This window comes from Strix aluco, chromosome Z (assembly GCF_031877795.1).
Source record: "Strix aluco isolate bStrAlu1 chromosome Z, bStrAlu1.hap1, whole genome shotgun sequence".
Taxonomy (NCBI): domain Eukaryota; kingdom Metazoa; phylum Chordata; class Aves; order Strigiformes; family Strigidae; genus Strix; species Strix aluco.
In genome coordinates this window covers 82,341,291-82,413,379 of record NC_133971.1, presented here as the reverse complement: position 1 = coordinate 82,413,379, position 72,089 = coordinate 82,341,291, and the positions used below count along the sequence as shown (strand labels likewise).

The following is a 72,089-nucleotide window of genomic DNA, read 5'->3' as shown; positions in this document are numbered from 1 at the left end:
AAATAAATGATTCAGTCAAAAATCATATTTGAGAAATAGTCTAATAAAGTACATTTCAAAAAAACCCAGAAACCTTGTTTAAACTCAGACACTCACTACCAACTGAACAGCAAATCTCCTTGTGCCTGGGATTTTTGTTTACTACTTGGTTTGTTAAAATGAAGCATCATTTTGGGAAGAGAACTTTCTTTGTGTCTTGCAAGTTGGAAGTATAAATCCCAAAGCCTGTAGAGTATTTCTGAGTTTGGGAGAAGAAGCACTGAATTCACACACACACTTGAACTTCTGGGGAGAAATAAAACCAAGCAAACATATAAATCAAAAGGAAAGAGAAAACATAAAGCAACAACCAGCAACACTTACTGGGGAGAAATGCCGCATCTTTGCCTACCAGGTTGTGCCCTGGTCAGGTCCTGTCTGTCACATTGCTTCCCTCCACCTTGATTTCCTTTTTATCTTTCATGCCCCCAAGGCGTGCTTGCTCTGCTAGTGCTTTCATCCTCTCCCTGGCTGTCCCTCCCTCCTCCCAGGCACACTGCTTGCTGAGCACCATATGCTTCCCAAACTCTGTCCAGGCTTCTGTCTTGCAATTCATTCACAGACCTCCTGAAAATGCTTTGGGTAGAGCTAGGTGGGCTGTGTGGAGGTTACCCTCCAGACTCGGCAATGTGAACCTGCAATTGTGGCCCTTCCTGGGGTGGCCACCTCTGCAGGGTGACATGAACACAACCAGTAATGCGTGCGTGGGTTAAGGGATCAAGGACCTATGGAAGCAGCTTGGCAGGGAGCTGAAAAGTGGGTCCTTCTTGTTCCTCTTGCTGCCAATCTGAAACCATCTCTTTATACAAAACAGGCACCGGGGGACCAGCCAGGCCATGTGCATCCCCCAGGGCTCACCCATCGACTCTGTAGCAGTGCAGCACTGGCAGCGCATGCTGCACTCACACTGTTGAGCTGTCTGCATGTAAAAGGCTTTCTGTTTCAGCAATACTGGCAACATGTCTTCACCTGAGCAAGAGGTTACTTTTGTTGGTGTTGCTCAAACCAGTTCAGAGTGGAATAAGCTCCGCTGGCAGGTGACTCTTTTTCCAGGATAACTGCATACCCAGTAAGGCTTTTGTTAGCAATTCTCTTCAGGCTCACAGGCAATGTTAGCATAATGCACTAGCCCACTGTGGGGTGACAATTCATTCAAATCATAATGCCAAAGAACTCCATTTCCAAGGGAAAGGGTCAAGTGCTCCACTCCCTTCTTGTCATTAAGAATGAAATAATTTCTCTACTTGCGTAAACTTTCCTGGGATTGTACTTGTATTCCACCACCTTGACTAAAAAAATTTTGCTTAGCTCATGCTGATTTAAATCTCTTATATAAATAGGATTTTTACTGGATGGCATCTGGGGAGTTGAAAGTGCAATGGAAGAAACCAGGGGGGATCAAATAAGGAATTGACAAGCGATGCAACCTGGAAATTTTGAACAATTATTGCATTATCTTTTCCTAAAAGTGGCAGCAAAATGCTCTGAGAACACTGCACGTTTGGATTCTACCGAACTTTTATTTTCAGTTGTAGCTTGCTGAATTTTATATACAATCTGGAGAAAAAATAATGAAAAACATACATCTTTGTATTATGCCATAATTCATCACAAGTGCAAATAAGCGTTTTGTCCTTTAAAATTAAGTTCTATAAATAAAATCAGTGCCTATTGCTATGATATTCTTTTTTTTTTTTTTAAACTAAGAACTATTTAGTAGCATCTATATTGTTCTTCATTTTCCCCAGAATGTTGTTGGTAACATTAATGAGTGATTTGTGGTTATCATAACAATGGGTAATTATTTACTTCCAAGAAAAAAAAAGACAACAGATAAAGGATTTTCTGTTTCTCTTTTCATTTGTTTGTTTTGTGTGGAGAGGAAGAGTTTAATATATTGTACTCTGAGCCAAAATCATTGTAAAACGACATTGGCACCAATATCTGAAAAATGTCAGAGGAAAACAAAGCTTAGGAAAAGCAAGAATAAATATTTTGCAGGAGAAAAGATAGTGGGTTTTTATGTTTTAAAAATGTACTCTCTGTGGTAGACCTCAGTGGCTGGGAGCTCAGTTCTCCAGTGGGATCAGCTTTCTGACTGCTGTGTTTAAATTTAAGCTTATAAGTAATACTGTAAGCTCTACTCAACTGTGCATCTTTAAAAGTACTCGGAAATTTGTCTGCATGAGATAACAGTGCTCTGCATCTCACAGGTGTGGGACACCATAAACACCTCTGGAATAAATGGAGAGGGTGTCTGCACTCAAACACTCCCATTTCTGTCTCAGTTTCCTGATTGCTGTAACTCACCTCTCATTAACTAGTAAGTCAGCAGAGGACACCACCACAGCTGAAATGTCTTCAGGACCTGGACTCGAATATACCTGTGTTACCCTTTCTCAGCTAAAACTAAAGTCAGATTTGAACAGTCTGGATTTCATCGAGACTTTTTTTGGGGCCAGTGATCCTGCCACTGGAATTCTTGAACAGAGTGGAGTGATTTTATATTTGCTTTCCCTCTTTCTGGGTTGGGTTTGAGCAGTATATTGATCAGATCAGACTGTGTCCAGGGCAACATTAGCCAATCGCTTTGAGAGCCTTGCCCAGCAAGACAGTAACTCTGGGATCTACACTTGGCTTTCAGGCCCAACTTCAGCCTACATTTATTTACCTTCAGATCAGTCAGATTTACATACTAAGGGACACTGCTCTCTGCAAACAAAACAGCAGGTAAGAGGGCTGCACATTTAACCCATAGGCATTTGCACATGTGAAGTCCCACCTGTGTAACTGACCTCTCAGGTAGACAATATACTTTTAAATTGCAACACTGAGATCTTATTGAGGAATCTAAGACAGTGCACAGGTCCACGTAAGGCTGACCTGCTGATTGCACCCTGAATCTCAAAGGCAGAATATATCTGCTGTTCCTTGTTATTGTGGCTGAGCCCTCTGAGCATTCATTTCACAACCTGGTGACAATTTGCAGAGTGCTCCATTTGCACTGCCTACTGTGTGCTGGGTACCTCTGAGAGACTGAGTTCAAGGCTTAAATCACACTTAGATGGTGAACAGTGCCAAAACCCTCAGCAACAATGAAAGACTGCCAAAGCAAGAAGGGGATGCACACGCAGTGCTAGGGTTCTGAATGGGGTTTACCACACTAAATGGAGATATGCTGCAGAGCCCAAGAGACTAGTCTAAGAGAGCTTAATAGTGTGGCCAGTTAGTGTGTGTTAGTCCCAGGGCTACATGGGGCTACACAAAGCTATGGCTGACCTGATCCAGTGATGGTGACTCTTGCTTGGAGAGCCCTCCAGGTGTCCCCTCCAACCACCACTTCCACAATTCTGTGTTTAAAGTGTTTGTACAGCTGTAGCTGCAGTGTCATTTGTTTTCCTGATAAACCTCTATGCTCCTAAACCCACATCAGTTGCAACAACTGTACACACTCATCTGACCTACTCTTGGTGTCCTCTAGAGGGTGAGAGGAATTCACTCAGGTAACTTTTTTTTTTCTATAGATTCTATAGGGGAACTAGGGAGAATAGGTCAGCGGTACGTGTCCACATTGCAGTTGTCTGAGTTACCTCATGCTTTCAAGTGAGATAAAAACCACAGTATTCTTCTGGCCCCTGTGTCAAGATAACATCTATAGCTACCTAGAGATTGGAAATAGTGAACCAATATCATGAGGATAACACAGTGCCCGAGCTCATCAAGGGAGTACATTACTCTGCAGTTGGTGAATGGAAGTTAGAACAGCATAGCATAGCATAGCATAGCATAGCATAGCATAGCATAGCATAGCATAGCATAGAATAGAATAGAATAGAATAGAATAGAATAGAATAGAATAGAATAGAATAGAATAGAATAGAATATTTCCGTTGGAAGGGACCTACAATGATCATCTAGTCCAAATGCCTGACCAGTTAAACATCATGCAAAGCTAAAATGCAGTGGCAAGAAAATCAAGGCCTTTTTAATGTTATTTGACCAGCGGGAAGTAATAAGAACATTATAGAGTTGTCATTAGGGAATAAAGAGAAGAATATGCAAAATATCTGCTGATTTAACAGATAAGTGCATATCCTGGGTGAAATTAATCTTTTTCAACAAGACATTGAACAATGAAGACATTGACTTGTGAGCTTTTAAGAAAGTTTAGTTTTCCAGAACTTGGTATTTCTGAAAATGGGACAGTGTTTGTGAATAAGTGTTTTTTATCTGAACACCTAGCCTTCATCTGTTATCTTGAACATCTATCCTCCTAAGTGTGACAAATATGAAAGCAATCAGTTAGTGGAACATAAACCCAACCACAGTGGTCATGAGCATCCATGCAGAAGGAAAGGCATCTTGATCTGTTGCCATGATTCTGTAATGATCATGACTGACATCTCTGCTTTCCAAAGGCACTTAACAACAATAGAAATAACTTCTTACTGTGGCACAAAAGAATAATAATAAAAATTCTCCAGAGAGATAATAGAAGTATCAAAATCACTAACTAAGGTTTCAGAGGGATATAACAAAATACAAGCTGGTCTCATCATCTTAGTGGAAAGGGCTCTTGAGGTGGTTAGCAGAGAGTAAGAACTACACAGGAACAAAATGTCCAATGACTCAGAGAAATGATGGACCCTTTCTCTTCCTCTCTGATGAGGACTGATCTCAAACACCAACCAGGAGGAATGAAGAGCCTGAAATGTCTTGGATGAAATGTAATTTTGACTTCCTTCCGTCCTGTCTGGTACTTAAATAGAAGATCCAGATCCCTATCTTAAGCCCTTACCAAGGAAGGAAGAACTGTGTTAAAACTCTGAGTGTGAGAGGGTGAGTAACTGCGGATATGACAAGGGAGTTAGGCATTTCATTCATTTCTAAAACATTTAACTGAGTCCATCTTCACCAGGTCAATCAGTTCTGGTGGCAGGTGAAAGGATACATCAGCTGTATGAATGAAATACTAAGCCACAGTTTCGTTCAGACCACACAATTGCTCAGGCATAGCCAGGGCACAGTGCATGGGTACACAGCTCGAAGCTGACATCCCAACAGGTGCTGCTAAAAAGGCAGCATGTTGGAAGAAAAAGTAACAGGAGACCCTAACCTAGAGGTCTATGTGCTGCGAGAGAATCCAGCACCAAATGTCTTCAAGGGTGGTAACAGAGTGGGAGGTGAGCTTGCTGGTGTGCTGAGGACTTCATCTATTAGTCCTGAGCTTCACTTGAAATGGAAAGAACTTGACTGGGGGAAATGCACACTTTTATGTTTTGAGGGATGAATGTGCTTAGAGGATAAAATCGGATAGGAAGCTGTGTTATGGTTGCTTAATAAAACATCTGTGGTTTTTTCACTTCTTTTTTTTTTTTTTTTTTCTATTGGGATTTCCAGAAAGAAAAAGCTATTTTGTTCAGTTTGTGAAATCTTAAACTGATGCTGTTGGGAGGAAATATATCTGATTCAGTAATGGAACCACCAAATTGCTTTCAAGGCCTGGAAGTCCAGAGGATGAAATGTCACAGCTAGAACAACCTAATAACCTGAAATTTCTTAGAATTGCCTCATCTGAAAGTCAGTCAGATCTCAGCTGGCTGAGTTTACAGGTGAGGACAAATTCACAGAAATCCAGTGGGAGCAGGACTGTGCATGGCCATAGAGAAACTTTTACAGAGTCTTTTGGATTACATAGCCTGCTAGAAAGGGAACAATTGAGTTTTTTAAGAATTTAAATAAAATCTACATGTTATCCAGAAGTTAAATACTCCAAAGGAGAATAGAAGGTAATTAAAAAAACCTCTGTATGAAGTTATATAACATGGATTTTTATTCGTATGATATCACATACAATTTTTGTTGGTCTGTTCTTAGTAGTCCTTAATGCTAGCAGCAGTAATGAAGGAAAACAACTGTGTCACACACTCAAAGCCAAATGCTAAGTACCAAATACAATAAATCTGCAGTCACTAATAGGATGTAGACATGTAGGTTTGACTCTGAGATTTTGCTCTGAATCTTACAACACAGTTTCTAAGAAAGATGCTACTTAACAATATATGAAACAAAGATATTAAACCCTGAGAATTTGGTAATGAACAGCTACTACATAACTTGTGAGCTTACTTTAATGGTTTGGTGGTCTTCCTGGTGTGAGTTCTCTAAGACACACTGCCATTTTGCCTTTTACCACAATATTTCTACAATGCCTTGGAAGCAATAAATCTAAACCTCCCAGAAAATGGTTTGACATTAAATTTCTTGGTTGTTCTGCTGCAGCTCCTTATTGCAAAATCAAGATATTACGCAAAGGCTAGGAGTGTACCACATGTCCACAGAGACAGAAATAGAAGTAGGATAGCCAAAACCACTGAAAAAGATTTAAGATCTACGTGTTAGATGTGTTACATAACTACCCTGGTAGTTATGCTGGTGGGTCTTGACACACTAGTGAATGCAATTTATATGCTACTTTTTTTTTTGCGAAAAGAATATGGGCTTCATTTATTTATAAAGAAAGAAGTTGGCAAACCAACTTGAAGAAAACATTTTTGGCCATGTTTACTAGTATTTGCTGAAAGGACTCTGGATTTTTGAATTACCTCTACGTGATCTGTGTCTTCTCTCAAATAGAAACAGCCCAATTATGCAAATCTACACCCACAGACACAAACTGTTCAAGGTTGTCTTCATAAACTTTTGAACCCTTCTGACTTCTAAAAAGGAATACAATCACAAAAGAATTTTAAGAATTATTAGAATAATTTATCAGAATAGGAGAGTAAGTACTAATAAACAATAATCTGTCATTGGTGTTTTTGAAAGATCCAAATCCAGTTCACAATTCCACATCACAAGTATTTGTGAGGCCTCCAATACGATACGCGAGGACTGTGATTAATGTCATGTGCCTGTTTATTTTTCCCCTGAGAACCTGAAAGGGTAAAAAAAAGATCACAACTAAACAAAAGCATATCAATAACAGGAAACTGTTGGTGAGAAATACCCCGATCTTCCTGTAAATTCACGTCACCACATTCCCCAGGGACAAAGGTGCGTGAACAGCATGGTAAATAATTATGATTTAATATGAGGCCTTGCAATGCTGTTTACAGTTTAACAACAAAAAGGAATTGTTTCTCAAGGCGCAAAATAAGCAAATAATAGAAACACATATCAATATAATCAGGAAATGATGATGTTATGTCTGGGTCAGCTGCTGAAAACAGATTGCAATCTATCAAAGTATCAACCTGATATCTCTGTGCAGCCCACAGAGAAACATCAGTGATGGGAGAGAGTCCTTCCCTGGTTTGTATGCCAGTCATCTCACTTTGATGATTTTATGAAAGTGCTGGGGACTGGGGTCTTGCAGAAGACTCTCCACAGCTATTTTTGCTTGCTGATGTTTAGGGAATTTGACACTTGTATTTGCTGAAAGTATCTAGAATGATTTCTTGCATTTTGCATTACAAAACTGAAAATAAAACACTGGGGGAGGAGAGAATGAAACAGCTGGTCTCTTTCAGGAAAGTTATATTGTTGAATCTAGCCAGCAAATGAGGAATAATGATAAAAAACACCATTGCAGAAACACAGCAGTAAATTTCAACAGACATCAGTGAAGCTTTTTAGTTCCTTATTTAAAATGTATTTTAGTGAGAAATATAAAAAACACATAGGTTGTCAGTTTTCAGGAATTTTTCCCTACAGAACTATTCTTTAGGGATGCCAAGGCAAAATCAGCTCTGTAAAAGCCAAAAAGAACAATATATCTTTGAACAGAGGACTAACATTGATAGTAGAAGGTCTAAAGTATCTAAATATGCATTCAAACCTTAGCTACAGAAAAATAATTCCAGACCATGCCTGTCAGATTTTAAAGTTAAGCAGGGTCAGGTCAGGTCAAAGCTTGAATGAGAAAACATCAAGAAATTTCTTAGTGTTGCCTGAAATAGCACCGATGACTGGGGAGACTTTTCTCCATCACTCAGGACTGAAATAAAGCATCAACACTTGAAGTCTGTCAAGTACCAGCTTCTAGGATTACAAACATTCCCTAAAGCTCCCAAGAACAAACTAATATTTGAAGAACTCTATTTTTTTTGCCTTTAGCCATACTATTATCCTCAGAAGTATTTTGGAGCTTAGCCCCTATGTAAGTGTCAGCTCCTGCTGAATGAATCAGCATGTGCACGACTATCATGCATTGGAAGCATAGGAAATAAGTAGCAAGCTTTGTACAGTCTCCTTGAATTAAAGCATATGCTTTATCATAGTTACTGCAAATTTAAGCTACTGTTAATTTTGTTTGGCTGTGCCTGCCTGCCATCCCAAGCAGAGAATTTCTACACTGTTGTCAGGATAATGCCAATCATCTTAACAGATGCTCGCGCTTTTATCTGTGCTCTGCATCACATTCCTCAAAGAGAAGGCTGCCAGAAGCAAACAGGTTTTCTGAAAGTACATAAGGGAACAATGAACAATAGGAGCTGTTCTATACCACTGGGTATAAACAAGAACAAAAAACCCAGTTCACATGGAATGAAAAACACGGTTTATCAAGATCTAAGTCAGTGGCAGGCAGGTTGCAGATGACATTCAGGATCTGACAAAGCACTAGAGCAGGCTGTAGACATTCTGTTTGTTAAAAAAAGGCACTGCTGGGGCTGGATAGAGCTATCAGTATGGGCCAGGTAGATTCTGTAAACAGTTTCAGAGTGAAAAAAAGGAGACAATGTATTTATTTTTAGAAAATTCAAGATGAGTAATTATAAAAAGTTTCCAAATCAACCTTTTGAAATGACATTTCAGGACTGTCCATTTGCATACCAGTTTTCCAAGATTAGGAAAAGGATATCAGTTTAAAAGACATAAAAGCTGGTTGGCAGATAAGGTGTCTTTTCCCTCTAAGGCAGGCAGGATGCTTAGAAAGTATATAAGGAATAGGAGAAAACATTTCTGTCCTCTCCATACCTAAACTGCTTTTATCTCCTCTCTCCCCAGCTGCCTTCCTGTATACTTTCAGACCCCAACCTCTGGTTGTGTTGGAGGAGATGGCTGAATAAGAGGAGAAAGAGAGGAAGGGAAATACTTGCCAGAGCTGGAGGGAAAGGGGAGGTGCTGTCAGCAATAGAATTGTTATTTTTGGCTTATGAGTTCTTAAAAGTATTCTTTCAATTGATTATTTATTATGACTAAAGACCAAAGCTAAAAGACATGCTTAAAATTAAGCTCAGCTAAATGCAATTAGAAAAGTTTTAAAGAAGCCTCTTCTTCCTGCTGCCTCTGACAAAGAAGAAATCACTGCTGTTGTGATGAAGTGGGCAAACTCATCTGCTTGTTGTTTAGGAAAACTACTTCAACATCCACATGTCTATAAGCAAGCAAACTCTGTTTCACTCTGCTTGCTTCCCAGCACTGCTGAAAAATAAATAAATGTTTGGTTTATGGATCTAATAAAATATTTTATTTCACCACATTTTTTAACCACATTTTTTTCCAAAGTAGGCTCAAAATATTTCCCCATGTTTTCTTTTGGTTTAGCCCCCCCTAATTGAAAAATCAAATCATTCACACCATTCACAAGCATATGACCAAAACCCAAATACTTTAGAGTTAACTGATCCTCTGACTGTTCTCGGTGTTCTCAGAAAATTGTTAACCAAGAAAGATAGCAGATAATTTTAATCTAAGCATTATCAAAGGCTGCATATATTTTCCAGTTTACATCTGGAGAAGCCAAGATGAGAAGAGGGAATGAGTCATCAGAAAAATCAGGAGTGAATCACATTCACACTGGAAAACGAATGGTATATAATACTCTAAGATTTTGATCTTTTGACCAGACAATAGATAATATTTCCTGGAATTTACTGAAATATTTGCAGACAAATAAACATACCAACTTGCTGTGTCCCCATCTCAGCAAGTACAAGTCTGTAAAAGCTACTCATAAAAAATTGTATCTGTATTTGTCTTTCTCATATCACTTTTGCTGTTGCTTATAACATTAATCAGATGAAGAGAAAGTGAGGAGCTCTCTTTTTTCTATGGGAAGGCTCTATAATATGATTTAGTACTACTAGAAGAAAATAAGAGTTAAAGCCCAGCATGCTATGCTATTCACTCAGCTCATTGGAATATAACTTTCTCACCATGGTTACAAGCAGCAACACAAACCCAGATGCTCAGATGGTGTAAATCAGCACTGCTGCACTCACTGAAGCAGAGCTGAGGTGATTTCTGTCTCAGCTGGACTTGGGGTTCAGTTAGTCTGATAGAAGCTTTCACAAAGTCTTCATGGGAAAGCAAATCACTGTAGTGTTCATATTCTAGTGATTAATTAATGGACATTTCTCCCTAAGTCTCAGTGGTCTCCAAAGCATCTCCCTTCACAATTCAAAAGTTTTCTTTGCTTGATATTGCTGTGGTGTCTGTCACATTGGTGCTGGCATGTAACTATCCTCACTCCTGAGCCTATGCGAAATTCCACAGTTATTCTCTGATTTCACAAATAGAAATAACTGGTGACTTTGTGGTTTCTTTGGCAAATGTTGACCTTTTACTGCAAGTCTTTCCACTGAAAATTAACATAATGAGGGAAGTGTTAAACAGTCAAAACAACATAATTGCTTAAGTTGATTATCCAAAACAGCAGCAACTGGGGAGTATTAGGTTTCAAGACAAAGACAAGATGTTAAGCCCATTGGTTAAGATGCATACAACTCCTAACTCCATTTTCTAGGCAGGTGAATAGACTCCCTGGTTTTTGAAAAAAACTGGCCACAGAGCAGTTTGTCTTGGAATTGGAAGGAGGTGCTGGATGCTCAACACTTCCAGGGAAAAGGACTGGAAGCACAAAGGAAATCCTTCTTTCTGCTGGAGGATAGAGAGTTCATCCATGCACACCCTGCATGGCAATAGTGTCAAAGGAGGAGAATAACGGAACAAGTAAATTTCTCCCTTTGTTATTACTTCCCTCTTGAGGACTGCGACACAGATGGGGAAATAGCTTATAAAGATTATGTATCAAGGAAAGTAACGCTCTCAGTGGGTCTATTTCTGAAGTCATGCTGCATTCAGAGAATTCTGAGCAATTGCAAAATACAGCTCTAAGGTGGATGATAGTAGCAAAATCCCTTTTTGGCTGTGAAGTGGAGGATTAAAACTACCTCTGTGAGCAAACCCAAACGTTAAGGACATTTTTACAACAGATGGATTCTGATGGTCAAAGCACCAGGTACTTGTGTAGTCAAAGAGACTTGGATCACTGAGATCCATAGGGAGTCCCTTTCCTACTTCTAATTTTTTTCACTGGACCACATGGCTGAAAGGTGCGGCTTACTTGCTTAAAAAAAAAAAAGCCTCCACACCGTATTTAAGGGAAAAATAACTATCTGCAACATAACACTATTCAAATGTTAGCTATCAAATGACTAATTCTGTTTTTTCCATGTGAAAAACCACACTCGCACAGAGGAAGGCAACTGATTGCTTTCTTTCAAAACTCTACACTCTTTAAGAACTACAAAAAAATCTCACTTGACCTATCAAGCATTATATTTTATGAGCATCAATTTTACAGCCCTGACGCAGTCAGGAGTGGGTCAGAAAAAATTAGAGACCTATAAAACGCACACCATTGTGCGGATCTGATGCTGCTCTTATTGTCAGCAGTTTTCAAGCTGGAGTTCAACTGAATTCGATGGTGCCACATCAGTAGGAGTGAGGCAGGAGTTGGGCTCTCCGCAGGCCCGCTGTTCCTCAGGAAACACCCACACAAGTAGTTAGGCCTGAGATCTTGTCACGGGAATTGTATTAGATTTGGCTGACCTCTGCCACTGTTGACGAGAAAATTGGGACAATACTGGGAAAGCAAAGCTTTTTCTAGTTTTAGGGTGTTTTGATCAACGTCTACCTCAAAGGGGTCTTACTGGAAGCACAAGATCAACCCTGCCAGAAGATGCAAGAGTGTCTCCAGAAAATGGCACAGATCAGTGTGCTGTGAATACAGAGCTGAGCAGAGTGCAATGGAGATGCATGTCTATTTTCTTCACATGCTGGGTAAAGAGAGTAAGGAAGCCAAAATAAACCAGACATGCTGTGCTTAAAAGCTAAAGTGTTTGCAGAAGAAGTGTGGCCAGAGTATGTAACAATAAAAAGTATTGTTCTTCTGTGCAAAGAATACAGATCTAGAGCCTCAGGAAATCACACTTCATTGTAAGCATAAAAAAGCACGGAGAGAATCTCCCCTCTTTTGTAGGGGAACAGGACTGCAACTGGAAGCTTGGGGGTCTGCCTATGAAATAATCATCAACTCTCTGGATTACTCTGGCTTTAGGGAAAACGCTGACAGACTGTCAAAATAAATGATCAGTGGAACCTCCTCTCTAAATCATTAGGATACTTACTCTTCTTTCTGGTATCTATATTCCAGCCACACATTTACAGATAGCTACCTACTGTCTGCATGTCAGACAGCAAGGCAGGTACAAGCAAGGAAGAAACTCTTTTCCTTCTACTCTTTATTCCCTTAAACATTTTTTTTCTGCTTTTCCTTGTCTGTCAACATTTCTTTCTTACTATTCTTTATCCATCCCTCACAATCCTTTCTAGGTCTTCCTGGTTCCTGATGGAAGTCGGATCGACCATCAGCATCCAGGCTCCCTCTGTTTTGAAGCAACTCATTTCTACTTGCTTTTCACAGAATCACAGAATCATCTAGGTTGGAAAGGACCTTAAAGATCATCTAGTCCAACCATTAACCTAACACTGACAGATCCCAACTACACCAGATCCCCAAGCACTATGTCGACCCTACTCTTAAACACCTCCAGGGATGGGGACTCCACCACCTCCCTGGGCAGCCCATTCCAACGCCTAACAACCCATTCTGTAAAGAAATGCTTCCTAATATCCAGTCTAAACCTTCCCTGGAGCAACTTGAGGCCATTACCTCTTGTCCTTTCGCTTACTACTTGGTTAAAGAGACTCATCCCCAGCTCTCTGCAACCTCCTTTCAGGTAGTTGTAGAGGGCGATGAGGTCTCCCCTCAGCCTCCTCTTCTCCAGACTAAACAACCCCAGTTCCCTCAGCCGCTCCTCGTACGACCTGTGCTCCAGACCCTTCACCAGCTTCGTTGCCCTTCTCTGGACACGCTCGAGTAATTCAATGTCCTTTTTGCAGTGAGGGGCCCAAAACTGAACACAGGAATCGAGGTGCAGCCTCACCAGTGCTGAGTCCAGGGGTAAGATCACTTCCCTGTCCCTGCTGGCCACGCTATTTCTGATACAAGCCAGGATGCCATTGGCCTTCTTGGCCACCTGGGCACACTGCTGGCTCATGTTCAGCCGGCTGTCAATCAACACCCCCAGGTCCCTCTCTGACTGGCAGCTCTCCAGCCACTCCTCCCCAAGCCTGTAGCGCTGCTGGGGGTTGTTGTGGCCCAAGTGCAGCACCCGGCATTTGGCCTTATTGAAACTCCTACAGTTGGCCTTAGCCCATCGCTCCAGCCTGTCCAGATCTCTCTGTAGACCCTCCCTACCCTCGAGCAGATTTTGACTCCAGCGATGCTGCTGTGAAGAATTTCTACTTTGAAACTGCCCCAGGGAATGTACGTACCTTTAAAGCAGCCTGAGGTAGCCTGGATATAGTTTGGGACACCACATACCTGGCCTTATTTCTGTCCTCAGTGCTAACTCAAGTGCGCTTGTATGATGCCATGGTTCAGTGAAGGTGGTTCTCCGGGCCCAGCTGTGGTTTTCAACCACCATATCACTACACTGCCCTGGCTGGGAGGACCATACCTAGTGCTTAGAGTGTCATTACAAGTTTAGAGAGTCCAGTCTCAAACAAGAGCACAAGTTTTACTAGTGCTGATAGTGCTACTGCCCGGTTGGGGACAGTGGGAAAGCGTGGGGAAAGCCTGCTCAGACGAGAGCTGTTGTTCTTAAAGGGCTAAAGCGAAAAGTGATTCTGATCCCAACCCTGAACCCTGAAGCACCAGCTGAAGAACAGAACTATGTAGATCTGAGATGACCAGTAAAAGCTTGAAGGAGAAACTAGCTCTTACAACATGTGACAGAGATTTTGCACTGAAAGACATTGCAGATGAGCCCTGCCATCACCTGTGGTTGGTTGATCAGGGCCTGAACGCATATTTCTTGTCTTACAAGCAGTCCGTCATGAACAAGGGAGAAACTTTATGTCTCTCAGATTATCTTGTTGCCATCTGTGGCTTTTACACCAAGTTCTCCTAGCTAAATGACAGCAAGGTAACAAGCTTTCAGCAGTGATCAGTCTAAAAAAGATACAGGAATAGTACGTGATCAGACAGATGGAAAAAACAGGGAGCGACAACATTACTGATATTGTAGCCCCTATCTGAATGGGTGGCTGGGCAGATGTGCAGTCAAGTGAGGTACTATGTGTACTGCCAGTGGGTGAGAAATGGTTGGATTTATGGACTGCTTACACTCAGGGTAGGGAAGGGGTTAAGAGTCCAGTACCTCCCATATAGTAGTCTACAGGCAGACTACCTGGAGTAGTGAAGGCACTCTATAAAATGGAGTAGGTATCATAGACACCATTTACAGATGGGGAAGTCTGTAGCTTGTGTTGGTTTCAGAGCATGTCTTTCTCTCTCCCAGCTCCGACAGGGCTACTCAAACCACTGAAACATTCCTCAGTAGTAACAATGCAGAGTGAACTGGCTCCCGTTCAGCTGGTCTGGACAGTGGAGTGGGATACAATAACGAGGCTGCTTCCAAAATGTAATCTCGGGGTTGAAATACCACACACCAGAACAAAGTGTTCACACCAGGTTTATTAGGGCACTGAGGGATCGGCCAGACAGGATGAGTCAATCATGCCTGAAGTGTTGAGAGGTAGCTTTTCAAACTGACACCCTCTGTCTTAAAGGAAATGAATGCATTAAAAATTAAAACAATCTTGCTCTTCTTTGTATTAGGAATTGTCCTGGCTGGGAAATACTGGGAAACCTGGCCGGATGACAAGTTAGCCACAGAGTAACAAAAACTGAAACTATGTAAGGACTTGTGCCCCCGGCCTGCAAAAATTGTAGCCATTATGAATCAGCTTTTACCAGTGACCAAGTCACCTTCAGACCTGCCATGTCTCCATGTTTCTATGTATACTAGGTTAAAAATTTTTTGATCAAATCCTAGCCCTGTCAAGCTCAATGCAAATGATTTTGCTGGTGTTAGTAGGCCTTTAGGTTAGTACTTTCTTCAAGGCCATACATCACTGAGTTTGTGGCATCTGCTTCAAGGACAGCAGCTTTGACAGTCTTTTTTGATATTCTCTTCACTCGAAATCCCTCCTGTACTTTCCCAGGTCCTCTTATCTGATGCAATGTGCCCAAGTACCTGAGTGTCAAGCCAACACCCAAGCCTTCAAATCCCGTTCTTCCAAACTCTGTGGCAAAAACTACATAATATATGAAATATTAACGCTATTAACCATTACAGAAACATATCACCAAAGTATTCAAAACCTAGAGGCAGTTCTTCATGATGTCCCTTTTACAGCCCAGCTCATCACACCTCATCTCAGTCTACCATTTCACTGTTTTCCTCATTATTCGTCAGATCCATTTCCTATCCCACTGGGCTGTGCTTGTTTCTAGACTGCCTACACAGTGAGAAGTGCAGCACTTCTGTTACCCCAGGCAAATAAATGACAATGATGAAGTGACAGAGAACTGGCAGAGAGTCCTCAAGAAAACGCTTCAGTGAGGCAACTTGTTTAGATATGAGAAAAACAAAACACAGCTTCTAAAAGGTGCGTGAAATCAATAATGTCCAAATTCTAAGGAATAAAGAGCCACAACAATGAACATAACATACTGTGTACTACACAGGCTCCAGGTTGCCGTGAGAGGTGTGGCAAATTCTGCTGTGGCACAAGGCCCACACCCTTCCCCACTGTGCTCCACACTTCTGGCGTGGGGAAGCGTACGCTCTAGTCCAGCAGTTCTTATCGGTTTGAGCCATCGTTGAGAGGTCACTATCAGACAACACAGAGAGAGAAAGCTGGGGCCTCTGGAGAGCACCATGATGACTACCACCTCATGTCCCAGCTGTTATAGTTGTCCCCTCCTTTGCCAGGTTTGAGGTAAATGAGTGTCCTCTGATTTGACAGTCTGGTCCATGGACTAAGGCTGAGATAGACCTTCTGAAGGAAAAAGGGGAAGGTGTGAGACAAGGCCTTTCTGCAACCTGGATGGCTGCATATTATTCTGGTCACCTGTGTATCTGTGTTTCTGAAAGATGGTTTCAAACTACAAAGGGAGTAAGAGAAGGCTGAAAAGAACAGTGAGGGTATTGACAACCTAATTTGTGAGAGAAGGCTAGATAGACAAGCTAGGCTTGTTCAGCCAGGGCTGAGGGGAAAAAGAGTGCCATCTACAAATATGTTGAGGAAAAAGCTCAGCACCAAGGGTTTGGTAACTGTTTAGGTTAAAAAGCAAAGTTGGCACAATGACATATCAGTTGAAAACCAGAAGTTTCCAAACCATTAGAATAATCACATTCAGGGGCAGTTTTACAAAGGGATAATCAGGTAGGACAGGGATGAGACCAAGCCATCTGAGTATTTTTAAGAGTTCAATAAATGAATAACAGTGATTATTATATGAGCTAATGGCTGCAGTAGCTGGGAGGGGGAATTTAATGATTCATGTTGTCACTTCCATCCTACATTATTATGTACCTGCAGCCAACATTTTTCTGCACCTATGACCTACAGACAAAAAGAGAGGCTCCCATTACTTCTAATGCAAGTTCTTTAATAAGAGCAAAATGGTGAAAATCATGAAAGCTGTGGACATAGCTGCATAGCTAGATGCAAAACCATAGATGCAAAATCACAGATGCAAAAGCAACTATCAACAGAGGGTATTGATTTAGAGGAAGAGGCAGCTTTCTGCATGGTAATGGTGTGAACTTACCACAGCTGCAATTTGATAAGTAATCTCAAAAGCAAAGCTATACAAAGTGCATTTGCAAATGCACCTTTTAATATAGGCAGTAGGAATGAGGGCCACGTGAGTATCAGAGCAGGAGGGCTGTAAAGACATCACTCACTTCTAGTGATATTAAAGGCAGCACATGAGAAAGCACCAGATGCTCAGAGTAATAACAATGATGCTGAGGACAGTTCTCACTAATTCAGCATTCCCTTGGTGAAAGAAAGATGTGTTATGTTTTGGAAGAATCTGAACTGCTTGCACAGGCAAATGAGAAAACCAGATCACTGTGGATGAATATAAATGATTTTCCTAGACAACAAGGGTCTAATGAAAGGGGACTAAGTTACAAAAAACAATCATGAAGTTGCATAAAAATAATGAGTGGCATAAAAATCCTGCTGAAGCCAAAAAGGATTAGTAAAACTGCATAAATCAGTGAAGCAATGTACATAAAACCACCCCAAACTTACAACTGTATGAAAGTTTTTTTTCTATTTCACTACTTTTATTCAGCATTCTGACATACATTGCTTGTAAATGTGCTGTTGCAGTGTCTGATCCCTATACAGTCTCTAAATCAGCCATGTCATGGAATAAGATTATATTTTTCACTAAAACCTAAGAACTTAAATTCTGCAGATGTCTTGAGGGATACCACATACCACTGCCCTAGAAGTGGGGCCCTCTCTGGGGAGTTTCTTTTCCCTTTCAGCACACTGAAGCCAGGGACATGAAAGCATTTTCTTCAGCACCATCCCTTCAAGTTCCCCTCCCTCCTTTGACCTGTACAAAAGCCAGATTCTAGCCTCCTCTGTGTGCTAAGATAAATTGCATAGTTTTGCTGTAGTTGTGTTTCTGGTTTTTCTTTGATGGACTTTTGGCTGACTGACAGTTGTTTTGCTTTGGCAGATGGGGATGAAGATCTGGGTCACAATTCCCAGTTCTGGCAGATTATCTCTGAGGAAGCTTCTGGAGTTGAAAGTTTTAAATAGGTTCCCTTGAAAGAAATGACCTGAGACTTGCGTATGGATTTGCAGAAGAGAGAACGCTAAACTGCAACACTTAACACTGAACCTGGGGCAAATTAGTATTTCTTTTAAGGCCAGTGTGGCAGTTCAGACTCTTGCATGTATGTATATCAGTAAATACCCAAGATAAAGAAACACGTCTCCACATACTGAAACTGAACAAGCTAAAATAATACAAGCTAAGGCTACTGCATTGTTCGGTGCACTTGCCTCCTTTGTTTTAATAATCATAGTTTGCTAACATAGCAAGCTAACACACTCATTATTATATTCTGTAAATTAAGGAATTGTGTTGTTAAGAAATGATGAGAAGTTGATCTGTGACTAGGAGATACCACATGGAGAGCATCTTACGTTTGCTAGCACATATCCTGTAGGGAATAAGGCAGAGTTTACACCATGGCAGCATCGTAATATACACTCATGCTCCTTCACGGCATGTCTTTTCTAGAACTGTATTGCTTTAGCAGAAAGAGCAGCCTTTAGTAGTGTAATTGAGCAGCCATGCACAAACATGAGGACAGCAGGTGGGCCTTACCACCCACAGGCTAAGAAAGAGGAGGAGGAGCAGGCCTAAGCCTTCACCCCATGGATAGCTCCAGGGAGAAAATGCAGTATCTGGCCTGCCTACACGGCTGTGATTTTTCTCTTGCCCTCGTAACATTATACTGGGGATATCCATCTGGCTGGCCACGTGAGCAGCCCAGTAAGGACTGCCACTTAGCAGCTTCTTCTCAAAGGCATGCTATTGCTGTGCAGGTAAAGGTCACCACTATCCACCAGTGTCATCCCACCAGTGTCCCCTCTGGGTCCTCCAACAGTCAAACTTCTTCCTTCCAGTAGCAGCTGCAGTCCCTCAGGCTATGCCACTCCGGCTGAAAAAGAGGAGTATTTTATTTTCCTGGATGACCTGTTCCTGAATGCAATCTCAGAACTCTCTGATACAGCTCACCCAACATCAGGAGAGGAGCAAGAGCTGAGCACTCTTTCTGTGATATCTTGGAAGGGACAGGGTTTGTATGGTGAATACCTGAAGCAGACTAAGAGGTCTTGGTTTGAGATATAGGCCACCAATGGGAAGAAATTTGGATCCCTCGTGAATGCCAGTGCCATCTGCCTTCTCCATTCAGAGCATAAAGTCTTGCCTTGCTTTAGGCTTGCATGTTATGATCTCCCACACAGAGCACAGTATTCCCAATCCCAGTGGCACAGGATAAACTATCATTCTGAGCCACTGAGGACTGCAAGCCCTAGGTGCACGTGAATTTCTTTCAGATACCTACAAAATTCAGAATTGTTAAAGTGGTTTAGGAACATGCACGGACCAGCATCCCACACTAACTTATGTGATGCACCTATGCACTTTCGGGAAACCTTTTTTAATTGCAAATGTGTAGTAACTTCAAGGTGCTGAGCATTGACAGCTGTCATTGACTTCAATAAAAATTCAGTTGTCTAACTTGCAAATTCAGGACAACATGGTCTCACTTTTAAGTCTTTAATGAGGGAATCACAAAAAGAGCATAGATTTTGTAGAACAGGGCCCTTATAATTTAAATTACCAGAACAATAATGTGAGAGATTCTTTTACTCCATTTGGAATGCTGGCTTTAAATATTCTCTGTACTGAAAAAATAAAGTCCTTATTAACAATGTCCTTTTTTTCATTCACTCTTGGCTGGCTTAATGAATTGTTGGAAAACTTGGAATTTAGAACTTGAATACTGTTTGATCTCATCTGAATTGAATGGCTCCTTCATTTTCCCCAGAAGCTCTATTTCAACAACATTTTCATTTATAAGGCACTATTTATTTAAGAAATTGTTACGGGGGAAGATTTTCTTGCAGCGTCAGGACTCCCTCTAGTGTCATCACAGACAGGCTCTCTGGGGATCTGTATGGACCACTGCAGGTTTGTGTTTGCTTTCCATGAAGACTACAGAGCATACATCTGTAACTTCTTATTTGTATCTGAGATGTTAAGAAGCTTTGTTCCACTATGCTCCCCCTCAGCAGCATAGGAAATCCAAGTTGTATATTTGCCATCTGATACAGTGTTAAATTAAGATGTCAAATTGTCATTTAATGCAATAAATGTTGGGTTACTACTGCTTTATCTAAAGACTATTAATTTCTTCTATTTAGCTGGAGATCTTTACATTATTAGCACAGGACCTTACCTGACCACTTGCAGCCAGTATTCAGTCTTTCCCATCAGAATTATTCAGGCATGTCTTCTGAGCGTTTGTTACTTATCCACAACAGTAATTTCAGCATAACTTAACTCAAACCAAAGAAATATGACAGAAGTTGTTTCAAAACATGTGGAGAGGATTTTTTTGCTATTGTTGTTTTGTTTGTTTTGGGTTTTTTTTAATTGGTTGAAAGCCTAGGGGAACCCTAAGGAAGTCTTGGCTGCAGCAGCAATTTGCAAAGAGTATGGCTGGTTGAAAATGGAATAGAAACTAATCTCTAAAGTGGTTTGTAGTACCACATGAAACTCCTTTCTTCTCAGTGGAGCCTTTCTCCAATCAAATCAAATAAAAAGAAACTGATGTGTGGTTTATTATAATGGTCAGTAACACCATGCATTCTATTTTAACTATTAGACTGATAGGCTGTCAGATGTAAACAAACAGATCTCCATCATTAATAAGAAAGAATCTGTCAACTAGTTGAATGATTTTTCATATTTGCACAGAAGTACTCAGCACTGAGGTCAACTACTGGATATGCAGCTGGCATGCAGGAACCAGAGGAGGAAAAATGAACACAAACTAGAATGTTTTACATACTGGATTTCTGCCTGTCTGATCACATGACCAGGATTTTTTTGTTTAGGAAACAAGTCCTGTTATGGTTTCAAGACATAAGAAAACCTTGAGTAATAAAAGGCAAAGATGGTTAACCCCCCCCCCCCCCGGAAGTGCACAAACAAAAATTCAGATTTATATTTCTTAAGAAACTTAAGTCCTGCTGAAAGCAAGTAGGACTCATGGTGGGAAACTCCTCAGTGACTTAAGAAAATGTGGCTTTAAGTTATAAGCCATTTAGGCCTTTCTCAAGATGTAGCCGTTCTCTTCTCAGAAGTCTCTTAATGTTTGTTTTAAATGACCATGGACATTTCTGTCTGAGTCACAGCATCATAGAACTGTTGAGGTAGGAAGGCACCTCTGGAGATAGCCCAGTCCAACCCCTCTCCTCAAGGTAGGGTCACCTACAGCAGGTTGCTCAGGGCTGTGTCCTGTCAAGTTTTGAATATTAACAAGGATGGAGACCCAACAGCCTGTCTGGGCAACCTGTTCCAGTGCCTGACCACCCCAATGTGAGAAATATTTTTTGTGTTTAAATGAAAATTCCTGTATTTCATTTCGTGCCCATTACTTCTTGTCCTTTCACTGGATACCTCTAAGAAGTCCCTCTTCTTCACATGCACCCACCACCTGTTCATAGACACTGATGAGATCGCTCTAAGCCTTCTCTTCTCTGGTCTGAACATTCCCAGCTCTGTCAGTCCCTTCTCCTGTGTCAGGGTGGATAGCCTTTCTTTGGACGAGAGGTAATTTTGAAATGAGCATACTAAGAAAAAGATCACGTTGTTTAAGGAAAATATTGGTTCAGTAACTGCTGAGTTATTCACTAGAGTTACATATAACTTATTAATGGACTGATTACATTTTTGTGACTGTATTGGTGTAGACACAATGTGGAATAGATTTTAAGTTTCACATACCCTGAAATAAATGCATCATATTCCCAAATTTCATCCTATACCATGAATCACGAGGTACTTAAAAAAAAGTCTCATTCTTTTTCACAAAAGTTTGGTAGCTCAGTGTCCAGTGTGATATCTCTGACGACATTACTCATTTGTTTTCCCCTTCTCTGAACTCAGACCTCCAGCTGGTCACCCGGTGCAGTATGGAAGTGCCCTCGCTTGCATGGCATCCTGCATGTGGCCTCACCAAGCCTGTACGCAGTACTGGGGCTCTTGCCTCCCTGTCCCGCTATCTCTGTATTTAGGCCCAAAAACCCAGTAGGTATGGGATACTCCCATTTACCTACCGCCTGCCTCTCATCCAAGCATCTTGCTGCACTATTTTTTTCCTGATGTGAAGATTACTTCCCAAGGCCTACAGCGCAAGCGATGCTGTGTGTTTTGAGGTATAATCCACTCTCATGGCAAACTTCTCTGCACAGGGTTAGGGAAGCCAAATACTCCTAGATGGGGATATGTTAAGAAAGACCTGTGCAACACGTGAATGGTACAAAGGCAAGATTTTTTTCCCAGGCTTCCCTGTCACAGCACAGAGTTTCACTGCTGCACACCTGCAGGTCTGCTTTTCCAGCCTCAGTTGTATTATTGTTACTCCATGCTAAATCCTTTTTTTTGCCCTTCTTGTTCACATCTTAGATTGATGGTTTTTTTACAATTCCTTCTCCAGCTCTTCACAAATCTTCTTCGAATGCCAGTCTCAAGAGAACAAACTTTATTAGGCCTCTGCCTTTGAGAACTTTAATAAAGCTGTTAAGCGCTATCTGGATGAAGATCACTCCCTTTGATTCCTTTCCGGGCACAGATCCCCCCTCCCGCCATGTACATTGTTCTAAAAATGTAAAGACAGCAAAGCCTGCCAGAAATTGCTAATGAAAATCTAGACTAAATGATGTCTGCAAACCGCAAAGGAAGAGAAGAACCAGACGGCTGACCCAGCGAAGCGGTTCATGCCATCACCATTCTTCTTTCTGCAGCTTTGGAAAATTATCTCCGTTACTTATTCTGCTTGCTTAGTGTCAGATTTCAGGTCACAAACTCCAGCCCTGTGTGTAAAGAAGTAACAAGTTAAAGAAACAACTGACCTGTTGAGGCATATTGCAATGCTCCCTGCCAGCTGATAACATCAGAGAAAATTTTATGACTGCAAGGCTGTTCCTGGCACGGAAGATGTATGTAACTGAAGGCATGTCTGCATGTTTTAATTAAGTACGATAAGTGGCTTGCACATGAGTGGTTGAAGTGTGCTCTTTAGAACATTTTCTAACAGAAACCTTGTGCTTCCGAGCACTGGGCACCAAAGATGAGGTGCCAAATGCAGAAATTTGCCTCATTTACGTTCCGTAGTGGTTATAATCCTCTCACTTTACGCTCCAAACGCTTTGTCTCCCTGTGACGCGTTTGTTCCACGAAGAGGTACGGCTCATCTGTTCGTGCACAGTACGCGCAAATGCCGTGCGGGCCGGGCCTGCTCCAGGCCGGCAGGGGAAGGCAGGCGCTGGGGACCCCTCGGCGCTGCCTCCCCCCGCCGAGTGGCCGGGCCCGGGCGGCGGCGACACCGGCCCGGTTCCCGCCTGACGCAGGGTCGGAACGCCAGCCGTGCCCCCCCCCTCCCCGGGGGCGGGCGGCCCAGGGGCGCGCTGCAGCCCCCGTCCTCCGAGGTTGTTAAGACGCGGCTGACAAGACCCCGAGCGGCCTGGCCGGGCCGCACGAGCGAGCTGGCAGCCGACGTAACCGCCGTGTACGAGGCTGGCGCCCTGCGCCCCCCTGAGCGGCGCCGGGGGGACCCGCCACGGGCCGCGCAGCCGCCGGGGCTGGTCGGGCGGCTGCCGCTGCCCCAGCGGAGCGGCCCGGGGTGCGGGGAGGCGCGCTGCCCCCTCTCCCGTCGCAGGCCGCCGTTTCTGGAGCGGGGGGGGGCGGGACGCGGGAGTAGCTGCGCCGTGAGGAGGGAGGCAGGAGGCCGTCCCGGGGCAGCGGGCGGGGGGCGCCGGGCCCGGGCCGCCGCGGGAGCCGCCAGCGGGGCCGGGGCGGCGACATCGTCCCGCCGCTCCCCAGCCGCGCCCCGCCCCGGCCCCGCCGCCGCCGGCGGTGGTGGTGCTCGGTCGGGCCGCGGCTGCGGGCCCGCCGCGGCAGCGGCATGGCGGGCGAGCGGGGGGCCGGCGTGCCCGCCGCCCTGGTACTGCTGCCGGCGCTGCTGCTGGCCGCCGGCCGGCCGGCTGTCGCAGGTAGGGCTGCCCGCGGGCCGCCGCCATGGCGGGAGGCGGCGCTGGCCCCCGGGCCGGGCCGCCGGAAGGCACCTGCGACGGGCGGGGGAAGGGGCGGCCCGGCAGTGCCTGACCGGCACCCGCCGGCGGGGTGGGGAGGGGTGCCCCGGGCCGGGCCGGGCCTCCCGCTGCCGGGCTCCGGTGGGGATCGCCTGAGCGCTGGAGCGGGCGCCGGTGTCCCCGCGAAAGGGAGCGGCCCGCCAGAGGGTGCCCCGCAGTCCCGGCGTGGCGCGGAGCGCCGGGGGCGAAGTTCCCGGGCCGGCAGCAGCCGCAACCGTTCGGCGTGGGGCGGGAGGCTGCTGGGCTACTGGTGCTTTGCCGCTCGCGACTGGCTTTGCTGAAAGCGGCCTCCCCCGGTGGTTGGGACAGCGGACATTTTGGCGAAGGCGTAGGTGTCCCCTTCCTCCTTTAAAGTGAAGGCCGAGCCTGTCAGCTCGGGTTTGAGCCTGTATTGATGCCTGTTAGCTTTCTACTGCTGAGGTGCTGGCTCTTGACAGAGCTAGATTTTCTAATAAAACCAAACAAATCCCAAGCATAATGCATGAACTCCCCCTTTTTTTACAATTGTGACTGTAGTATATGATGAGGAAGGTGCTAAGGTACATGTGAGAATACTCCCCGTGATTCTTTCCCTGGCTTTGGCCTGCACGTGAACTAGCAGTCCTGACAGTAATTATCACCCAGCAGCTGTGGGTATCTATATTTTGGCATCCAAATTCAGCTGTTTTATGTCTGGCTTTTCAAACATGCCAAGGGCCTGCAGCTCTCACTGGTGGTGATGCACGTTAAGGTGCAGGTCTTGGGCAGTCACCAAAACCATTGGGATAGCCAAAAACTTCAACTGGAAATTTCTTCTTCATGTGGTCAGTCTTCAAGTTTATTATTTAAATACCTTTTTAAAATAATGGACCGGCAGGCAGTGGCAGAAATGTGCTTTTTCGTACTCTGCAATCCCGTGTGACACGAACCAGTTGCTGAAACTCCCTTTCTTTAGAAATGTCAAGCATCTTGTTGGTTTCTGTGATTGTAGAGTGGCTGTTTTTACTAGATCAGAAGACTAGAAACGAACTCCTAATATTTAATTGTAACTTTAAAAAATGGTTTTCAATTCTTCAGAGATTAATGAAGACTGAGTTGGTAGTTCTTCTTACGGGATTAGTTTCAGATGTTACAGATGAAATAAGCCTCTCTTGTCTTTCCACAAAAGAATTTCAGTATGTGGAACTCTAAATAATGTTCTCACTAGTTTTGAGAACAAAAAGCCTGCGTGCAGGGTAGAGGGGATTTTTTTAGTGCTCATAGAGATGTCTCAGTTACTAAAGATATCAGGGAGATCTGATTGCCACTGAAATTTCTCTAGTAATAGCAGTGTTATCTTAAATGTCATGAAGAAGGGTTTGTCATTGCTGGCAGTAATGTTAGGCCAACCAGTACTGCTTTGAAAACCTGAAGCTGACAAACCACTTCATGCCTCGCTGTTGCAGTAGCATCGTCCGTACCCAGTACTGTGGGCATTGCAAGGCAAAGCCAGAGCTAGAGGATACATTTCCAGACTGCGAGGTAGGAGCATCAGCAATGCAGCCTGCTGCTGCTTGTGCTAACCTAGGTACAGCACGTGCAGGATGCTCCGGCTGAGCTGCCTTTAAGCTGACCTCTGCCAGCCCATGTGGACTGGCATCACTACCAGGTGAGCTTTCTTTCCAGCTCTGCTTGCTTTCTCCAGCTGCTGCTATAGCTATAGCCATACCCAGAGATAGAGAGTTTGTGCTCCCAAAAATCTTAGAGTGAAATGGAAGACCAGTTGAAGGCTGGAAGGAAAAAAAAAAAACCACTAGCAGCTTCTTATAGGCAGTGAACTGAAATTAGGTGTTAAGTGGTTTTCCCAACTCTTCAGTGTGTTTTTATGATAGAACCAGAAATTAATGTCAGGTCTGTTCATTTGACATTCAGTGCCTTACAGGACTATCTTTTATCTGGAAATCATAGAATCATAGAATTTTGGGTTGGAAGTGACCTTTAGACATCATCTCTTCTGGTGTGTAAAGCCCTTGCAGATGCAACACAAGAGTATTCCTCACTGTGTACATTTTAGGTGAGTATAAGAGGCTTGCAGACTCGCATAGTGTTTGATTTACCCACAGAATCTCACTGTAAATCCTACACTGAAAACGTGTGAAAGGGCATTCCCAGTGAATCTGGTGGCTCCCTTTTCCACTTCCATTTTTCCTGTGCCCCTTATGTGCTGTGGTTGTCATCTGCTACCAGCTTAGATAAGACGACAAAGATGGAAGTAGTATTTTTAGATTATGAAGTGTCCTATTTTGGTTCTTTGTTTTCTTTCTGTTATTCTGCTGCATTATTCTGTTGCTCTTTGTCCTTGTAGCAAAGCTTCGTTAACCAAATTCCTGTTTTGTGAAGTATCAGCACTATGTTTTGGAGAGTGTAAGGTTTGTAAGCAAACCATGTTACCTAAGGTATTCTGTGGTACTGGTAGTGCTTTTCAGTCTCACCAGTTGAATTTGATCATATCTCTGACGCAGCAAGTACTGAATTAAAAAAGGAACATTGAAAATATCGTTCCATCTAGCTGTAAGAGAAAATAAAGAAGCCGTGAGTGCATTTTGATTTATGAGGATATATTTTTTGAAGGTTTTTTTCCCCAGGTGCTTATTAGTAATTGCTGCTGAATCAGACTGTCACTTTTTCCTCCCCCTGCAGAAGTGAGAGGCATTGAGATTCATTATAAAAGACAGGACTATCATCAGCATCAGATTACACCTGTGTAAAGGCAGTCTTCACTTCATCATGCTCATGAAGTTCTAGTTATTACTTTAAAGCCCATTCAATCTAGTTTTAATGGGCAGTCATGCAAACAAGATTTTCTAGCATAAGGTCAGGTTTTCAGCTACCAGCCTGATTCTATACTACTGTTCAGAAGCAAAAAGGCAAATATGAAATTAGTTTGAGAAAGTAATTGCTGTCAAATTTTATTTTTCTAACTGCTAGTTTACTTGAGCTTTGAATTACCAGAACTGATCATCTTTGTAGAATATGCAGCTCCTGACAACATGAAAAGTATGGCAATTTCTGTTACTACTGGTGTTATATGTTAAAAAACAGTGATTTTTATCACTGATGTGCTATAAAATATATACAGACCTTTCCAAAGTTCCAACAACATGTTAGTCATGTAAGATGCTTTGCCTGATATAATTGTTTTTCAGTTACAACAGCTTCATATAACGAATTCCTTTTATCCTATCTTCATAGCATCTTTTTCATACCACTTGAAGTTTTTATCAGAAGCTTTAGTATAAATCACTTTTAGAGTAAGAGTGAGAGCTAGAACCCGGTATCTATTGCTCCAAAATATTTTTATATACCCTGAAGTTAGGATTCTCATATAGTCACAGTGGTTTCAAACATATTACTGGCAGATTCCAGGTGAAAGAAGGAAATACAACTAGATAGGGAAATGAATGTACACATCACAAGATTTCAGAACAGATACTTGCAGCATGTGAAAAAATCACTTTGGCTTAGTTGTTCTGATAAATGGTTCCTCAGCACAAAACTGAAACATGCTAATGCTAAAAATCAGGAGTAGAGTCAGCATTTGTATGCTGGGGAATTCACTTTGGAGAGGACTGACAGCTCTTCTGGTGATGCAGTGATTGAAGTCTTGGACCTGGGTGCAAAGCTCTATTAGCTGGAAGGAGCTGGAGAAGTTGTTTGGTTCTGTGGGACAGCTCTAAGCATGTTTATAGTGCAGAATGTAAGCCCATGCAATAATTGCGAATTTATTCTTTAATCTCTCATTCTGCCTTTTTTTTCTGGCAGAGGGCTGTTAAAAGCTTATTACATTGGGTACCTGGAATTTGGTACTCTTTCACTAGTGTTCCCTCCCTTTGTCATCTGTCTCCACTTGTGCTCTACAATCAGAGTAAACAAGGCTTTTAAAAGTTATTAATATCACAACAGCTTATTTATATTTGGTATTAATAGGCTCTGAACACTTGCTTCCATCACTCAAGTCCCATCCAAAGGGAGAGTCTTCCTATTATATTTATGTTAGAGATTGCGTGCTCTTTTTCCTGTGGCTTAGAAGAACAAAGTCAGGACCTGCGTATTTTATCTTAGAGCAGAAGTTTTTTGGGACTCGAGGCGTCTCTCATTGTTTGCCTAGCATTTAATGCATGAGGACACTTAATGAGGCTTCAAGCTGTACTTTTACATAGCCTGAAAGTATTTTTACTATGGGGAAACCTGCCTTTGTCTCTAGATCACACAACCCCTCCACCTCTCACTGGAGCACCCTAAAAGACTTGGTAGTACAAAAGAAATGCATCGGTATGGAAAACAACTGCTCTGTTTTGAGAATGGAGGAACAAAGGTGGAGAGGGGGGCCAAAGTTATAGCACTTTGATTTCTCTACAGCCCTGTGATCTCTCACAGAATGTGCTTAGTAGTCTAACATTAGTGTGAAAAGGTCTGCTCTGCAAAAGGAAGGGTCACACCTTTTTTACCAACCACAGGGAAAAATGGGCTGCACTCTTAGCCAGAGCTTCTACTTGAACATCCAAAATAGTAGAGACTCAAAACCATCCAAATTTGTCAACAGACACAGAAAACCACTATTGTCTGGAAGATTAATCTTTATCTGAGCTTCCTGTGCCAGTTGATTTCTGTTTCTGTTATCCTTTTGTGGATGAGCTGCAGGGGACAGATCTTCAAGGTGCAAATCTCAGCTGGACAATGAGAAGCTTATTCATTCAAATAACTAAAACAGGTGTTGCCTCTAGGTATACTAGAGGTGATGAAGCCATTACCTCACCAGTCACAACTGATATTCTGTGCATTTGTTGCACTTTGTCTGAGTGTGCTGTTAGGAGGGATGAATTAACCTTTATTTTGACTTTGCATTTTCTTCACATATTTTCTTGAAGGAACATTGTACAGTTGGAGTATCTTAGGAGGGATGTGCATCAAACATCTAGCCCATAAGGACCTTCTCTGTGTTTGGAGCTCCTAGATACCAGTGCACCACAGGACAACAGTAGATGATAACAGGTCCAAAACCAGTAAATGTGATTTCCACCCCCACCCACCCACCCCCTTTGCTTTCTTTTTAATTCCTTTTCATACAGCCAGCCTGTAGAGCTCACTGCACAGATTATTAGTGAGGCCACTGCAAGAACAGTGGTCTCAGCTGAGAAGTTACTGTGGCACAGAAGTGACTCTTGTCTTTGAAGTGGACAGTAAAAAAGCCAACAAAACTTCTGGATTTTGTAGAGGATCCTGACTGAAAATACATGGGCTGTGTTAGACTTAATCCTTTACTTTTATGATTTTATCTTTAACGACTAGTGTAATAGATTGCATGACTTTCCCTCTGCCTGGTAAAACGAGTTATGTATAGTTGTTTTCACAGCAGATTAGCAGGCTCCATGGGAACAGTTTGTCTGAGCAACAGTAATTCTGTGGCCTAATTATGACATTTATTGTAATGTTGAAAACAGAAGATCGATATATTGAGTATTAAAAGTCAACAAATGTTTTTGTCTACAACAGAAGGATTCAGGACATCTGAATATACTTTTTGGTGTTTTTCCTTACACTGTAAGGGCCCTGGCACTAATACCTCCTGAACATTTTGAAGACAAAAACATTGTCCAAATATTCGCTTACATGGCAATTACATAATTTTTCTTTTCTGCTTAAAGGTCAAATTATTTATTTCATTTTTTGCATATAAAAGGGTGGATATTAAGGGCAGGAAAAGGATCTGGTAAAATGTGCCTCTTTTTCATCCGGCATGAATATAGAAAGCTTGATGGCTTACATGAGTATAAAAGTCTTTCTGGGTCACTGGTTCAGGCACAGTAGAGAAAGCCTTTCCATATGACTTTCTTTGGGAAGAAGATGTAAAAGGGATCCAAAGAAGGAGAATGTTGAGGTATGTGGAGCTTTGCTGTTTCCTGTCCACAGTGGAGACCAAAAGGAGTTGAGCAGACATGAAGTCTGCATTAAATTACTTTCAATTAAGAAGTGAGTGTGGAATTGTGATTCCAAGATCATTGTTCTTCCTTATGATCCCTGTGCGTTGCTGAGAAGATATGTAATCTAGTCTGAAATGAGAAATATTGACAGAAGAAATGGTAAAAAAGAAAAAAAATCCACTCAGCTGTTTAGTCTTGTTGTTGGGTGGATGTGCATAGCTCATGATAACTGTGTAGTGAGTAGTGAGTCCGAATTTGGTTTCTTGTAGATATATTTCTGGGGTTGTTAGTTTTGGCAATGGAGAAGAGACAAAGCCTTTATTGCTTTGTGCCTTGAGTATAGAAACCAAGAGAAAAATAATTCAAGGTGTAGCTGTTGTATTTGATGGTGTTTTTAACACTAAAGAATGAAAGCTGAACAAAAGGATAAAATGCCAGCCTAATGCCATCATGAGATGACAAGTGAAGAACCTTTTGTTCTGTGATTATGAAGGCTTTTGCTGTGCCTGTTCTGGATTGTTGTGGTTACTTCTGACAAAGATGTTGTGGACAGAGCTGGTCAGGAATCTTCAGTAAAATTACTTGAAACAAAATTCTCAAAACTTAAACTTCCCATATAAATCTTATCTGTTAGAGGGAAATATTAGGAAGGTTTTATAGCCCCAATGTATTTCTAGTCAGTTGAGGGTTGGCTCTAAGGGCAGAGAGATTGGGATCACAAATTACCTAGTAATTTAGGTTGAACAAATCTTTAAATTGGCATCCCAGTGATCATGCCTTTATTTTTTTGAGCCTTTGTGTATCAGTGTCCGTATTCATGAAGGGATGTTACAGCTGATGTAAATTTGACTCTTACTCTCATCTGCTTCCACCTGTCTTTTCCCTTTGAGGCACAGGGCTGTTATAGAATAGGTTGTCTGCCCAGGCACTCCAAAGGAATTCGTTCCCCATATGATATGCTGAATTCACCTGTTCCAGTAGCAAGGGAGCTTCAAGGCTGGTATTGTTGGTTGAACTCCACTTACTTTTCATAATGGTATGATTAACATCAGATGGTCCATGACAAAATGTCCCCTTTTCAAAAGCTGTGGCATCAGATTCATTTTGAGGTCACTCATAACACGTTTTCAGCCAGAAATCATTCTAAAAGTGTCCGCTCTAGGGCAACTTAATTCCTATACTATAATAACATGCTTCTTAGTTTGGTGGGTACTGAAGCAGAAATCATGCCAAGGTGCTGTAGGTGGTCTTGGCCCAAGATCTCATTTAGGGCTGGATCAGTGCCTAGGATGATGTTGAGTTTCCTGCCCCACCTTCAGTGATGGATTCTGACTCCGAAGTGTTTTATGGAAGGCAAAAGCTTAAACTTATATTTCTTTTTTCTTTTCCAGGAAATTAATATATAGTATAAACACCAAACTGTTTCCCAGTGGCACACTGCAAAATACTGACTCTGCAACTTCATTTCTAGTTATTCTAAATTGCACTTAATAATCCATGGATCAGTTTATCTTTCTGCTCAATTGCTTCCCCAAAAATCTAATGTGTTTTCCCTACATACTTGAGTCTAATGAAAATACAATGTCTTTAAAACTTATTTTCAAGTTCCATCAGCAGTCATTAGTTTTGATTCAGAAATTCACTAGTGAAATTTGGGGGCTCTGTTAACAGTGGTCATAATGAAACTTTCAGGACATTAACATCTGTGAAAGCTTTGGATTTCATGTGTTAATTTCTGAGGAACTTCACTGATAAAATTATAATGAAATCTCTCACTTGCCAGTTTTGTAGGGGTACTAGGTCGCAAAACAAACACAAGGTCGCAAAACAAATGTAACTGCTTCTTGGAGTCTCAGTAAGGTGAGAAGGGTCTGTCTTCTCGAGGCGAAACCTTCTTGTACCATAACATTATATTGATGTTCTGATGTTACTACAATGACTGAAGGAAACAGAGTAATCTTTTGATTAAGAGAGGTTATTTCAGACAGCTAGGTTATGCTTCCTGTGATCTTCAGGAAGACAGTATCTCTGTGCCTCATTTGCTGAGATGGAGGTCAGGGTAAGGACAATGTGCTGTAGTCCATCTGTGTGGTAGAACAGTGACAGTCCTGGCCACTGCCATAATATAAAAATTATAAACATTTACTCTGTTTCCTGGCTTATTAGTAAAATTTAGTCCTCACTTGTATTGGGGGTTTGTCTCTAGTTCTATTATTTCAATACTTGCTTTAAAAGGGAGGTCACAGAATCACAGAATCATTCAGGTTGGAAAAGACCCTTGGGATCATTGAGTCCAACCATCAGCCCTACTCTACAAAGTTCTCCCCTACACCATATCCCCCAACAGCTCATCTAAACACCCCTTAAACACATCCAGGGATGGTGACTCCACCACCCCCCTGGGCAGCCTATTCCACTGTCTGACCACTCTTTCTGTGAAAAATTTTTTCCTAATGTCCAGTCTAAACCTCCCCTGTTGCAGTTTAAAGCCGTTCCCCCTTGTTCTGTCACTTGGGCCACAACAACCCCCAGCAGCGCTACAGGCTTGGGGAGGAGTGGCTGGAGAGCTGCCAGTCAGAGAGGGACCTGGGGGTGTTGATTGACAGCTGGCTGAACAGGAGCCAGCAGTGTGCCCAGGTGGCCAAGAAGGCCAATGGCATCCTGGCTTGTGTCAGAACTAGCATGGCCAGCAGGGACAGGGAAGGGATCTTACCCCTGTACTCAGCACTGGTGAGGCCGCACCTCGATTCCTGTGTTCAGTTTTGGGCCCCTCACTACAAAAAGGACATTGAATCACTTGTGCGTGTCCAGAGAAGGGCAACGAAGCTGGTGAAGGGTCTGGAGCACAGGTCGTACGAGGAGCGGCTGAGGGAACTGGGGTTGTTTAGTCTGGAGAAGAGGAGGCTGAGGGGAGACCTCATCACCCTCTACAACTACCTGAAAGGAGGTTGCAGAGAGCTGGGGATGAGTCTCTTTAACGATGTAACAAACGATAGGGCAAGAGGTAATGGCCTCAAATTGTGCCAGGGAAGGTTTAGACTGGATATTAGGAAGCATTTCTTTACAGAATGGGTTGTTAAGCATTGGAATGGGCTGTCCATGGAGGTGGTGGAGTCCCCATCCCTGGAGGTGTTTAAGAGTAAGGCTGACTTAGCGCTTAGGGATATGGTGTAGTTGAGAACTGTCAGTGTTAGGTCAGTGATTGGACTGGATGATCTTCAAGGTCTTTTCCAACCTAGACGATTCTGTAATCACCTGTGAGAAGAGACCAGCACCAACCTCTCTACAATGTCCTTTCACGTAGTTTTAGAGAGTGATGAGGTCTCCCCTCAGCCTTCTCTTCTTCAAACTAAATGGTCCCAGCTCCTTCAATCGCTGCTCACAGGATCTGTTCTCCAGGCCCTTCACCAGCTTCGTTGTCCTCCTCTGCACTCGCTCCAGCACCTCGATACCTCTCTCGTATTAAGGTGCCTAAAACTGGACACAATACTCAAGGTGTGGCCTCACCAGTGCAGAGTACAGGGGGACGATCACCTCCCTACTTCTGCTGGTCACACTATTTCTAATACAAGCCAGGATGCTGTTGGCTTTCTTGGCCACCTGGGCACACTGCTGGCTCATGTTCAGCTGCTTGTCAATTAGAACCCCCAGATCCTTCTCTTCCACACAGCTCTCCAGCCACACCTCCCCAAGCCTGTAGCGATGCATGGGGTTGTTGTAGCCCAAGGGCAAGACCTGACACTTGGCTTTGTTGAAGCTCATCCCGTTGACGTTGGCCCACCGATCCAATCTATCCAAGTGTCTCTGTAGTGCCCCCCTATCTTCATGCAGATCAACACTCCCACTTAACTTGGTGTCATCTGCGAACTTACTGATGATACACTCTATGTCCTTATCAAGATCATCAATGAAGATGTTGAACAGAAATGGTCCCAACACCAAGCCCTGAGGAACACCACTTGTGACCGGCCACCAGCTGGATTTAGCTCCATTGACCACCACTCTCTGGGACCATCCAGCCAGCCAGTGCTTGACCCAGCAGACCGTTCGCTCATCCAGGCCATGAGCAGCCAGTTTTTCTATAAGAATTCTATGGGGAACTGTGTCGAATGCTTTTCGAAAATCCAGGTAGATAATATCGACAGCTTTTCCCTTGTCCAATAGTCGGGTCATCTTGTCATAGAAGGAGATCAGGTTTGTCAGGCAGGACCTGCCTTTCATAAACCCATGCTGACTAGGCCTGATCCCATGGTTGTCCATTATATGACTTTTAATGGCACTCAAGATGGTCTGCTCCATGACCTTCCCTGGCACTGAGGTCAGAGTGACAGGTCTGTAGTTTCCTGGATCCTCCTTTCTGCCTCTCCTGTAGATGGGTGTTACATTTGCCACCCTCCAGTCCAATGGGACCTCCCCAGTTAGCCATGACTTCAGGTAAATCATGGAAAGCGGCTTGGCGAGCACATCTGCCAACTCCTTCAGCACCCTTGAGTGTAACCCATCAGGTCCCACAGATTTGTGTGCATCCAAGTGCTGTAGCAGGTCTCTGATCCCTTCCTCTTCAACTGTGCTGACCTCATTCTGCTTCCCCTCCCCATCTCCCAGCTCATGAGGCTGGGTGTCCAGGGAACAGCCAGTTCCACTGCTAAAGACTGAGGCAGAGTAGGCATTGAGCACCTCAGCCTTTTCCTCATCTTTAGTTACCATGTTTCCGTCTGCATCCAATAAAGGGGGGAGATTTTCCCTAATCTTCCTTTTGCCATTAATGAATTTATAGAAACATTTTTTATTATCCTTAACAGCTGTAGCCAGGTTGAGCTCTAGCTGCGCTTTGGCTCTCCTAATGCTCTGCCTGCATAGCTTCACTACATCTTTATAGTCTTCATGAGACACCTGGCTCCTCTTTCAAAGGTCGTAGATTCTCCTTTTGTTCTTGAGATCCAGCCAAAGGTCCCTGTTTACCCAGGCCAGTCTCCTTCCCCGCCTGCTTGTTTTTCAGCACATGGGAACAGCCTGCTCCTCTGCCTTCAAGACTTCGCTCTTGAAGTATGTCCAGCCTTCCTGGACTCCCATATCCTTCAAGGCAGTCTCCTAAGGGATTTTGTTAATCAGTCTTTTGAACAGGTCAAAGTTTGCCTTCTGGAAGTCTGAGGTGACAGTTTTACTAACCCCTCTCTTTGTTTCTCCGAGGATTGAAAACTCAATCATCTCATGATCACTGCACCCCAGATGCCCTCCAACCTTTACTTCCCCCACAAGTTCTTCCCTGTTCACAAGAAGTAGGTCCAGGAGGGCGCCTTCCCTTGTTGGCTCACTCACCAGCTGCGTGAAGAAGTTATCCTCCACACATTCCAGGAACCTCCTGGATTGTTCCCCCTCTGCTGTATTGTGACCCCAGCAGATACCCGGGAGGTTAAAGTCCCCCACAAGAACAACAGCAAGTGACTGCGAGATTTCTCCCAACTGTTTATAGAAAGCTTCATCCATCTCACTGCTTTGGTTGGGAGGTCTACAGCAGACTCCCACAGCAAGGTCTGATTTACTGGCCCTTAACCTAATCCAAACACTCTCAACCCCGTCATCACTACACTTGATTTCTGAGCTCTCATAGCATTCTCTAACATACAGGGCCACGCACCACCTCTCCTTCCCTGTCTATCCCTCCTGAAGAGCTTGTAGCCATTGATAGTGGCACTCCAGTCGTGTGAGGCATCCCACCACGTTTCTGTGATAGCTACTATGTCATAGTTCTTGTGCTGCATCATGGCTTCAAGCTCCCCCTGTTTGTTGCTCATACTGCATGCATTGGTATAGATGCACTTGAGATGAGCTAATGAATCCAACACCTTTTTGTGTGTGTGGGCCCCATTTCCTACCAGACCCTTCTCAGGTGCTTCCATGATTTCTAAACTTCTATCCCTTCTCTCAAATGAAATGACAGAGGGAGAGCCCTCACTAGTCTACCATCCTTCAAGCCTTGAAGTGCTTCCCTTGAGCTTATTCCTAACAGGCCCAGTTATCTCCCCCTCCCCCCTCATATCTAGTTTAAAGTCTAGTTTAGGTCTTTCTTTATTAACACCACAGTAGTAACATTTCTAAGTACGACAAATGGCATTGGTTCCCTTACTGCATAGCTTTTATGGAAGACCCGTAAGATCTATTAGAGCTATTTGATGAAAGCTTCTTTTATGCTAGAAGTAAACTGGTGGGGAAGACTTCTTTATTGTCCAACTTGGAACCAATTTTTCTATACACAGTGGTGACTCTTCCTTTGCAACAAATATGTGTGCTTCAATAATCTAAAAATCTTTCCTGTGTTTCTCTGTGTACCTAATACAACACACTATTACATAGGTTTTGGCTGTGGGGTTTGCTGAAATCTTATTCTTGGGAAAGCCACCTAGAATTTTTATGTATACTACAGCAAATTTTTAGATAATGATTGTTTCATGAAACAGCTGGTTCACAAGATCTTTGATTTGGTAGTCTGTAATGTGTAGAATCCAGTTCAGAGTCTGAGTTAAAGCCACACTTCATAAGCATCATCAGAGTGTATTAGATTCAGCAGAGGGACAGCTAATGTAGAGACAGGAAGAATTAACCTCAAAAGTCCTCTGCAGTTAAACTTAATTTTAAAAAGAACTGTGTTAAAATGAGAAAATTGTCTCAGAATGAAGCTAAAAGCTGCAAAATAAATATTTAACTGGTAATGTTCTTAAAGAGTTGTGTCCAAACACAGCTGAAAGCATCATAAATCTTGGCATATGTAATGTGAAAATAGACAGGCTTGAAAAAAAAGAAAGGTCAGGTATCAGCTAGCTGAAGGAATCGAAGCTTTTGTGGAATCCTTTTTAAATACATAAAGAACCAAAACCCTGCAGAGGGTCTGTGCAGCCAGTTGATTAAGTTATTAGTATAAAAGAAGCACTCAGAAAGGGCATGGCTACTGTAGAGAAGCTGAACAAAATTGTGTTTACTGCTAATTGGGAAGATTACCAAACTGAAATTCCTTTTTTTGAGGGGGCATGAGAGGGCTTGACCTAAAAACATTCAGGGATGAAGTTGCTTACTTGCTAAGTGTAGCATCTGATCTCATGCTTTAAACTCCCTGGCTACCTGAAGCTTGGAGGGTGCCAAATTTTATGTCAGTATTTAAAACAAGAATGACCAGCCTGACATCCATACCATTCAAATTTATAGATACTGTAACAAAGGATAAAAGATGCATAAGTAAGTAGGATCAACTTGAGAAGAGTCAGTAAGACTTCTTTAAAGATAAGTTCTGCGTTATAAACCTCTTGGAGTTTACTTGATGGGGGCGGGAAAGGTGGCTAAGATTTAGATTCCCAAAAGGCTTTTGGTAAAGTTTGTCATCAAAGGCTTTTGACCAGCCATTGGATGGGAATGCAGTAATGGATTAAATGGTAGGAGGAAGGGTAAAAATTTGATTTTTTTGCATAGGAGGGAATTTACTGGCAGAGTTTTTGAGGGTTTGGTCTTGGGATCTGGGCTGTTCAGTATAGTTATAATGGGTATGGTAAAGGGACTGAGTAGTCAAATGAGAAAGTTTGTTGGTGTTACTGTTCTTAAAGGCAGAAAAGAGGAGAATAGAGTGAAGGAGGCCTGTACAGAACTGAGTGACTGGCCACAGGGCAGCAGGGATGGCTGGAGGCTGCATACAGGAAACAAGAGGGCACTTCAGCCTGGAAGAGAGATGGATAAGAACATACAAAAGAATCATGGAGATGGCAGGAGACCTGTGGGTCTTCCCATCAGAGATGACAGAGGATGTCTCTAATGGAGATGTAAGAACATGTTGTAGATGAAGTTGTTTCTAAAGAGAAACTAGAGAAGTACTTCAGAGAGAAATCCTTTGACAGTTACAAAATAGACTGTGACAAGCTCAGGAAAACACCTGAAAAAAAAAATAATTGGAAGAGTATTCGAAGGAAAGTATTAAGTATGATTGCACTATTCTTACGATTCTCTGTCATCACTGTTGGAGGTAGAGTACTGGGCTGTATTCACTGGTGTCTATAAGGCCATTGGGCTCTTATCCAGGTACCTGGACTGGTGAATTTGATATATGAGATTCATTTTCATTCATACATAAATAAGTATATAGAGAGTTAATGTAAGGGTTTTTTTTATATATTTAGCTGTACATAAGACAGATTTTTTTTGTTTGTGACTACATCTCCTGTTTGTTTTCCTTTCTTTCAGTATCGTTTTATGGTAATAGCTTTGTGGAGTTGAATGTGACAGAAGCATCCTCTCAGACATCCTTACAGTTGCGGTTTCGAACAAGCAAGCCGCATGGGCTGCTTTTTCTTGCAGCTGGGAAGAAGGATTATTGTTTAATGGAGCTATGCTCAGGAAATTTACAGGTATGATTTATAATTGTAGCTGAAAAGATATGTGTAGCCTGTATTGTTCAGTGCTTCTCTTTAAGCTGTTATCTATAACAATTCCAAAAGTTTATGCTTAAAAAAATGGAAAAATCACATAATATAATTGACAATTTCAAAATATGCTATTTATTTCTTACAATGGCAGTTATTAAAATTGACCTCTCAAAGCCTTTGAGATCTCTAGATCTTAAGATCATTGTGTTCAAAGCATGAAGTTCAGTAAAGACAGAATTTCAGATCTGAGGATGTTAGTGTCATAGAAAATGTTTAGATCCAAATAGTAGTTTTTCTGCAAGGTAAGTTCTTGAAAGATCGTTGTCACTTGGGTTCTCAGGACTTGTTGGTCCTACCAGAACTGCAGAGGAGTCCATTCCCTGTTCTGCAGTTATTCAAGTCATATTTGTAATGTCAAGTAAACCTACACAAAATTTTAATGGGATTTTATTTTTTCCATTATATTTTATAAATGAAGTGTTTAATATGAAAATTTATTAAAATTAATGCATTAACTATATATTAATACATGATTGTGAAAAATACCACTTTGGATTGTGATAGTTAAAATTCTCTCTCTTGCAGTTGAGAATTAACTTTGGCGTGGGGGAGCAAGTACTGCGTTCTCAGCAAAGATCTCAGCTGAATGATTTAGCTTGGCACCTCGTTGAACTACATCATAAACACGATAATGTCACATTGGTAATTGATAACCATGATAGAACTAGTGCAAAAATGCCTGGAATTCTTTATGAATTAAATATTGATTATGGATTCTACTTAGGTGGTACTAATAAACTTGATGTTCCCTACCTTGTTGAAGCAGTACCCGGTTTTCGAGGATGTATCGATGATGTGTTGTTCAATCAGCTAGACATTCTGATGCCTTTGAGACCTTCTCCTGGTTTTAAAAATGTCCATGAAGTTTTGGTGGGATGCAGTGATGAATTCTTTGCAGGTGAAGATGAACCCATTAGTTTCTTCAGTTCCAGATCCTATGTTTCTTTCCCATCATGGAATGTTGATGATGAGGGAATCTTGGAGTATACATTGCAAACCTCAGCTGCACGTGGCTTGCTGCTTTACCATCCTGGGCAAGCAGGAGATTTCATTGCAATGGAAATAGAAGATGGATTAATTAAAGCCTATGTTGGAAAACATAAAAGTAGAACCCAGCTTTCCTCTCGTAGGTCAGTCAATGATAGTCATTGGCACTATGTTGAACTGAAATTTACTGCAGGATATTTGCAGCTGACTTTGGATGAAGACATTGTGAAAAAATCATTGCCTCCCCACAGTAAGCTGCCGCTTCTGAAGGGGTCTCTCTTTGTAGGTGGTGTAGATGACACCACACGATCAGAAGTGATTAAGTTAGAGCTTATCTCAGTGTCTGGGAAGTATGCCAGAGGAGGATCCTTTAAAGGTTGCTTAAGAGACCTGAAAGCCAATTCAGAAAAGAAATCGCTGAAGAATGTTCTTGTAACAAAGGACATTTCAGCTGGATGTGAAACGGAAAGTGCTTTTAATACAAATCTTTCTTTAGAGATGGCTGTAAAGAACCCTACTGTGAAAGCAGCCCCAACATTTGCCATTTCCCCTGAAAGCCCTGTCTCTCTGGGCAAGGAAGACAAACGCCACCTTTTAGTTCTAAGTAATTTGGTTGTACTCGAGGGCGGACAAGCTTCACTTGAATCTAAACATATTAAAGTCAACTTAGACTTTCAGAAATTAGGAATTCATCAATCACAAATTCTTTTTGAAATAAAGGAACCACCCTCTCATGGAGACCTGAAACTAGATGTTGAACCAGCGCAGGAAGTAAATACATTTACTATGCAGGATGTGTGGCAAGGGAAGATTCTTTATGTCCATGATGGCTCTGAGGGCACTTATGATTATTTTAATTTCTCCATTTCTGCCAGCAGTGAGAATATTGTTGCTCCATATTTGCAAGGAAATGAGCAGCATGTATTTAGCATTACAATCACCCCAGTAAATGATGCGCCTGAGATCACACTTCCCAAGGGAAACTTGCTTCTTCTCTTAGAGAGCTCAAAGAAACGTTTGACTAGTGATCTGATAAGAGTTCTAGACAGGGATACGGATCCTGTGGATCTCTGTCTTTCAGTGCTTGGAAATCTGAATGCAGATGCAGGATTTTTAGAAGATTCAAAGCATCCTGGAAAAGCTATTACTACCTTTTCTAATGAAGACTTAAGAGAAGGCACTGTTTTCTTTGTCCACACAGGCGTCAAGAACTCAAGGATTGTTCTGAGGGCAAGTGATGGTGAGAAGGTGAGCAACACTGTTGTGTTACGTGTCATGGCAGTTCCTTTGAATTACAGAGTTGTCAACAACTCAGGAATAAAACTACTCCAAGGTGTTACAGCTCTGATCACACCTAGGCATCTGGCAGTTGAAACAGATGCCAGCCTTCAGGACCTGGAGATACGCTACGAGATCACAGAGCCACCCCAGTTTGGGGAGGTCCAAAGGCAGCATTCAAGGGGGGAATGGAAGCGAGTCAGCTCTTTTTCTCAACGCTCTGTTCAGCGCAGTCGTGTGAGATACTGTAGCACTTATAAAGAAATTCAGCTGGAAAACGTTACTGACCAATTTAAATTCAAAGTTAGCATAGGAAACAGAATGAGTGAAGAGCACGTGTTTCCAGTCAAAGTGAAATGGTTAAGGTACAGTTTATTGAAACATACTCCTCTAGAAATTGAAAAATCAAAAAAGAATTACTTGAATTCAGATAATCTCTTTGCTGTGATTGTGGATCTAGAAATACCTGAAGATGAACTTCATTTTAAATTGCTCTCCCTGCCAAAGAATGGACAGATACTGCTTAATGACCAGCCTTTGAAAAAAGACTCAGTCTTTAGCCAGAAAGATATTACTGATCAAAAAGTGGCATATGAATTAATCAGCAGATACCATGAAGACAACCGTGATTCATTTAGATTCCTCATTTCTACAAAGTATCTGGAATCAAATTTGTACAACTTTGAAGTCTACATCAAATCAGATTTCAGAAACATTATTTTGACTAACAATGGCCTGACTGTTACTGAAGGTGAAGGAGAGTTAATAACAAGCACGAAATTGTTTGTACGAACACTGGATAAGAAAACTTTCCAATATAAAGTTACACAGTTTCCGAAGCATGGGAAATTAAAACTCATTAATTTTTCAGGCTCATTCGAGAGTAATGATAATCTCACCACTTTCACTAACACAGATATAACTGATAAACGCCTTATGTATGTGCATGATGATTCTGAGACAGTGTTTGATGAATTTCTTGTCAGAGCTTCCAGTGAAGATCCAGAAGTAGAACCTTTGTCAGTAGAAATTAAATTCAACATTTCTGTCCAGCTGAAGAATGATGAAAAACCAGTACGTGTAATTGATAAGATATTTAACATAGTGAGAAATGGGCAGCGATTATTAACATTGGCAGATCTTTGCTATCACGATCCTGATTCTGATTTTGATGATGGGCAATTGCTATATACTAGACGTGGCATTTCCAATGGGGACTTGGTGCTAACAAATGATACTTCACACAGACTCTACCAGTTCAAACAAGTGGATCTGGAGCAAAAGCAAGTACTGTTTATACACCGTGGTGCAGATTTTGGGCGTTTCGTGCTCTTTGTGACAGATGGCAAGCACTATACCTCTTCACTTCTAGAAGTTAGTGCCACTGATCCGTATGTTAGGTTGGCAAATAATACAGGCTTGTTGGTTCAAAAGGGAAAAGAGGAAACTGTTACAACAGCTAACCTAAGTGCTATTACAAACCAAGACATAAGAAATGATCATGAGCTTACATATGAGATATTCTCCTTCCCAAAATATGGAAGAATATATGTAAATAATCTATTGATGGATTCCTTTACTCAACTTGATCTGATAAAGGGGTATGTGACCTACAGGCATGATGACAGCAACAACCTTACTGACACATTTAACTTTACAGTCCATGCTAGAGATGCCCATCTGGATGCTGGAGTGCATGTTCGCATATATTTGGAAAGTCATCAGTGGCCACCAAGAATTGTGAACAAAAACAATCTCTTGGTTGAAGAAGGAAAACCAGTTAAAATCAGTAAAGGAAAACTGCAAGTAAGTTAACCGTGTTGTCTGTTTCTCCAGCCTTGCAGCAAGTTTTCTTCACTGCTTTCTCAGCCATTGCAGTGTCTTTAGTCTGTCTTCTCTTTAACTCCTTCTAGTTTGCACTAATATGACTGCATTCTGGACGCTTAATTTTGGAGAGACCGACACTAGCAAGCTTCCATTTCTAGAAGGGAAAACTGGTTATGTTCAAGAAAAAGGCTGCCCATAGTCTTTGACTCCTTTACATATTGGTGCTTCAGAAAGTTAAGATTTGGAAATGCTACACCTGTATATTTGTTTGAGTTGTGACAATTATTGGTGCTTCATGTATCATTCTTCACAGAATCACAGAATCACAGAATCACCTAGGTTGGAAAGGACCTTAAAGATCATCTAGTCCAACCGTTAACCTGACAGATCCCAACTACACCAGATCCCCAAGCACTATGTCGACCCTACCCTTAAACACCTCCAGGGATGGGGACTCCACCACCTCCCTGGACAGCCCATTCCAACACCTAACAACCCGTTCTGTAAATAAATGCTTCCTAATATCCAGTCTAAACCTTCCCTGGAGCAACTTGAGGCCATTCCCTCTTGTCCTATCACTTGTTACTTGGTTCAAGAGACTCATTGCCAGCTCTCTGCAACTTCCCTTCAGGTAGTTGTAGAGGGCGATGAGGTCTCCCCTCAGCCTCCTCTTCTCCAGACTAAACAACCCAGTTCCCTCAGCCGCTCCTCTTACAACATGTGCTCCAGACCCTTCACCAGCTTCGTTGGCCTTCTCTGGACACGCTCGAGTAATTCAATGTCCTTTTTGTAGTGAGGGGCCCAAAACTGAACACAGGAATCGAGGTGCGGCCTCACCAGTGCCTAGTCCAGGGGTAAGATCACTTCCCTGTCCCTGCTGGCCACGCTATTTCTGACACAACCCAGGATACCATTGGCCTTCTTGGCCACCTGAGCACACTGCTGGCTCATGTTCAGCTGGCTGTCAATCAATACCCCCAGGTCCCTCTCTGACTGGCAGCTCTCCAGCCACTCCTCCCCAAGCCTGTAGCGCTGCTGGGGGTTGTTGTGGCCCAAGTGCAGCACCCGGCATTTGGCCTTATTGAAACTCCTACAGTTGGCCTTAGCCCATCGCTCCAGCCTGTCCAGATCTCTCTGTAGAGCCTCCCTACCCTCGAGCAGATCCACACTCCCACCCAACTTGGTGTCATCTGCAAACTTACTGAGGGTGCACTCGATCCCCTCGTCTAGATCATCAATAAAGATGTTAAACAGGAGTGGCCCCAAAACCGAGCCCTGGGGGACACCACTCGTGACCAGCCGCCAACTGGATTTAACTCCGTTCACCACAACTCTTTGGGCCCGGCCATCCAGCCAATTTTTTACCCAGCAAAGCGTGTGCCCATCCAAGCCACGAGCAGCCAGTTTTGCCAGGAGAATGCTGTGGGAAACGGTGTCAAAGGCCTTACTGAAGTCAAGGTAGACAACATCCACAGCCTTTCCCTCATCCAATAAGCAGGTCGCCCTGTTGTAGAAGGAGATCAAGTTTGTCAAGCAGGACCTGCCTTTCATAAACCCATGCTGACTGGGCCTGATGATCTGGTTGTCCCACATGTGTTGTATGATGGTACTCAGGATGAGCTGCTCCAGCAGCTTCCCAGGCACTGAAGTCAAGCTGACAGGCCTGTAATTTCCTGGATCATCCTTCTGACCCTTCTTATAGATGGGCGTCACAGTGGCCAATTTCCAATCTGTTGGGACCTCCCCAGTCAGCCAGGACTGCTGGTAAATGATGGAAAGTGGCTTGGCGAGCACCCCAGCCAGCTCCTTCAGCACCCTCGGGTGTATCCCGTCTGGTCCCATAGACTTGTGTGTGTCTATTCTTAGTTGAGTTGGTGAGAAATGCCAAGGAGGACAGGGTTTTGTTTCATTCAGTTTGGAGCTAGCCCAATTAACACTGTCTGAGGGTTGCATCCAGAATTTTCAAAACATTTACTCACAAACCTGAAGTTGCTTTCCTTTGGTTAATATTTTCCTTCTCATCGTTTGTGTGTAGCCTTTCAGTAACTACTGAGACTGTAACTACATTGTTATGCTGCTGAAATCCTTGTTCAGGCAGGGGTCTGCAGTTCTTATTAGTTAATTGCAGGGTGTGTTCCTTTTCAAATTTACAAAACTTTTTTGGGGTTACAAAACACTCCCATGCCATGTTTATTTAACATGTCTACTTGAAGTCTTGTATTGTATTGTATTGTATTGTATTGTATTGTATTGTATTGTATTGTATTGTATTGTATTGTATTAGGAACCGTGTAACCCAACTAAGGAATGCCAAGTAATTAGGTAGACAATCCCAGGGTTAAAAGTGAAAAATTCAAAAGAAAATTACAGAATTTCTCCTGTTTCTGTTCAAATAATTTTGGGGTATGTTTTTAAATTTAAGGTTGTTCATGAAAACAGTTCTCCATCTGAGATTGTGTTCACAGTAAGACAGCTTCCAGTACAAGGATACATTCGAAAGTTTTCCTCAGAAGAGAGTTATCTCGGTGCTGACCAAAGGCCAGTTTTGAGCTTCACACAGCAAGATGTTGACGAGGGCAAAGTTCAGTATGTGCAGACAGTTTCCGACCAACTAGATGACCGTTTTTCTCTGGATGTGACCAATGGTGTCCAAACAGTGAGTGGAATAGAGATCTCTGTAGACATCATCCCCAGAATGATTCCACTGGAAGTACAGAACTTCACAGTAATTGAAGGGGGCTCCAAAGCACTGGTGGAAGACTATCTAAAAATTTCTAGTAGACACTTTGCAGGACTCAGCTGTGAATTTATTTTAATTGAGCAGCCAAAACATGGGTATGTTGAAAACTCTCATGTTCCTGGAATAAAGTTAACCACATTTACCAGAAAACAGGTAATGCATTTAGATTTGCTTTGCTGTAGTGATGATTAATTCTTTGTATTGCTAAAAGCTATGGGACAATTTGGTGGGAGGTGGTGACATGCATGAATTTGAGCTTTATTCTGGCCTCATAACAAAGATCTTTCTGCACTTGCCAGCTGGTTATTTGGGGTGGGGAGGGAGGGTCCCTTGTAGTGAACCACATCACTTCCTTATGTGCTACTGGTCACACAGACTAGTGTGCTATAATCACAGTAGACTGATGGCTGCTCGCACTCATGCAGAGTTGATACTCTGGAAACCTGAGCCAGACAGACTGTGGGTACATTTTGAAAAGACCAGGGGAAATGGTGCGTAGATTGAACAAGGAAGAAAGTGGAAAAAAATTATTTTTTTAGATCTTGTCTTTGCTCACAGAGAGCCAGTATATGCAAGATAAGCTAATTTTCAGTCTTGTAGCTCTTAAGAAGCGAAACTGTATCCTAAGTCACCAGCTACTAATTCTATGTTCAGTTTATAGATTCCAGGAAACATTGTGGTAAGTACAGCAGGATTGGATTTTCCATTTTCCCTTCAGAAGGAAGGGGGAGTGCCAAGACTGGCAAGTTAAGATATTTTGGCTAGAGGAATGGACAGATGAGGTGTAAAATTTGCTGCTGTGGACAGAACAAAGATAGAGGTACAGATCAGATATGAGCATAAAGTCAGTCTTAGAAGTCATAAAAAGTTGAGGCAATCAATACAGAGGGGCATGACTAGACTTGAATTTTTTTTTTTTTTTTAATGTGGCATTCATTTTCTTTTAGCCTCTTTAATGTTTCAGGTTGTTATATTTTTCAGGTGGAGCAAGAATTAATCTACTATGTTCACGATGACAGCGAGGAACTGATGGACAATTTTACTGTGATAGTAAATAACACGGAACTGTGGAAACAAAGCTTGCCACAAACTGTTTTTGTAACAGTTACTGCAGTAAATGATGAATTTCCTGTTATAAAAGTTAACAGAATTCTTCAGGTATGTTTGTCAACATTTTGAAATGTTAAAGTTACTTCTAACCTCATACTGTTTAATGCACCTTCATTAACAGAGTGTCAGGTTTGTATCTGGTGGGATAGTCAATATAATAAACGGTGGTCCTGGGATTTAAATCAATTAGTGTTAATGAAAGGAGGCAGTACACGGGTAATGTGGATTTAGGGAGATTCTAGTCATCATGAAGAACATTTTCTGCTGTTGTTTATCTAGAAGGCTGACTGAGCTTTCTTTTAATCTTAAAGATACATGAAATCTCTTGGAGTGACATAGAGCTTGAGGGGTGTGATGGCTTGGACCTGGATCATTGTTGTGTTTTAGTGTTGTTTGCTAGGGCATCTTCAGGGCTGTTTATGTAGCTCAGAAGAGTACCAAGGGTAGTCATGATGAAGGTGCAAACATCTCACAGTTACCTTTGCACAGCCTTCAGACCCTATGCCTCCTGCCATTAAGTATTCTGCTGCCTGCTCCTCTCTGGATCCCCAGTGGGACGGGATGAGAGAAGAGAGCAGCATTCTCACTGACACTTCATTAGAGAATTACTACATGTTGGGTATTTCTGATACAAAGCAGGAGTGTTCCCTTCTTTAAAAGTTCCTGTTAAGAATAATACAATACAATCCTTGAAAATCTAGGGTGTTAGAAGTCATCAAAATATTAGGACAGACTGAAGCTATTACTGTGTGATACCGTGAGCTAAAAAAAGGACATGCTAACTTGCTTCTAACTCTGCCCCGCCCAAATTCCTGAAGAAAATTTTAAATTGTTGACTGATGCTACCATTTGCTCTTAATAATCATAGCTGGCTTTTTAATCTTTTGATCTTTGAAAAAAGTCATTACTGTCACTTCAGTTTCTGTGTTTTTTCAGATTAATTAATTATTTATAGGATTGTTATTTGTGTTATAATAGCACTCAGTTACCAGAACCAATTTATTATGGACACTGTGCCCATGTAAACCAAAAAGCCTCTGTGTGTAAGGCTTCCAGTCTGAGATCTGATTGGTAAAAACAAATTAGGTGCCTGAAAAGGAGAATGGAGTGGGTACAGGTCACCTGATGAACCTGTGGTCACAGTAAACCAGCTAAGAGGCATAAAGACAGAGAAGATATTTAGGAATAGGTTTGAAAGAAGCTAAGCAGGGTATTTTGAGGCTACATCATCCCCAGTGCTTTATGGTGCTGTTTACACATTGATGGCACCTAAAACATGCATTTAATTTCGCATAGTTAGTTGTGTGTTCCAGAGGGAGAATGGATTACTATAAAGATGATCAACCTTGTGTTGGGTATTTAGCCTTTTCACATGAGAAAAGACATAATTTTTAAACAGCGGTAGTGGTAGTATTGTGCAGCTTTGCAGTGACAGCAGGTAATCCGTGCTAATTTGCAGATGCCCACAACACAAGACACCCTGCCCTGTGCAGAGGCTGCTGTCAGAAGGGCTGGCTCACTTCATAAGCATTTGGATGGTACAGAGTAAAACTTTCCTGGTTAAAGTAATTACAGTGGTACTCTACAGACATGAGCAGAGCACACAGTAATGTTTGTGTAGTCACAGACAAGAGGGATATATGTCCAGTCAGAAATTTTTCTGTGTCTCCCTTTTGGTGCATTGCTGGCATTGAACTGCAGTCTGTTAACAGAACTGACTGAGGCTGTGCAGTGCACTGCAGTGCAGCATATGGATTTTTTCTAAAAATATCTGTAAGTTTCGGCTTCCCAAGAGCAATGATAACAGCTTAACCTAGCCAAAGTTGGTCCTCTCTGCTGGGGAGGCAGTTTGTATACCCAGAACCAGGGTGCTGCCTTTGTGCCTGTGGTTTTGTTGGTCATGCATAAGCTATCGCTGAGAAATAACCTTTATTATATTGTCATGAGTGGGTACTAATACGCATACATATGTTGGATTCATGTGCAGACTGAAACAAAGCTGGCAGTAAAGTTATATACTGGGAGGAATACACAGAGATGATCCTTCTTCAAAGCAAATGTGCACAACCCAAGTAGGTGGGAGGAAATGGATTTTTCTTAGCCCTGCTAAATATTGAGATGAGCCAGGCATTCCTGTGTAGGGTGATACTTGCTGGCTCCATGTTCTAGCCAAGCAGTCTGGGCTCCTCAAGGGAATTGCTGGTGGTGAATGTTGAGTAATAAACTGTGTGTTGCTTTTAAAAAGACAGTAGCTCTTTTCTATCTTTTGAAAGGTTGGAAATGTACAAATCACTATCCTGGCATTATTTGCTGCATTTAGGTATGTGTTTAAATGTATTTATTGGTAGTGATGGTCTGAAATGACTGTATCCTCCTGTTGCCACAAGAGGGCTGTATTTTCCTAGAATTAGATTTTTTTTAAAAAAAGTCAAACACTTTTTTTTTGTTGTTGTTGTTTTCTTTAAATGGCTCACTTACCAAGAGTATTAAAATGGCCATGACTACAGAGTGTCTTGTGGGATATGTAACATGCAAGGAGACACTGATAAGCACTGTAAGTAGAGCAGAAGGAATTCTTTCCTGTTGGGCAGGGTCATGAACCTCTTTTTGGACCATGCCTGTGAAATGTGTTAGACACAGGCAAAATTAGTGTCATGCTACATCCTGGAAGTTCAGATACAGTTTTCATGGTGGTCTTCAAGGAGGACTTGGTCCCAGATGTGGAAAATAAGACAATTGTACAGTATTTTCAGTATTCTGAGTGTCCACGTCTCTGCAGCCATTTTCAGCTGTTGGATCTCCTTTCATTCCTCAAGGATCATGTTGCAGGTCATGTACAGTACTTCAAAAGCATTGTGTGTAGTGTGCTGGAACAATAGAAATAAACACTGGCTTTGTAGAAAAAAAGCTTGTTTTTTCCTTTAGTAAGAGAAATTTCAAAACTCTAGGACATTTAATGAATCATTGGTAATAACATGTTTGTGTAGTCCCTTCTTATGTTGTTGCATATTCTGGATGTGACCTTTTATTTTCTGTGTAGAGTAATCTGAATCAAGTGCTACTCAGTTGAATTGAAGGGTCTCAGTACAGAACTGGTGACACTGATGTGGTTATTTGGTGCCACTCAGCAAGTCAATGTTTGCTATTAGTTATCATCCTGTGTGTTCACAGGTGGTTTCTTTTATCAGACTTTGATAATAGTAATTACATTAGAGAGAAATGCATATTTCAAGGGAGAAAATAACTATTTCCTGGTTGCAAGATATTTGCTATTATAAAATGTAACACAGCTTCTTTTTCAAACTTTTTTTTCTAATTTTATTTTAGTATCTGTTTTTCCATGGCACATATTTTGTGAGTAGTCTGAAATCTTTCCCCTATTGAAGTGTCATGGCAAAAGTCCCAGTGGTTTTAAAAGGTTTTCTTCTGTGGTTTTTATTAAAAAGTAGAATTAATACTTAGGGAAAAATCTGTGATTGCCGATTTTTGGGTTTGGCGGAGGTAAAATAATGCCCTTTGTCAAGGATCATGTTTCCTCTTCAACCATTTGGTGTGATGTTACTACCAGATATTTCTTAAGTGTACTGAGACCCTAGGAAGACAGGAAGGGATGATGCAGTCCTTTCTGCTTGAAAGAAGGATCTTGCAGTTTGTGCACATCTTAAGCTAAAAAAAAAAGCATTCAGATTTACTAGAATTAAGTAATGGGTTTTATACCATCTTTCTAAAAGCTAGTTAGCTATTTTGTCTGGAAGCATGACCTTGTATTGCAAAGTGCCAGGCAGCTGTTGGAAGTGGTGATTCCTTCATCTCCCACTGGACTGAGCACCTCTGTGGGTTGTTTGGTGCACTAAAGGGCCTTTAGTGTGTGTTGCTAGAAAGAAATAATGCAGCTACAAGAAGTGTTCCATTTGTATTAGAGATTGTGCTGTCCCCGGGCTGTTTTTCTTTTTTTCTTTTCTGCTGGTGAAAGTAGAGCCTATTGAGTTCCTTGCCTGCTGTTAAGTACATGACACTGATATTCATGTGTATGTCTTGGAAAGGAGCTCCTTGACTCAGTTATCATAATACAATTTTGTTATGTTTGTAAGAGTTTGGATAGTGCCTGACAAATAGAGCACTCGTGCTGCAGCTGTCTAAAACTCAAACTGGTATAGGGTACTTTTGTTTGTATTATTTTGTGGTCTTGTTTTTTGAAAGCCATTTGCCAACATTAGCTATTCCAGTCCATGATCAGAGATTTGGGTGGATAGTAAGGAAACCTGTCATAACTGCTAGTGTTGCATAGCACAAATCTTTACTTTTTCTTTTGAGTGTTTTTTCCTGCTGATTTTCTTTTGTATGCATTTTATTTATTACTATTATTTTTTATTTTTGCTTTTCTAGATCTGGGTGGGTTCAGTCACAGAAATAACTATTGATGACCTCTGTGCAGAAGACAAGGACTCCTCACCATCAGAACTGATATATGCCATTACTCCACCGAGCAATGGGCACTTGGCTCTGAAGTCTTCTCCAAACAAGAGCATCCTTAGTTTCACCCAATCTCATATAATTGAAGGGCAGCTGGTGTTTGTACACAATGGTATGTGGTTTCAGAAATACCACCTCTGTTACCAAAATGCTGCTCCTATTCAGTATATTTGTGTTTGTAATCCTTTGAAGATCTCCTTGTAATGTCACAAAAATCTCAGAGCACCGGTTATGTGATACATGATCTCACAAACTAAACAGGAAGGTGTCTGATGGCTACTTAAATGTGTGCTCACCAAGAAACCATGGTGTATTAGTGGTTCAGTTGGTAGCAGCTGTCTTTTGGAATGCAGGTTTTTGCAGTAGGGGAATGTTGCCATGAAGCTTTTGGAGATATGAAATCCATTTTTTTGGCCATTGTCATTGAGAATCTCCTGAAGTCTTTCTGTCTTGCTACAGTGCAGAGCTATTCATGGACCAGCAGTCTCCCAGATATCTGCCACAGTGTAGTTGTGTTGCTGAGCAGCTCTGGAAAATGAAGCTTCATCTGGGTGATGTCAACCTCCCTTTCAGGCTGTGAAGGAATTCAGCTTTAACCATTGACTTTTCTGCTGGTGGCCAGAGCTAGAGATCAGATTGTTTGTGCTGCTGCTACAGAGAGAGTGCATGGGCAGTATAAAAAGAAGTCAGGGCAGCTTCATGCATCCTTGAGTGGTAGTGCTTGGAAGCCACAGGAATGAACATCCCAACGGGCTTCCAGCCAGACGAAAAGGTGGGGCTTTTACAGGGCAATAGCTGCTTTTCTCCTGCTCCAGCTCTATTATCATGTTACTTGAGCTGAAGGAAGAGGTACGAAAGAAGGAATGAACCAGTTTTGGGGAAGGAGATAGAAGAGGTACAGCACTCTCTTGCCAGCCTCAAGGCAGGCTGGAATTATTTCCAGTGCTTCCTTGGGTGCAGTGGTCATTCGAGATCTGTGCTCTGTCTTCATGTGGCTTGGTGCAGGTTACAGTGCTCTGACTTCCGATGCGCTGTCTTGCAGGGTGCATGTGCATTGCTGAAGTTGCTTTACAGGCAGCTGGTGGTGAGCTGTAAGTATCCCGCTCAAATAATTTGGTCAGGAAATGAAAGGTCAACAGCATGGTAAAAGTGAGGCAAGCTGTTTTAAGTTGTTCCGAGGGAGACTTTGACTTTTAAAAACCCCTGTGGTGGTACGATTGTGGTAGTCTCAGTGTGAGGAAATGAACCCACTCTGTGTTCCAGAAAGGGCAAATGCACATCTGTAGTCTTAGGAAGAGAATCTTGATTAATGAAAGGAAAAAGAACTGCAAATTTTATTTTCCAGTGAGTGGGAGTGTGGGTTGTACAGTAAATCTGAAATGTAAAATTGCCCAGGTCGTATGTCAGTTCTTGCAGCTGCTCTGGCTCTGCCATCTGCTTAGCCTCATGGCCTCCAGTGTTTCAGAAAGCACTTCGGAATTTTGCTTCTTTTCCTTTCTCAGTCTGTGATTTTCTTTCCTCCTTCATCTTGGACTGTTGCTAGAAATTTACTTGTTACTCTCATCTTCTTGCTCACAGCCTTGTCCTGAGCCTTCCCTTATCTGGTTGCTGCCATTCAGCTTTTTACCCCTTTTCTCTTCAGCAGCTCCGTCCCTTGTCTTCGTTCTTCTAGTGTGTGCTAGCTTCTTTGGCTCCTCCTGGGAGGCACCCCCACTTCACGTTCTCCACAGCCTGGAGTCTGCTCTCCCTTGCTGACTTTCCAAGGAGAATCACAGCATTGTCTAGGCTGAGGCAGCTCTTCCATTCCTTGGCTGGTCGTCATGGCACCACAGGTCTTTTACATCTGTACATGGCAGTGACTCTCCAGCCTCAGGGTCTTTTGTACTGCCAAAGAAAGTACTACCGTACTTTGCTTTTATACATCTAACATTAAACCATATAAAGTTTTCTCTTCATCTTTCCTCAGTCTTGTGAGTTACATTATGCTGCTTATTCTGTGCTGTAACAAATCTTCCTCTTTGTTCTCATGTCTTCTCAAATACTGTGTTTGTTTCCTCTATAATCCCCAACTGTTCTGTCACAAGTGTAAATGCAGAACCAGAACATACCTTTCCTTTTCTGTACTCTTCTTTCAGTGTGAGAATTCCTTCCCTTTTTCACCCTCACATCACTCCAGGCTGCTCCCATCCTGCTTGCACATTATGGGGTCTGCCCTTAAACCCTCCCAGTATTTTCCTTAGTGCAGTACTGAATTGAACTCTTGTTGGTTCTGAAGTCTCAGTGTCTTTTCAGTACAGTTTTTACAATCCTTTCTCTGGTGTCCTTTGTATCACCTCCTACCAGATGCACCTTTAAAAACTGCACATGATAAAATAATACATGCTCCACCCAAGCAGCACTTCAGGAACTAATTCTGTTCCTGACTCTGCCAATGACAAAACGTCTGTGTCAATTGGGCAGTTGACCTGCATTAGCAAAAAAAGCAAGTGAAGCTAAGTAAGCCTTTTTTTTCCAAACTGAGGCAAATAATAGACTCAATGCCTTTTTAAATGTGCAACTATTTGTGCATTTTTATCAAAAGAAAACATCAGAGAATAAAAGCTTTTAAAATAAAACAATATAACCTGATCTTCCAGAGCATCTGCAGTGCCTGCCTTGATATAAGAGCATTGCCTAGGGGAGTTGTTAACTATAATCTCAGAACCCACATTTAATTCTTCTGATATGTTAATTTATAGTTAGGCAAGGAGCACTGATCTTTATGTGAAAGTACATGACACACTCTCAGGTTATATATTTATGTAGCAATGTCTCATGGCTAGATTGGGCAAAGCAGGTAGAAGAGCAGTGGTAAAGGTTTGCAACAGTTAATGTTTCGATTTTTCATTCTCTCTTTCTACCTAATTAATCTGGGGAGCCTCGACTTAAAGCAGTAAGTCAGTTCTGAGAGATGTATTTTTACAGGAATCCACTCAGACTTCTGGAGGTATTTTGCAATCGCTTGTGCCAAAGTACATACATATCCTAAGATTAAAGAAAAAAATGTGCATTTATTATGAGTACACATAACCTCTGAAATAGTTTAAGCTGTGACAACATACGCTCTTCAGCAAAGCTGAGGCGGAGCAAAGGCAGAGGAAACAACCTGAGAGTCAATTCAGTCCTTTAAATGTAAATCAAAATGAAAGAACATTCTAATTGTTTTGCTCCCCAGACTCCTTCTTTGCCACAATGTGACTGCTTCAGTTCTTTGGTTCCTCCTAAGATACAAAAGGAGTAGGAAATCTGGGAGTCATTGTCTCCCCAAGTGTACCTTGGTTTCAGCTCCACTGAGATCACTGAAGAAAAAAGGAAGGGGCAGTCTGCTTATTGACATCTAAGGGATGTCTGGCCTTCATTGTGAACAACAGCCAGTAGTTCTTCCTTGGAAAGGTGTTCTCAGCATTATTAATTTATTTAATTCTAATTAAAATACAAAGGTATTATTAGAAATTGCTTCAGGATGACTTTGGATATATTTCACTGTAGCAAGAGCAAAAGGGGTCCAGTGTATGTTTGTATGTTTTGGATGACAAACAGAATAATGCAAGAATAAAGTTATGTTTTTGTTTTCTACAGGAACAATGTCTGGAGGCTTCAACTTTCAGGTAACAGATGGTTTGAACTTTGCACCTCGACAGATTTTTAGCATCACAGCTAGGACACTAGTCATTAGCCTTGAAGTGAACAAAGGACTCGGAGTTTTTCCAGGTCTGTTTTTAAAGATTGTCATGATTTTGTCCACTTGAAAAGATTGCATAATATACAGTTATTTGTTAGATAGCTAGCTGGCTAAACTATAGAAAACTGTACCTGGGAACATCTATCTGTCTGATTTTTAAAAGAACAGTTATGTTTTCTCAGACAACATACTGCTTTATTGTTTTATAGTATTGTTTTATTTTTGACACGTGCATGTGCTTGGAGTCATGGAAATTGGCAGTGAAATACATAAGCACAGTGTGACAATAACACTGTCTGCCTAAGCTCTGAACATTCTTCACTCAGATTTGTTTAAAAACTCTATATTATATTCATATTATTTAGAGGTGTCTTAGCTGAATGTGATTTTGCCTGGTAAAAGCAGAGTGAAGCTTGTGTCTGTGGGACTCTGAATAGCACACGTAAACTTACCAGATTGCTAGTTTGCTCTCTTATTTTTGAGTTGAGTTTTGGAGAGCGGCACAGACTCACTGATGAAACAGAAGGACTGCAGACTTTGATTCGTATTTGTGCATTTGGAACTAGTTGGATCAGCAGCTGAGTAATTTTTAATGAAATCTCCTACTCCTGCAGGAGTTGATGCGTTAAGACAGTCTCACCAGAGCCATTTACTGCTTTGCACTGGCAAAAGTAATCCTTCATTGGATTAGTAATCTAACATTAATTGCAGGATTAAAGGGAGAAATGAAGATCAGTCGTCTCTCAGCGATGTCTTGCATCACACTTTTGTTTGTGCTACTACCTTTTTGCACTGAACGTGATCCACAGCCAGAGAGAGATTGAGAATTGGTAAATTTCTATAGGTATTATTCTGTACCTTGATTTATTAATTTGATACAGAAGAGGAGGAGCACTTTAGTTTCTTAAACTTCCTGAATGTAAGCTGCATAAACAAAGGCTTGCAACAAAAGCCACTTAAACACAGGCAACAAAAAATGAGATTGTAGCAGCGTGATCTTCTAATTCAATCAATATAAATGGGATTCATATAAATCCACTTACGGAGTTTATTAATCTTGGATTCTGGTGTGTAAATTTGCCTCAGGCACAGGGATTTACAGGAATTCTATCATAAGACAAAGATAATTGTAAGAAAAGTATGCATGATACTTCCATAGAAGGCAAAGTTTCTAGACTGTCAATCAGTTTTCCAGTTTGCAAAATACAGTATTTCTTCCAGCACTGCAAACTGCATTCATCTAAACCTACAGTTTTTCCTGAATTCTTGCTTACTTTGGGTTAGCAAAATTCCTTTTTGGTGTTAAAAAGTATTACTAGCTTTTTCACCTGTTCTCTTTATGATACTTTTTAAAGACATTCTAGAGCTGTATGGGTTTCAACTGTACTTTCTCATCATGAAATGACTATTATAACAATGATGGTGCCAAATGGTTAATACACATAAAAACAATAGACTGTGTCTTGTTATATTTTGTAGCACTGCAAGAAAAGTTAATTTTGAGGCAACTTGGAGAATCTTCTCTCTAGGGAAGTAGAAATTGAATATATTTTGAAGAATTTGCCACGTCTTCATGACTGGGTGTAAACTATTCTCTCAAGCATATTGTTCTGCAATTTTGTAAGAGCATGTACTGCTGTCTTCTTTTGTGTTGGATATACCAGATTTGTTTATACAATTTATGGATTATTTTCTGTTCAGCAGAAGCCTGTTTTATTCACTGTGCTCAGTAAATTGACTGCTAGATTCGTGAGGTTTTTCTTATGTATGCTAGATATCTACAGTGTGAGGATTTGCTTTTTTCAGGGAAGCAATTGCTTAAAAAAAGGAATGAGCTAAGTTGCTCTTTGAAAAGGAGAGGCAGCCTGACTTGCAGGTATTCAGAAGCAGAGCTGTCTGAACAATCATTAGATGAGATGATTCATAACTGTTTAGCAGTGATAGACAGAATGCTTATGCCAAAGCACTTTCCAAATTTTAAATCTTAACTGACGTCATCTACCTTGACTTGTGCAAACCTTTTGACACTGTTCTGCACAACATCCTTGTCTGTAAACTGGAGAGATGTGGATTTGATGGATAGACCACTCAGTGGATAAGGAATTGGCTGGATGGTCACACTCAAGAGTTGAGGCCAATGGCTCAATGTCCAAATGGAGAGCAGTGACGAGTGGTGTTCCTCAGGGATCGGTGTTGGTACCAGTGTTGTTTATCATCTTTGTTGGTGACACGGACAGTGGGATTGAGTGTACCCTCAGCAAGTTCACCAGTGACACCAAGCTGTGTGGTGCGGTCGACATGCTAGAGGGAAGGGATGTGCCATCCAGAGGGACCTGGACAGGCTGGAGAGGTGGGCCTGTGCAAACCTCATGAAGTTCAACAAGGCCAAGTGCAAGGTCCTGTACGTGGGCCTGGGCAATCCCAAGCACAAATACAGGCTGGGTGATGAGTGGATTGAGAGCAGCCCTGTGGAGAAGGAATTGGAGGTATTACTGGTTGGAAAACTAAATATGAGCCATCAGTGTGTGCTTGCAGCCCAGAAAGCAAACCGAACCCTGGGATGCACCAAGAGAAGTGTGGCCAGCAGGTCGAGGGAGGTGATTCTCCCTCTCTACTCTGCTCTCATGAGACCACCCCTGGAGTGCTGTGTCCAGCTCTGGGGCCTCCAACACAAGAAAGACATGGACCTGCTTGAGTGGGTCCAGAGGAGGACCACAAAGATGATCAGGGGGCTGGAGCACCTCCCTTATGAGGACAGGCTGAGAGAGTTGGGTTTGTTCAGCCTGGAGAAGAGAAGACTCCGGGGAGACCATATAGTGGCCTTCTAGTACTTAAAGGGGGCTACAGGAAAGATGGGGAGAGACTTTTCTCAGGGACTATAGGGTTAGGATGAGGGGTGATGGTTTTAAACTGAAAGAGGGTAGATTAAGATTAGATATGAGGAAGAAATTCTTTACTGTGAGGGTGGAGAGACACTGGAACAGGTTGCCCAGAGAAGTTGTGGCTACCCCCTCCCTGGAGCTGTTGAAGGCCAGGTTGGACGGGGCTTTGAGCAACCTGATGTAGTGGCAGGTGTCCCTGCCCATGACAGGGGGTTCAGAACTAGATGATCTTTAAGGTCACTTCCAAACCAAACCATTCTGTGATTCTATGTAGGCAGTAAAAATGTATACCAGTATTATTAGGTACCAATGATGGCCTTACGCTGTTGCATTCTACTTGTATGGATTAGCTTGGCCCTACTCTACATCACCCATATTTGTGTGTCTTCCTCCCCTCTCTCCGTTCCTTTCCCCTGTGTTTGGGTGAAGTTGGTTTTGTGACCTCTGTGCTCCCATGTTTGGGAACAAGCAGACAGTGTTCTCACTTCCCTTTTCCTTCACTTAGTCTGTTGACTGGCAAATAACCTTCCTCTCCCTGTTGAGGTGTCAGACCAGAGCAGAACTACTGCGGGTGCTGGAAAAGGTTCTCAAGTTTCAGGACAGATGCAAGTGAAGGAGAAGGTTATGTTTGGGGTAGGATCCCATTTTACAGGACAGAATGAGAGACTTTATTGTCTGTGGCCCTAGACTGTATTTCGGCCTGTGCTATGCAGTGAGTGAGTTCAGGTCGATTATGAACAAACAGGGACTTTGTGGCACACATTCTCTGCTCCCATGTCTCTGCACTGTGATGGTGGTGTGTAATGGTTTAGCCCCTGCCGGGGTCTGAGACCACGCGGCCGCTGCCCCTCACCCACAAAGGGAGTGAAATACAAAACCCCGGTCTGAGATAAGGACAGGTTTAATACAGCAGTGCAATAGCAACACAACAAACAGCAACAATAAGAATAACAGTGATAACAATGAACAGAGCAAAGTATATCTACCAATACAGGAGTGAGAGGAGCAGATGTATAAAACCACGCGCCCCGCGCTCCCGCGCCAGGATGTGACGCGCCAGGATGTGACATCTGCATGGTATCTGAATAACCCAGCTAGAGCTCCCCCCCACTGCCAGGGAAACTTAACTCTATCCTGGTTAAACCAGGACATGGTGGTATGACAACCTGGTATGGTTCTGAAAAATTGGAGCGCTAACTTCCATCACTACAGTGTGACCATGCTTGACAGGTACTCTTTCTTACTCTGTTAAGGCAATGAGGCCTCATTTGCATAAGTAGGAGGTTGTTGAGAAATAACTGTGTGTGCAGATACACGTGGTCTGATTAACTGCTGCTCTCAGTTGTACATTCCTGACCACATCTGCTGTACACACAACACAAGGTCATGCTTCCCTCTCTGCCTGTCACGCAAAAAACAGAAGAGAAAGCAGGAGGAGGGAGATTTCTTGAATTAGATATAGTGTTGGAGAATATTTCTAGACCTGAGGGACTGCTTCTTTTCAAAGCAGTATGGACACAGCGAGGCATGGGAAGTTAAAATGGGGAAAACAGGCAGAGCCAGGAGGTCTCATTTCATTATAACAACTCTGTCTCAAAGTACATGTGGTTTGAGCCAGGGCATTACTACATGTAAACAGACAGAATCCTGATGTTACTAATGGCTTGCAAAACCTCATTCTTCAGTTTGCTTACCATATTTTTTCTTCTGAATTTTATAGCAGAAACATGTTATTTTGTGTTATTTCTGTATAAACCTAATGCTTTATTGAAGATGAATGGATTGATAATGCAGAGTTCAAGGATATATTCTGCAAATATGTGAAATTAGGTATTGATACCTATAAAAGCTCAAGAAGAAAAGAAAATGTAAAAATGGAGGCAGAAGTGGGGGCAGGGGAAATAAGATTATGGGAATCTATTGCTCCTCAGAAAGTATCATTAAACATGAGATTTAGTTTGCTGAGTGTGTACCATGAAACAATGCATCAAAAAGAAGCCAAATAATACTACTTTTCTCTTTTAGGAAATTACTAGGTTTGGTTATGTCAGAGCTATGTCAAAAATTGTCTTGGTTTGACTAAATGCCAGAAAGCTTTTTATAATATTTAAGTCAGAAGGTACTGGTTAGTGTGGTGCTGTGTATTAAAAGGATTTTGTTACTCCTCACTCTCCATACATCTTAATACTACATTATTTCACTTCAGGCTTTTGTTCCTGTTGTGTGGTGTTCTTCCTAATTAGTTTAATTTGGTATTTATGGTTTAATTTCATTAAATGAAAATCATCTTTCATATCAATAAAGTGTGGTTCAGGCTTCTGGTAATAATAATTTTTGGTTTGTGTGTTCACTAGAAACTTTGCTGTGTTAAGGCTTCTCCCTGCCAAATCACCCTGCCTTCTGTGGGCAACTGGGATTACCAAAACCGTTAACAATGGTGACTCCAGCTGGAGTTTGAATTCAGTTCTAGACATGTCATATCAGAACAGGGCTTCTTATACATGCTCTATTCCTTACTTTGGGTTGCTTTTGTTCTGCTTTTTACAGAAGCTAGTATTTAGTGATTACATGTGCTAAAGAGAACTGCAGTTTTTTCATTTGTAAAGCAAAGGTACATCCTAATAATGGGCTTTTTGATTGAAAAAGCTGTGGAAGAGTTGTAACTAGAAGGTAAGTAGAAAAAGGGTAAACCTGCTGATCTCATAAGATGTTACTAAAATGATAAGTAGAATACCTAGAGGAGAGGGTGAGTTGTGCATATAAAACTTACCTTTTGGGAAAAAATTCTGTTGCAAATTTCTGTTATTTACAATTGACGTTTTTTAGGTTCCAGGAAACCTATTTCACGCCATGATCTGAAAGCTGTAACCAGTGATGTGACCAATGCAGGAAACCGAACTATAACTTTTATGATTGTAACTTCCCCAAAACTTGGAAGGCTGATCAGAGTAAATTCGGATAATACCACTCAGGAAATCCTCAGTTTTACGCAGTCTATGGTAAGCGTTTTTTATAATAACTAGTTTAGGGGTAGAATGTTACTTCAAAGGGCATCTCAGTTGCTTGTTCTTTGTCTGAGCCATTTGTATCTGTTAAGTAACCAGGCATATGTGACCCATCAGTGCAATTACCCGTATTTGCTATGTCATTAAATATCTGGCATGTAGTAATGAATGCAAGAGGAGCCTTTGTTCCCCTCTGCTTGGATACTAGCAGGGTCTTGGCAATTTCCACTGTTTTGCTTGTAACAGTATTTTTCAAGAAGAGCTGTTCTGGTGCCATTAACCAGCAGTCTGAGTTGGAAGCCTTTCGTTTTTGGCAGAAGGAGTAGCCTTTTGCTCTATGAAAAGTTCAAGTAACAGATTCATTTCAGCTGTACACAGTCCTCATGGGTGTCCCCGTGAGGACATGTATTGACTTGATTGGCTGTGATATTAAGTGTCTAAAGAATTTTAACTGTGATACAAGGTCTCATACCTGAATGTCTAAAACGTGGCAGCTCATGTAACTTGATGGAAAACATTCTTTTGCAACTGAAAAGATTTATGTCTGTGTGCAGAATCTGAATATAACTGCTCTGTGTGCAGTAAGTTATTCTCAGAAAATCTAAGTGGGGGAGATAAAAGGAGCTTAATCTTCTGACTTTGTCAGAGAAAAAATTAAGAGATAATTTGGTCTTAATTTAAGTTTACAGATTTTAAAAGTGGCTGTTTAATTTAGTATATGAAGGAACGAGAAAATCTATTGGCCAGAAATTTAAACTTGACCAATAAAACCTGGAAAAAAGGTTGACATTTTAACTAGTTATCATCAAAATTTGAAACAACCTGACCAAGGACTGTGGTGGAATGAATCTCCACTTGAACTTTATAATTCAAGGTGAACACAGAATGTTTCTCTTAAAACTATGTTCTAATCCAATTATGTTATTGGTCTTGTTGCAATCATTGCTGAATTTTGTCTTACGATGAGGGAGATGAACTGCATAATGACACTGTTCCCTGCCGTTCCCAAAACATGTGATTTTTATGAGCATTAGATGAAACAGTTGAGCATGTCAGAAAATCTTTCAGCTAAGGTTTTGAAGTTTTATTTTTTTTAGCCAATGGATATGATCTTCAAATATATTTATCTGACAGTGCCATGGCAGAACATGCCACTCTAGATAGTTTTAGTTCTTACTAATGTATAGCTAACTTTCCTTTGAACTTTGTAAATTGTGTAAGGATTTGAGCTGTAAAAATGTATATGCTTTTCTTCTGTCGGAGGTATTTGTATTGGCCATTTTCACTTCAAACAAGTAGAGCTAAGTGATTTATTGCAGGTACAATTAAGGTATCCTAGCCAGTTTGCTATTCATTGTGGTAGAAAATGGGGTATAAGGGAGAGAAAAGAGATCCTAAATAAACTTTCACTGTCTAGCATGCTGTAGCCATTTGAAGTTAAACATCAGTGAGAAAATGACATTGTTATTACAAACATTGTATATTCTCCATGTAATGGAGAATAAGACATTCAATTCCTGTTTGGTAATAAGCTTGTAAATCTGATTTGAATCGAAAATGTTTTGCATTAGTTTAGTTCTTTGGGTTTTCATTGATTTCATTCTGTATTGAGGAACTTGAAATTTCACTTCTGAAAACTACTATGCAGCTAACTTACAAAAGTAGTTAGCACTTTTGCTATGATGTGGAACTCTTCCCTATGCCCTGTGGTTTATTGCTTCATTGTCAAAGAAGAAAAGAAAAAAAGAATTGAAATCACTATTGCATTCCAAGAAATTTTTTCACAGACAGTTGTTGTTCAGCCAGTATAACAAAATTAGTTGCCCATTAAACACACTTGAATGACACAGTATTTTTTGACTTTTTTTTTTTCTTTGCCAGTATTTTCCACGGTATCTTAGAATTATTTTCATCTTTCATCAAGCTACAGTTTCATTATATTTAATGTCATTACAGAGGTGAGCACAGAAATTCTCACCAATTCCATTCTCTTCTTAGCTCAGATATTAGCATGGGCTTACAATTGAAAAAGAAACAACCCTATTAAGTTTGATACTAAACACTGCTGAATTTAAAGGATGCATATTGTGCCCGTTCTTGTTACAAAATTTGCTTTCTCCAACTTGAAGTCCTAGAAGCATGCTTTGGAAAATCATCCTGAATCAAAATATCCTTTCAATATCAGTTTTGTTTGCTTTGTGCTATAATAGCCATTAAGAATTAAATCATTATAGGAAAAGCATAAACATGGAGATGTGCATATAGGATTTTATTACATCAGTCTGAATATTTTAGACAGTAAGATGGGATGGTTTTGAGGCTGCTGAGAAAACCAACCCTGAAAGCCCTGTTTCCCTAGCGATCTCAGTGGGGGGTGTTGCAGTAATTTCAGTATTGGCTCTCTCTGCAGTCACAGCTCAGATTCGATACTTGCTAAATTGCTTCATCTGTGATAGCAGCAGGGACTTTTTTGTTTTCACACCTTTCAACCATATGTGATAGGAACCTGTGCTAATGAGTTCCTTCAGGATGTTTTCAAGCTGTGTAGAGTATGTTACAAAGAGTAAACTTAGAACCATCACCATCTCAGACACGGATCTCGCTGGCAGTTATAAACTAACACATGCAAACCAGGTCAGTAGTTGACTGGGAAGCTGTCAAGGATTTAATAGGTATAGCTGTCTTCTCTTCAGGTCAGTGAATGAATTTATCAAGCAGATGAGACACTGAATCTCCTGGATGAGATTTAGTAAGTGTTCTAGTCTTGTGGTTATTAGGAATCCTATTACAGTTTCAATGTGTTATGATACTGATCTTAAAGTTTGGGTGTAGTTCCAGCTGATGACAATCCTAGTCTGAAAATATTGCCTTTTGCTTTGGGGCTTGAAGAGATAAATGGCTGTATCTTGTATAAATATGTGTTTATCTGAAGATTTACTGCAGTATTTTGCAGTGCTTTGAAGCTTAAATCCTCATGGTGGGATTCTTTTGCATATGATGATCTGCAAGGTCAGTGAAGGCAGGTATAGGACAAGCCAGGTTCCTTCCTGTCTCTTAGGAATTCCCTTCTTGCTGTGATGTAGAAAATTTCCACTAAATAATCCCATCAGCTCTTCGATTATAAGTGAGAGTCTATTTCAATGGTCATTGCACCTCCTTTCGGATTCTGTAGTCTCTTACCAAGTGTCTTTTCCTCTTCACCAAGAAACGCCTGCATCAAAGTCCTTTTCAAGCCTTCCATCTTTCATATGCTTTTTCAGGACAATGAGTCCAGCCCCGCTGGTATCCTTATAAAGAAAAAACCCTAGACATGTGATGTTCCAATTCACTAAAGATACAGTCCATCTGAACTCCTGCTCACCATTACCATTGCTAGTTTGAGACAAGTATCTCAATGTTTTATATCTCTCTTCTTCACATAAGGCCTTTAATAAGCATTCATGCCTGGTAACATTTCACCTACCTTCAGGTAAGCTTGTCTGGCAACACAGAGTTCATCTTAAGAGAAAGAAATGCAAGATAATCTCAATATAAGTTCTGTACAGACTGGATCGATGAACCGAGGCCAGTTGTATGAGGTTCAACAAGGCTGAGTGCTGAGTTCTGAACTTGGGTCACAACAACACCATGCAACGCTACAGGCTTGGGGAGGAGTGGCTGGAAAGCTGCCTGGTGGAAAAGGACCTGGGGGTGTTGGTTGGCAGCCAGCTGAATATGAGCCAGCAGTGTGCCCAGCTGGCCAAGAAGGCCAACAGCATCCTGGCTTGTATCAGAAACACTGTGGCCAGCAGGACTAAGGAAGTGATCTTACCCCTGTACTCAGCACTGATGAGGCCGCACCTCCAGTACTGTGTTCGATTTTGGGCCCCTCACTACAAGAAAGACATTGAGGTGCTGGAGTGTGTCCAAAGCAGAGCAACGAAGCTGGAGAAGGGTCTAGAGAACAAGTCCTGTGAGGAGCAGCCCAGGGAACTGGGGTTGTTTAGCCTGAGGAAAAGGAGGCTGAGGGGAGACCTTATTGCTCTCTACAATTACCTGAAAGGAGGTTGTAGTGAGGTGGGTGTCGGTCTCTTCTCCCAAGTAACAAGTGATAGGAGGAGAGGAAATGGCCTCAAGTTGCAGCAGGGGAGGTTTAGATTGGATATGAGGAAAAATTTCTTCGCTGAGAGGTTATCAAGCACAGGAACAGGCTGCCCAGGGTAGTAGTTGAGTCACCATCCCTGGGGGTATTTAAAAGACGTGTAGATGTGGTGCTTAGGGACATGGTTTAGTGGTGGACTTGGCAGTATTAGGTTAACAATTGAGCTTGATGATCTTAAAGGTCTTTTCCAGCCTAAATGATTCTGTGATTCTATATACATTGTACAAAGGCCTCTCTTGAACAAAGTTCTTAAGATTTTTTTTTCTCTCCTTACACTTCTGTGTTTAAAATTATTCTTCTCTTATACCTATGGCTTTTCTTTACCCAAAACAGGTGGATGAAGGTGTGATCATGTATGAGCACTTATATGCTGAGTCAGCTGGCTGGAGTGCAGAAGATTTCTTCACGTTTACTGTCTCCTCTCCACCATCAGTTCTGGACCTCCAGGTGTTCCATATTGTCATTTCGTATGAAATTACCAGGCATGATGGGAACAGTCGTCTTCTGGCAAATACAGGTAAAGATGCTGTACTGTTTGGCCTCCAGATTATTTTGGATCTGTCAGGGTTCCAATGAACAAATTTGAAAAAATGAAGGCTACTTTCTCTTCAGTAACAAATGACCTGAATACTTTTGTCACAGAGTGTAGTGTAGATAGTAGCTTGGAAAACTGCATGATTGCGTCTTTAAAAATGAGATTACTTGTGTTTGATCCTTCCTAGTGCTCTAATGGGTGTTTTCCAGTTTGCTGTAATGGTAGGTGAAAACACGATCAGAAGCTTTGAGATACTGATATTTCTTTAATCTTAATGCATGCGTCAATAGAAAATTTTGTCTCTGATATGTGATGGTATTTTAAAAATAGTGGTAATATATTTTTAGCCATGACACATGGAAATCAAAGATACTATGATGGAGAAGCTTTTCTGAGCATCATCAGTGTTTGATATCTAATTTCTGAAACATTGCAACTATAAAATAGTCGATTTCTGAGATTCTGTTTTCCTTTCTGCTAGGTGCCATAGTCCAGGAAGGAGGTAGAGTATTAATCAACAAAACAAATTTAGATGCTTCAAATCTATTGATTAAGCTACCTGAGGTACAGCGCTCCATGTATGAAGTCTGGTATCAAGTTGTATCTTTACCCCAGCATGGCACGATTGTTGTTGGAGAAAGAAACATTACCAAAGAAAAACCTAACTTCTCCCAATACATACTGAATAAATTTGGAATTGTGTACATACATGATAATTCTGAATCACTTAATGACAATTTCACTTTTGCTGTTTGGTTAAACCTAAAGAGCAAGTCTGCAACAAAGCCCCATAGTGAAGTTTTAGAGGAGAAGTTTAATATCACTGTTGTTCCTGTGAATGACCAGGCTCCAGAATTGAAGACTAAAAGGCTGCACTTGAAAGTCTTGCAGGGAGATGTGTCAGTGCTGGGGTCAGAGAATCTGAAAGTTGAAGACCTAGATAATGCCCCAGATGAGCTCAAATACACCATTGTTAGCAACCCCAATAATGGTTATTTAGCAATGAGAAGCAATCTCAGTGTCTCTATAAAGGATTTCACACAAGCTGATGTCGACAGTGGTGAAGTTTGGTTTGTACAGGATGGAAGTTCATCTTCTGGGGTGTTTTATTTCAGTGTCACTGATGGTAAACATCGCCCTTTATACAAACTCTTCAGTCTTGAAGTCATACCAATCACGCTTGTCATGGTCAACCTTACCAATGTTGCACTTCCACAGGGCCAGACATCTGTCACTATTACTAACATGCAGCTTTCAGCTGTCACAAATGGAAAGAGCACTAATATCATGTATGAAATAACTCAGCCGCTCAAATATGGGCACCTGATGATTGGAAATGAGCAGGTTACTAAATTTGAGCAGGCAGATTTGTACTCAGGAAGCCTGTCTTACCACCTGACAAATCTCACTGCGTCCAGAGAAGTGCTGGAGTTTATGCTTTTCACTGCAGAAGGCAATCTAACAGGACAAGTGCTGAACATCACAGTGAAGCCTTTATTACAAGTTGTAGCTGACATGCAGATTTCAAATCAAGCAGCTTATAAATTCAGAAGCAGTGACCTGGATGCTTCTGAGCTAGCTAATTTGACAAATAGTAATCCTAGATTTGAAGTGATAGTGCCCCCATCTCATGGAAGGATTGTAAAGAAGAAGTTTGTGAATGATGCAGTGTTTGAAGATATTCAGACATTCACCCAGGCTGACATTGATAATGGTGTGGTGCTTCTAGACATAAATACGAATATGACAGGCATTGATCTGTTAAATGACTCATTCACTTTTATACTCAGGGCAGATGCTGTGCAGCCTGCTGTCGGCTGTTTTCAGTATTCCATTGTGCCATACAGTCCTCCACTTGTGCAGGGTTTTACAACTGAAGTGCCTTCCATAATCAGCATGACCACTTTAAAGTTTCACACTACCTCAAAGGACAAGGCTCCAGCCTCCTCTGAGAATGAAGAGCGTGTAGTAGCACCACGGAAGACTGAATCAACCATGTGGCCAGGGCAGAATCACTGGGGAAATATACATGAGGAAGGTCCGTTGCTAAATCTGGCAATGGGAACAAGTGGATCTGTGAGGACTAAGACCACAAACCAGGTTAATGCCAGGAGTCCCAGAGAGCAGGCAGGTGAAAACAGCAACCCTTGGTACATCATTATACCCCTGGTCCTGGTGTCTGTGCTACTCATTGTTGCTGTTATTTCTGTGTGCGTTATGCTAATGTGTCAGAAGAAAGAGAAGACAAAAATGCTCGTCAGAAGTCAAACAGATACAGTCCTCAGTAGTCCAGATCGATGTCTCGAACGGAGCTTGACTGTACCCAGTGTTACAGTGACTCCTCTCCTGAAGGGGGCTGAGAGAAGTGCACCCTCAACACTCATAACAGTAAGACATGAGCAGCTGCTTCCTGCAGTTGCTTCTCCAACTGTAGAACGGTCTCTGCAAAACAGCTGGTTAAACCTTGATCCTGAAATGATCCAGTATTGTCGAAAAACAAACCCAACTTTGAAGCGCAATCAATACTGGGTGTAGTTATGGCCAGATTTGGTCATGCTAATTGATGTGGTATGGAAAAGAGAGTATACATTGTTGACATATAATTTGTTCTTTATTACACTTATTTATTATAAGTCAAATGATGTTTGTTAGGTGAAATCCAAATACCTGTGAAATAAAAATAATAAATAATAATAATAAAAAAATCTTACCAATTATGCTGACCTTAAAACAAGATTTCAAGTTGGTACTTCAGCAAAATTCCCACTTAATTCAGTGCAAAATTTGGCCCTATAGATCTTGATTGCACCCTGTGTGTGCAATATTTTTTGTTTCCCATGACAGGGGTAAAATAGAATGTTCTGTTATGGATTATATATTTCTAATATAGTTACTTGTTTTGTAGAACCAAGTTTGCTATAAAGGTCTTGTATTCTTTCCTGAACTGTCGCTTCTGTTTGAAGAACTTCCATCTTCTTCTATAAGTAATTGCCAAGGTGCTAATCTCAATAATGTCATTTTGACCCCAAGGCTGTTAAGAGGCCAGTACTAAAAAAGCAAAGCTGTGATTATTTTGACAGGTGTTCATCCAGGTCACTGAACTGGAAATCTAGAATTCAGCTCAGCAACAGTAGTACAGCAGTGACAGTATATAAGGATTTTGGTAAAATACTCTTACTGTAAGATGTTTGATTTGTTTTTCTTTTTCCTCATTTGATACTGAACTCTAGCCTTTAATGTCTGCAGACTGCTAAAATGCATCCATGACCTCTAATCCACATGGCAAAAAACTGTGTATCTGCCAGTCAGCCTGTCTGCTGAATTATCTTTAGGCTTAGGTCATGTCTGGAAGTGCCTATTTCCTGCGCCTGACAAAGGGCTAAACTCTGCCTTCAGTAAAGCAAGCAGAACTCTCTGAAGTCTGGGCGTTCATGCACATGGCAGTAGAATCAAGTCTTCTGCTGCATACTATCCTGTGTTGTGGAGCTACTGACAGAAATAGTCCTGGGAGGAAGTACTTATCCTCTTCTGAAGTTTCACAATTTACCCTTCATCTCCCAGAACTCTGAACACACGTGGTTTACACACTGTGACAAGTACTACCTACTCTAAGTTTGTCCTGCTGGTAAAATGTACAATAATTTTCCTGCAAAGGGATTTTTGTATTTTTGAAAAACCAAGCTCAATAGTGATGTGCAGTCTCCGGTTAAGGTCCAGTCTTTCTTCCACTGAGGACAACAGCAATATTCTTGTTGACTTCACAGAACAAACTGACTTCAAGGGAATAGTGCTGTGATCATAACCAGTCTCTTACTAATCACTGAACTTCTCGTCTATTTTCATACTTTTGCATTGTTAAAGCTTCCAGTTCCCTTCTCTGGAGAAACACTGTGCTCAGTGTCAGGATGCAGCCTCAGCATGGCACAGTTAACACTGGAATATAATTTTTGATTGAGCCTACATACTGCAGTTTTTGCTTTTATAGAATGGATGTATGGGCCTCAACCTCCTTGGTGCTATTCATTTCACAGTACTTTGGATGATTTTTTTGTTTTTGATGATTAGCTGTGTTTCTGTCATTTATATATTTCAATTATGGAAAATTTTCACCCATGAAGAGGGCCAGACTAAGCCTCCGCTTACTGCTGTGTTCTGGGAACTAAACACAGGAGCAGTGGGGGCAGTCTGTTTCATCTCTGCCACGGTCAGCCGTGATTTTGGTGCATTTTGAAGCAATGCCTTTTTCAGAGCCCATGTCAAGGAGACTAGTCCATGTCAGTGGAAAGTATGCAAGCCACATCTTCAGCTGGTCAAGTTAGTGGAGCACTAGGGACTAAAGATATGCACCCTTTATAGGCTTAAACTAAAATATATTTGAACCCTGATACACAGTTTTTATTTCTCTGTCATTACCATTTTTCCATGACGGCAGCATGAGCAGGTCTGAATTCAAGCAGTGTGGTCAGTGTAAAAGGTCAGGGTGTTCAGGTGTCCCAGGTGGACCGCTGCAGACCTGCATTATAGCCCTTTTCTGCTTTTCCAGAGAAAATCTTTGCGACTGCTTTTAGAAACTCTCAGCCAGAGAGGTGATGCTGCCAGCCATCGCAGGGACACCCCAGCACCCATTGTGGAGGTGCAGCTATATGTTTCTTGCCATTTCCTGAGACCTCTTCTACTAACACCACGCAGACAGCAGCTTCCTCTGGATCCCAGCTGTCAGCTACAGCCTGCCTCCGATGCCTCTAGCTGGTAGCAGGAACCTGATCCCTTTACACTTCCTTCAAGGCCTCACTCCAAGGAGAACTAAAGAATTATAATTCCAATGTTTTCCTGACACTTAAAGAAGCATGTCTCACATTTCCCTACCACTGAGATGTTCTGTCAACAGCAGAAGAGGCATCATACTCCAATACCTACTGGGAGACCAAGCAACATGCCTCCAATTTGGTACCAAAATTGTGCAGGGCTGAAAGCTTCTGGAGTCTGGTTTGGTGACAAATTCCACACTGTGGACCCGTGACAGGCTGGACAGAAATATGGAAGTGAAATGTGTGCTTATTGAGATTTTGCTAAACATATTGTTGTAAAGGCAGGTGTGCCCAAAGTTGTGCTCAGTGTTCAGTGGAGATGGAACATACAGCTGCTGTAGTGCTGGTGATGGTAAAAATTGAGACCATGACATAATAGCAACTGAGTCAAAGAAACAGCAATGCAATTAGAGCTCCACAATTGAATGGGCATTCTTGAGTTTCAGCATTTGCATGCTCTGAGCAAGAAATCATACATGAAAAGTACAGAAAAGGTGGTAGAATTTGTGCTGGCTTTTTTGGCTTCAGCATAACGGGCTGAACTCTCGTTCTGTGTTTCCAGAATGCTTTTGGCTGACAACAGATGTTCATTTCAAGTAGATCAGGCATTTTGAGCATTGGGTTCAATTTTTAAAGCATTGAGAGGTTTTTTTGTTTATTTTGGTTTTGGTTTACATTTTTTTAAACAAAACCAGCTTAAATGCCTAATTCGTAAGTGAAGTGTGCCAGCATTCAGTTTTCTCCCTCAGTTGATGCTACTGTGAGATAACCAAGCATGCCTGCCATATCGTGGAATATTTTGATGAGGACTTTATATGGGTATAAGTGTATTGTATCAGTGATTACTGGGTTTCATAAAAAATGCAGAGGTAATATTGTAACTTGTAACGACATATGGATTTTACTTTAATATCCTGCCCTGAATTCCCAGTAAAAAAAAAAAAAAGTCTGTTTGCATTAATGTAAGCTTTCCTTCTTTCTGACAGTACAGATAGTCTGTGGCAGGGGACAGTTCATCTGGTTCTTACATAGATATTTAATATAGGTGAGAGGAGTTAACTCTGGATGAGCAGAGGTCACTGGCTTAGCTGGAAGTCCAGCTTTGAGATGGTAAAAGCTTGCTGGGATGAGATCACCCTGAGTTTCCTAAATAACAATCAATTAGAAAGTCCCCAAGAAAAAACATTTTGTACTTAGGGATCCTTTTTGTAATTTGAGGAACATACATAGTTTATGGTCAGGATCAGGTTTGAATTTTTTCATTGTTTCACTTGAAGTTGTGTGTTTTATTTAGGTTTAAGAAGGATTCCCTTTCTTGCCAAATGGAGTTCTAAACTGCAGCATTAAAATGCTTTGAAAACATATAAAAATCAATAAACTATTTTGTTTATAATCCACACACGTTTTGGGGCTTTCTTTAAAGACCTGTGAAGTACTGTGATCGTGCAGAATCACAAGAGGATCCCATTGCCAGTAACATCATTCTTCCAAGTTTTCTGATGTTTATTTTTTTAATTGCTCGTGTGTTGAGATTGTGCTGTGCCCAGTGTTGTGCCTCTAACATAATGCATATGGCTGGAAAAGGAGGGATGTCTCATGCACCTGCCTGGCCGTGTTCAGCACTTGCATGAATCTAACATCAAAATAAATGCATTGGTTTGAACTTGCTCAAACAGGACTGCACTGGGTTCATTTCAGTAAGTTTTTCTGTTATTTAACTACACATGCTTGAACGATTTTAAAATATCAAATTCTTAAATGTTAATACATTAGTGCTATTTTGTCATTAAAAAATCTTTGATATTTTTTCATCTCTAAAGTTTGACAGATTATCTTTTATTCTCAATCAAAAATACAGTCACTCCAGACTCACACCAAATGCATTGTTTGACCTGAATTTGATTTTTTGTTAATCAGAACTTACTGGTTTGTAGTTGTTCCTGTAACTTGAGATAAGAAACTTTTTTCTTGAGGCGTTAGAAATGCTGGTGGCCCAGGGGAGCAGCTTCCTCCATG

General features: G+C 41.6%; 1 protein-coding gene across 1 annotated transcript; it reads left to right on the top strand.

Annotated features, from left to right (window-relative positions):
• Positions 1 to 23,917: 23,917 nt before the first annotated feature.
• Positions 23,918 to 71,470, top strand: LOC141918399 (chondroitin sulfate proteoglycan 4-like). Its single transcript, XM_074812817.1, has 10 exons — positions 23,918 to 24,063; positions 38,325 to 38,488; positions 39,092 to 42,637; positions 45,081 to 45,551; positions 46,380 to 46,556; positions 50,895 to 51,093; positions 54,600 to 54,731; positions 60,411 to 60,583; positions 65,064 to 65,247; positions 65,747 to 71,470. The coding sequence occupies exons 1-10, from the start codon at positions 23,976 to 23,978 to the stop codon at positions 67,798 to 67,800; spliced, it is 7,188 nt and encodes a 2,395-aa protein (XP_074668918.1). The 5' UTR covers positions 23,918 to 23,975; the 3' UTR covers positions 67,801 to 71,470.
• The last annotated feature ends 619 nt before the right edge of the window (positions 71,471 to 72,089 follow it).

Coding starts and splice junctions, on each gene's coding strand:
- LOC141918399 (XM_074812817.1), top strand. CDS start 23,976: ATGGCGGGCGAGCGGGGGGCCGGCGTGCCCGCCGCCCTGGTACTGCTG. Junction 45,552..46,379: donor CCACATTTACCAGAAAACAG/GTAATGCATTTA, acceptor TATATTTTTCAG/GTGGAGCAAGAATTAATCTA. Junction 51,094..54,599: donor GCTGGTGTTTGTACACAATG/GTATGTGGTTTC, acceptor TGTTTTCTACAG/GAACAATGTCTGGAGGCTTC.